This window comes from Saccostrea echinata, unplaced genomic scaffold (assembly GCF_033153115.1).
Source record: "Saccostrea echinata isolate AGI-Se365-2 ecotype Australia unplaced genomic scaffold, CSIRO_AGI_Sech_v1 ptg000064l, whole genome shotgun sequence".
NCBI classification, from domain to species: Eukaryota; Metazoa; Mollusca; class Bivalvia; order Ostreida; family Ostreidae; genus Saccostrea; species Saccostrea echinata.
Window position 1 is genome coordinate 6,406,202 of NW_026889813.1, and position 72,089 is coordinate 6,478,290.

At 33.1% G+C, this 72,089-nt stretch overlaps 2 protein-coding genes, 1 long non-coding RNA gene and 1 pseudogene across 3 annotated transcripts; 2 read left to right on the plus strand and 2 right to left on the minus strand.

Annotated features, from left to right (window-relative positions):
• The first annotated feature begins 15,406 nt into the window (after nucleotides 1–15,406).
• Nucleotides 15,407–19,735, plus strand: LOC133175946 (lectin BRA-3-like). Its single transcript, XM_061311102.1, has 5 exons — nucleotides 15,407–15,558; nucleotides 16,278–16,357; nucleotides 16,474–16,558; nucleotides 19,140–19,349; nucleotides 19,670–19,735. The coding sequence occupies exons 1-5, from the start codon at nucleotides 15,462–15,464 to the stop codon at nucleotides 19,678–19,680; spliced, it is 483 nt and encodes a 160-aa protein (XP_061167086.1). The 5' UTR covers nucleotides 15,407–15,461; the 3' UTR covers nucleotides 19,681–19,735.
• Nucleotides 19,736–28,062: 8,327 nt separating this feature from the next.
• LOC133175841 (uncharacterized) lies at nucleotides 28,063–28,864 on the minus strand. Its single transcript, XR_009719331.1, has 3 exons — nucleotides 28,809–28,864; nucleotides 28,425–28,509; nucleotides 28,063–28,343 (listed from the first exon to the last, which is right to left on the minus strand). It is a non-coding gene; the product is annotated as an uncharacterized LOC133175841 (long non-coding RNA).
• An 8,640-nt stretch (nucleotides 28,865–37,504) lies between these two features.
• LOC133175639 (uncharacterized) lies at nucleotides 37,505–40,229 on the minus strand (annotated as a pseudogene).
• A 21,556-nt stretch (nucleotides 40,230–61,785) lies between these two features.
• On the plus strand, nucleotides 61,786–66,607 carry LOC133175640 (uncharacterized). Its single transcript, XM_061310754.1, has 5 exons — nucleotides 61,786–61,804; nucleotides 63,163–63,438; nucleotides 64,371–64,766; nucleotides 64,951–65,267; nucleotides 66,590–66,607. Exons 1-5 carry the CDS (start codon nucleotides 61,786–61,788, stop codon nucleotides 66,605–66,607), a joined length of 1,026 nt encoding a protein of 341 aa, XP_061166738.1.
• The last annotated feature ends 5,482 nt before the right edge of the window (nucleotides 66,608–72,089 follow it).

A 72,089-nucleotide genomic window follows, 5' to 3' on the forward strand; every position in this document is an offset into this window, starting at 1 on the left:
ATCGGTAAACAATTATGTGTTTCCTTTAAGTCAAAATTGATTTTTTGATACATTTTTGTCATTTTGTTGATTAGTGCAAATATTGCTTTAATTAAATAATTAATGATACTTGGTGCACTTCAAGGTATTCCACATACAGTATTAATGCTATGATAGAAAGTTCAACAGTATATTTTATCAACTGGCATTTAAATTTACTCATGATGCATATCATAAGATTTTAACATATAATTTTTCTAACTGATTGTTGTTTGTAAATGCATATCATTATCTTTTCATAATGAATTATTTTATATGGTCAGACTTTATATATAATTTATAGAGATTGTTTTAAAGTACCACATTTTAATCACTTGTAATTAGCATTAAAAGTTCAGATTAAAAAAATGTATGAGATTTTTAGATGTAAAAAGATTTAATGTAAAATTTTATGTAAATATTTATTTATTTCTCACACCTTTTTTTTTTTTTTTTTTAAAAAAAAAAGACTTTATCTTCGAATCTCAGTATACACAATAGTCTGTTTTTAAATGTATAAATGTAAACAAGTACAGAAAATATAATTTCAGGAAAGTGACTTTTGCAAGGGGAGGGGGGCAGCACATCATCCTCAGAAATCCTTCTTATATAGAAATTCCTCTTATATGCAACTGCAAAGCAGCAATAGAAATTTATGATGTGCACTGTACCATATAAAGTTCAACAGCTTGTTACTGGTAAAATTTTCATGCAATATTAAAAAAAAAAAACTTCGATGAAATAATTTTTTATCCATTGATACATAAAATAAAATTTCTTTTTTTTTTCAATACCCTCTGGAAGTAAATATAAGTAATAGGTAGTTTTTGTCTTAAGATTTGAGTATTTTGTGTAAAAAAAATATGGCAAACTCATTAAAAATCCATGTAATTTTTTTCTAGCAACAAAAAAGAAAAGGTAAAAAAAATATTTTGCTTTAATATTGCCTTTAGAAAGAATTAGATTAATAAAAATTAAAAAAGAAATTGGGGGAAAAGTGCTAAAATCTGTTTTCCTCCCTTCATTAAAATTAAATAATTAGAAATCGGCAAATGTAAAAAGTTGGTATACCATGATGTACTGCAATATTTTTTTTCTGAAATACAATGTTTCATGATACATTGTGATAATTTTTCCCCTGCAATACAGTCTTAGAAATACACATTCCAACGTTCAAAAATGTCATTTCAGCTATAAAGAATTCAAAATTTTTAAATGTCTGATAGGGAAAATTATATTACTAGTGCTCACTCTTTACATTTAGGATATTTTATTAGATACTCAAGAAGCTTTGAAATTATACAGTTTTATTAAATATTTACACAAGAAATGTAAGTTAGATATGATGTTATTTTTGCATTATTTGTTTAATTGTATCTGTTTCAATAAAAAAAAGTTTAAAAAAAGATACTTAAACTCATTATTCAAGCGTAAAAGCAAATTTTTGCAAAAGCAGGGGACGATGATGATAACAATAGTAAAAAGGGGGATTTAAAGGAAAGGCGTTTTGGGTTTGAGTGGGATTAATCCGTCTTTGGACAACGGCAATGGCGGAGTCTCTGCCTCTTATCCAATCTTATTTATTAATATGAATAAAATATAAATATTGTTTAAATTGAATCAGTAATACTAGTGATATCATTGACCTGCGGTGTTCATATGAGTAAACATTTAAAGGTCAAGTTTATTATGAGTGAATTAAAAAAAAAAATGACCGTCAAATTTGAACTTTAAAAAAAAAATCAAATTACCATAAATTTTCAATTAGAACATCACATTGTATATATATTCTTAATAAGATTCCGGACGTGACAATAGAATTAACAAATGCACAAAGTTTTTTTGTTTTTTGTTTGTTTGTTTTTTTTTTAAGAATTTTTATTAGTTGTACATGTACTTCATTTGAAAAAAGAAAATATTACTACATTCTAAAAACTTTCCAAAATACAACATTATCTTTGTTTGTAAGGCTCATTATTTTAATTGTACTTTAAAGGAACTTAAACTTAATTCTGCAAGTGGTAATCCAAGTGAATTTATACCCTTAGCTCCCTTTCTAAAGAGGACATTATTCAAAATCATATGTCGGTTTTATTTATTTTTAATATTACCAACAATCAAAATGAATTTGAATTGCCATAGCTACACTGGATTCCTAAACGTCATAAAAATCCTTACAAAGATACATAGCGGGTTCCAGAAATGTTCTACTAAGCTTCTTTACTCATTACAAAAATAATAACAATTTCAGGAGTAATGTACATCAATGTAATCAAGAAGTGATGTAAATCAGATGTAGATACTTAAAAACTCCAAGGAATTTTTTAGAAAATTTGAATTCACATAATTTTACCAAAATCAACAACATCAAAACATATGACTTTTCAACGCTTTATACATCCATTCCCCACAATAAATTAAAGTCCAGGCTTTCCGACATAGACAGCTGCTTTTTCAATAAAAATGGAACTCGTAAATTTACTTAAATTGTCATTGGTCGTTTGCAAAACTATTCTGTTAAAACATTGTGATTGTACACAGAAGTACATTATTTTTCAATTTTTAAATCAAAACAATAAAAAAAAAGATTTACTGTGCACTGAAGATCTGAAAAAAAATCCTTGACCTATTTCATACTTAAATAGAATGCAGCATTAAATTGTACAGAAATATTATTCCCAGGTACTACATGTACATGTTAACAATATACATGTAATAATAGACAAAAACAGCAGTAAGTTAAAAGCAATTTATTCAAAGCATGTTTTGGCTTCATTCTTCAGTTGTTGTCAGCATTCAGTTTCTAAAAGCAAGATGGAGATACTTAATGTAATAACATAATCAGTTGTGCACACTCAAAGGAATTATTTTTTCCTAAGAATATTGCAACAGGCTTCATAACTGCTGGCTATTCCTGAAATAAGGCATGTGCACGGAGAAAGACTTGCTTTATCAGTGATATATCTAAGAAATCGAAGTTAAAGAATTCTAATACCTGATAATTCGCAAATGAAAGGCAAAGATTTGTAACAGTATTCATCATCCCATTGTCCTTGGCCTCCCCAATTAATTGCTGCACAATGTTGGATACTTTTAAAGTTATCGGGATTGCTTTTTGACCAGTTGGTGTAAATTGCTTTACCGTTGGAAAATGATCTCCAATGCCCCTCTCTTGCAATATCTGTTGCATCAATCCAAATGGAATCTAAAAAAATCTATTACATTCAAGCTGGAGTCCTCTTTAAAGAAAGAATATGACTTAAGCAATTCTTGAATTATATTGCATGGATTGACAGATATTGCATGAATTGACAAATATATGTCATATCAAAATGCTTCAAGCAGTATGAACGGAAATACAGGATTCGGTCATAATTGTTTGGAGTATTTTGAAACATAACCTCTGAAATCAGAATTTGATTATATGTTACTTAACGTCCTATTCGAGGATTTTTCACTCATATAGAGACATCACTTGCTTTAGGTGAAAAAGCCAGGCATTCCATTGTTTCAAATTTCCAAGGTTTGTCATTGCAATTGCTTAAAGCTTCGTTCATGATGCTCTATTAGATTGGTAATTCTCTAAATGGTAAAACATAAGTGAGAAATACTTCCTACCACCTTTCTTCCAAAAGTGTATGTTTTTAGTCCCCTACCGATGAAACCGAAGGGTACTAATTATAAATTAATGTTTCCTCCTCGTCTGTCTATCAGTCTTACCCTCTGTCTGTCTGTCCGTCCCACTTGGTTTTCCGCAGTATTTCTCTAACGCAGATATTGATTTTTGATATGTGAGTGTTTCTTGACGAGTAACATACCAAATTTGCATTTCGTTTCGCTTCAATGATTTTACGAAATAATGGGATTTTCAATTTTTAATGGAAATCACAGTACACTTGTAAACTAGGGGACTAGTATTGCTGTGGCAATATTTTCAGAATTCTTTTTCAAATATATCAAACATCAAAATTATCCGAAAACTTGAAAAAAAAATAACATAAACTTACTTGTCTTATAGTGAGTAGAAATCCACTTATTTTCAGTTCCGTCTCCAATTTGTACCAAGGCAGAGCCATGTTGTTTACAGAACATCTGAAAAAAAAATTATACGAGGTACAATGCATTATTTGAATAAAAAACAATACTTTCGTTCCTGTGTATTCCGAAATATTGCCTATTACAATGAAACTTAAAGTTACTTTCAGTAAATTCAATTGCTTGAAATATTGCCTAATTTGGAATGTTGTCATATCCGGCAAATGTCTATTGAACCAGGATTTTCAGAGTAGACAGGTTTTACTGCATAAATCGAAATTTAATTTCTTTTTTTTTTTAAACTTTAAGGGTTTAATGATTACCACTTTTGACCTTGAATATTAACAGAAATTAATTTTTATTCATTCTTTTATGGTAATGACATGTAAAGATTTTATCTCAGACTCGGATTGTCAAAATTATATTAATTTTGTTTTTTTCTTTCGGTTTAAGATTTGCTACAAGAACTATGAGCCATCATTTATCAACTTACTACTAAATCGTTTAAAGTCAAAAACAATATTTACGTATAAGAAAATTATCACTTAAACCATAATAACTTTGTACTTACATGGGCCTCAAACCAGTTTAGCTTCTGAGGAAAGAAAGTATAGCAGTGATTTCTGAACTTTCTCCATCCATTCTTACACGCTGTACATATACATGTACAATAACAAAGTCTTGCTCAAGTGAAAGGAAAAGTAAACAAGTTTGCAAAACTGAAGTAAACAAACACGTATTTACTTTAAAATAAAGATTGGTTGATTGATTTTATGTTGTTTTACGTCCCATTCGAGAATTTTTGCACTCGTATAAAGACGTCACCATATACCGGTGAAGGGCTTCAAATTTTGACATTTACTCGGCACTCAGGGCCATTGAGCAGTGTGGGATCTTTATCGTGCCAACATCTGCCGTGACACGGGGCCTCTGTTTTTAAGGTCTCATCCGAAGGACCCGCAACTTTCACTTCAAAGTACCGATGGCAAAGGAACAGTTGCTACCCATTTTTTATCGACTTAGTCAGTCGCAGCCGAGATTCGAACTCACGACCTCCCGATCAAGGAGCAAGCGCTCTACCGACTGAGCTACCGTGAACGGTTTAAAATAATGAAAAGAAACGCAATGACTTCAGTTTTTCATTGTCAACTTCCCCTATTTAGGTAGTAATATTCCAATATCACCTGCTGTTTATGGTGTTTATGTCTGGCAATGTTTCGGTACGCAAGAACATGTTCCAGGTACATGCAATCAGTTTATGCGGCAGGCTACTGGCAAATAAACAGATGTTACAAGGATTTCAACAATTTCGATAAAAGTAAGCATTTTGCAAATTCTAGGGTCGATATAATGACCTTTTGAATACAATCTATCGTTTTGACTAACATATTTCATACCAATTATTAGGCCATTGTTTTTACACTAATTCTTACTCCTGTTTACTCCATTTTCCTGATCAACTTAGAGGGTTCATGGCGGAACAGGATGCTTATTCCTTCTAAGCACCTGATCCTACCTTAGGTGTTCCCAGGGTTCCGTGTTTTGCCCTATTCACGATTAGTATTCATGCCTGTATTTATGAACTGATCACTATATTTTATGTTCAGCTTCATCTGTTCATTATACTTTTTTTAGGTTTGTTAAAGAGAGAATTTCTGTGTAAATCAGTGTCCATTAAAAATTAAGATAGAAAGTTCGCTGAAAACAATAAATACTAGTACCTTTGGTTCTGGGTTTATGCTTTCCCATGTTGCCTATCTCCTTTCGAATAGCTTTCAATTCTTCAAATAGATGTTCATTATATGTTACTTTTCCGACTGAATCGAAACCATTAAATGTACATCCTGTGCCTCTACATTGAGTCTCAAATACTGCAGACTTAAAAGAAATATAGATTATCAAGAAAATCATTGAAAAATAAACCGGCTTTTCATTGAAAAATAAACTGGCTTTTCATTGTTCCATAAATCATGTATCAATAACAATTACCGAACAATTGTAAAAAAAAAAAAATCCCTAAATATTTTCTTCTACTAACCATTTATAAATCATATTGATTTTTTATAAAACAAAATTTTCCATAAGACTTTTGCTGTTTGAGCTTCATTAAAAAATAAAATGAAAGTTTTTTGAAAATTACAGTATGAGAGTAAACAATATGATTTGAATATATTAATGTTAACCACCTTTGCAGTTTCATGCAGATAATTTCATCAACTAAAAAATAAACACAATAAATTAACAGGATAAATCGCATACCTTCATGAGTTTCATTCTCTTTTGCATAGAACTAAAAAGTTGCAGATGGAGATCTGATATATTTTTTGCCAAATTATTTTCCTTTCTGAAGTCACACCCAACCACAATGGTCGCCAAGTGAGAAAAGAGGACCCAACTCAAGCAAAATATAACATTGATCATTGTCTATTTTACAATGAATTAAATTCTTACACTTTGCAATATCGCTGTTCCACGTAAATACACCTATAGTTAAGTAAATATAGGTGTAATTATAATGAAATGTTGGCGTGACGTAACATGACACCGATATTATACTAATAGAATGCATTATATAGTGTACATATATCCGAATGTTCTCAAGTGTCAGGCATATCAAGTGTATGTAAAAGGAAGATCACAAAATGAATAACATGCATTTTTAGTTCAAAAAAAGCTGTGTCCCTAACAATGAAAATGAACGTGACTAAATTTGGGACAAAATATCTCTAGATCATGTTAAAAAAAAAAAACAAGAAACATGAAAAAAAATGTGCTAAAAATTGGACTAACCAGCCCACTCTGCTGGAAATGTGCACACAACTTTCAGGTAAATTATATTATTTGTGCATTAAAGAAATAAAAAAAATATACCATGTATGAGAAATAGCCTATTATTTTCCATTCTGGGATAGAGTATAATCGTAATCAATAAACGTATTCAGCTGTTATAGTAAAACTCCATCCATTTTTCTGATCACATTTACATGTAATTGAAATTGATTCTTACTCATGCACTTCAACATATTCAAGTTATTCCAATATGTACATGTAATTGAAATTGATTCTTACTCATGCACTTCAACATATTCAAGTTATTCCAATATGTACATGTAATTGAAATTAATTCTTACTCATGCACTTCAACGTATTCAAGTTATTCCAACATGTACATGTAATTGAAATTAATTCTTACTCATGCACTTCAACGTATTCAAGTTATTCCATATACAGTATAATGTTGTAATGCAAAAATTAATCAACTTGCATTTTTACCTATAATGTATGTCATTAGATTTGATAATATATTTTTTCTTGCTAATGTTTAAAAATGCATATTATTATGCTTATTGGTTTAGTCTCTATGTTCAGGCTCAATATATTCAAAAATCTCATTTTTGTGTAGTACATTCTGATCTCATATTATTTGCAGCTGAAAGTAATGATCGCTTATTATGTCTACGAAAAAATGCATTTGTCATAGAAAGTGGAAATACAGTATATTGCAATGAATTTAATTTTCTTTACACAATTTTGACTTCCATATCCAAAATATTCCCAAAGTTCCGGTAAGTATACACTGTATGTTCACATTGATTCCGAGGCAGAGTTTTTTAATTAAGAAATAAGATATCATTTTTAGAGTTTCATTTGGATATGACATGAAGTCGGTCACGTGTTCAAATTCTATAACGCCCGAAGGGCGTTTTAGTAGATTTGATCACGTACCGACTTCATGTCATATCCCAGTGAAACTCTAAAAAAATGATATTTTATTCTTTATACAGTTAAAGTATATCATTGAAGGAGTCAGCAAGATTCCAGTTCCCCAAGAGTAAGTTTATTTCCCGAAAACAAATATACCGATACAAACAAGAAATTTGAAAAAGTTAAAATCAATACTGTAACAATGTTTAATTTTAATTCAACTATCCAACTTTGAAAGATGGATAATAAAAAATCATAACAACACAACAGAATTTATAACGATCATTAAAGAAATTCCATTTTATCTTCTTTAAATAATTTAGTTCATTGTCTGAGCTACTTTGTAAAATTGAAGGTAACATTACAGTTAGCCGAGTTTACAAAGTTGCTTTGAACCATTGTTCTTATACCTCAAAATATTTCAAAATATTTCTTATAAATTGAATAGGATTTGATTTTAACTACAGCGTTTATGCTAAATAGTTTCTGTTATACATTTAAGTAAAACTTCTTTCAATCCAAGCAAACTGCCTTCAGTGAAGCTAGTTTTTTGCCAAAAGAAAACAGAACAGTTTTTGTGATTCCAAAAATGTCATTTATTAAAAATGACGATAAAAATCCACATTATAAAAAATTACTGGGAGGCCAAAAACCAATATTTCCTGTAATATACATTATAGGTAAAACAGTCCAAAATGAGTACATATTACATAATTACAACAAACATTATACACTGAAATGGCCTCCCAGAACTAGATGATAAAACAAAAGCAAAAAAGGTGGCCAAAAATTCTGCCACAGACAAGGTGAAACCTTGACATCGACAAGGTGAATATGCTAAATAGTTTCTGTTATATATTATTGTAAACTCAACTTATTGCGCCTCGTGAAATAGTTCCTCCTTGAATTTGGATGGAGTAAGTTTTTACCTCTAGCAACATAAGTAATCATCTACATGGCGTTTGTATATATTTCGAAACAAAATTTTAAGAACACAAAATTTTGAATTAACATTACTTATAATTTGAATACCATATAAAATTGACAGATTTTTGAAACATTAGGAAATATGATTTAATATAGTCCCAAATAATGTCTAAATACTGATGTTAAATCCAAAGAATGTGTAACATTTTGCGTTATTACCTTCTGTGTTAATCTCGACGCAAATTGTAATAATATCTGTTTATTACATTTTGCGTTGTTATTACATTTTGCGCTGTAACAGTGCACATATTAATGAATAAATATCATAAATACATTTGAAAGAAAAGAAGATTTTGTCCTTAAAAATTTTATCCTCGAAAAATAAATAACAAATTTGAGTATATTGTTGCTCTCCCGGACGGTTAGTCTGTCTGTCTTCCTATCTTCTTCCTCAAACTCTATTTACATGTATCGGTACATGTTAAGAGTAACCAATTTATTTTTCGGAATGTAATAGGTGGGCCCTGTAGATGTGCAGAAAGGTTTACAAAAACACACACACTAACTGGAAATTCTCGCCTACATTTCATACCTATTGAATTCAATATAAATGGCATCCTGGCCTTTAAAACTCGATTGAGTGCTTAGAATAGATCATTTTTTAATGAATAATTTGAAAACTATTTTAAAAATTATTTTATTTACGACTCTTTTCATAAGCGGGGGGGGGGGGGGGGTGAAAATTTTATCCAAAGTGTATCACAGAGTCTGAAACATCTGTTTCATATTTGGATATTTTAGTAGAAAAAGACTTTAATGGTAACCTAACAACAAAGCTTTATGATAAACGTGATATTTTCAATTTTTCAATTGTCAACTTCCCTTTCTTATGTAGCAATATACCCTTATCACCTGCATATGAGATTTTATTCTCCCAGTTGATTCGATACGCAAGAGCATGAACTACGTGTGAACAATTTCTTAAACGAGGCAAGCTATTGACAAACAAGTTAATGAAACGAGGATATCAACAGTCTCGTTTGAAATCACCATTTTGCAAGTTTTATGGTCGATACGATGACCTTTTCAGCAAATGCAACCTATCATTAAGTCAAATGCTGACTGACGTTTTTCATACTAAATGTTAGGCCATTATTTACACACTGAATTGTCTAAAGATTTTTTCCGCTTTTTCCTGATCATGACAAGGAGTACACAGCGGGTGTGACCGGTCGGCAGGGGATGCTTACTCCTACACGGCACCTGATCCCACCTCTGATGTTTTTGGAGGTCCTGTTTGCTCTGCTACCAATATGTATTGTCTAAATGGACTTTGAACTGGAATACTGATCTTTATCTCCATGTTTCATCCATTTAAATCAGGCTTTAAAACATCTCTATAGATTTCCAAAAAACGCATAGAGATAATAAATGACCCTTAAGACCTCCGTATGTTTAACTTATGTAAAATTCAGCATTTAAAAGATTGATAAAAGACCTTATTTTAAGTGTTATCTCATTTGAAATTGGTAATAAAATGAAATTTTTCTCACTTTTTAAATTTTTTTGGTATGTAAAAATCTGCCCTCCCCCTTTCCCCCGTGAAACAACAAAAGCTTTTTTACGATTTTATGAAATAACAATTCACAAAACCCATAAAAAGGAATTTTTGTTTAACGGGGGGGGGGGGGGTGTTAAATTTTTTCCGTTTTCGTTGATGTCTATAGTAAAAAAATGCTCTCTCTTTTTTTTTTTATACCAAAATTTAAGAATTATCTCTCTTTGTTTTCCCAAATAAATTATGTTTTATGAAAATTCACATAAATATCTTTATAAATATGAACAAGAGGCCCATGGGCCACATCGCTCACCTGAGTAACTTTGGCCATGCTGTTCATTACCAGACTTCCCCCCTTGTAATACCTATTGTGGCCCCGCCCTACCCCCGGGGGTCATGATTTTAACAATTTAGAATCTACACTACCCCAGGATGCTTCCACATAAGTTTCAGTTTTTCTGGTCCAGTGGTTCTTGAGAAGATTTTTAAAGATTTTTCCTATATATTTCAATGTTTCCCTATTGTGGCCCGCCCTACCCCCGGGGGTCATGATTTGAACAATTTAGAATCTACACTATCCCAGGATGCTTCCAGATAAGTTTCAGCTTTTTTGGCTCAGTGGTTCTTGAGAAGAAGATTTTTAAAGATTCTTCCTATATATTTCAATGTAAAACTTGTATTCCCTATTGTGGCCCCGCCCTATCCCCGGGGGTCATGATTTGAACAATTTAGAATCTACACTATCCCAGGATGCTTCCACATAAGCTTCAGCTTTTCTGGCTCAGTGGTTCTTGAGAAGAGCTCAGTGGTTCTTGAGAAGAAGATTTTAAAAGATTTTTCCTATATATTTCAATGTAAAAATTGGATTCCCTATTGTGGCCCCGCCCTACCCCCGGGGGTCATGATTTGAACAATTTAAAATCTACACTACCCCAGGATGCTTCCACGTAAGTTTCGGCTTTTCTGGCTAAGTGGTTCTTGAGAAGAAGATTTTTAAAGATTTTTCCTATATATTTCAATGCAAAACTTGTATTCCCTATTGTGGCCCTGCCCTACCCCCGGGGGTCCTGATTTGAACAATTTAGAATCTACACTATCCCAGAATGCTTCCACATAATTTTCAGCTTTTCTGGCTCAGTGGTTCTTGAGAAGAAGATTTTTAAAGATTTTTCCTATATATTTCAATGCAAAACTTGTATTCCCTATTGTGGCCCCGCCCTATCCCCGGGGGTCCTGATTTGAACAATTTAGAATCTACACTATCCCAGGATGCTTCCACATAAATTTCAGCTTTTCTGGCTAAGTGGTTCTTGAGAAGAAGATTTTAAAAGATTTTTCCTATATATTTCAATGTAAAACTTGGATTCCCTCTTGTGGCCCCGCCCTACCCCCGGGGGTCATGATTTGAACAATTTAGAATCTACACTACCCCAGGATGCTTCCACATAAGTTTCGGCTTTTCTGGCTCAGTGGTTCTTGAGAAGAAGATTTTTAAAGATTTTTCCTATATATTTCAATGCAAAACTTGTATTCCCTATTGTGGCCCCGCCCTATCCCCGGGGGTCATGATTTGAACAATTTAGAATCTACACTATCCCAGGATGCTTCCACATAAGTTTCAGCTTTTCTGGCTCAGTGGTTCTTGAGAAGAAGATTTTTAAAGATTTTTCCTATATATTTCAATGTAAAAATTGGATTCCCTATTGTGGCCCCGCCCTACCCCCGGGGGTCATGATTTGAACAATTTAGAATCTACACTACCCCAGGATGCTTCCACATAAGTTTCGGCTTTTCTGGCTCAGTGGTTCTTGAGAAGAAGATTTTTAAAGATTTTTCCTATATATTTCAATGCAAAACTTGTATTCCCTATTGTGGCCCTGCCCTACCCCCGGGGGTCCTGATTTGAACAATTTAGAATCTACACTATCCCAGAATGCTTCCACATAAGTTTCAGCTTTTCTGGCTCAGTGGTTCTTGAGAAGAAGATTTTTAAAGATTTTTCCTATATATTTCAATGCAAAACTTGTATTCCCTATTGTGGCCCCGCCCTATCCCCGGGGGTCATGATTTGAACAATTTAGAATTTACACTATCCCAGGATGCTTCGACATAAGTTTCAGCTTTTCTGGCTAAGTGGTTCTTGAGAAGAAGATTTTTAAAGATTTTTCCTATATATTTCAATGTAAAACTTGGATTCCCTCTTGTGGCCCCGCCCTACCCCCGGGGGTCATGATTTTTACAATTTAGAATCTACACTACCCCAGGATGCTTCCACATAAGTTTCAGTTTTTCTGGCTCTGTGGTTCTTGAGAAGAAGATTTTTAAAGATTTTTCCTATATATTTCTATGTAAAACATTGATTCCTAATTGTGGCCCCGCCCTACCCCCGGGGGTCATGATTTGAACAATTTAGAATCTACACTACCCCAGAATGCTTCCATATAAGTTTCAGCTTTACTGGCACTGTGGTTCTTGAGAAGAAGATTTTTTAATGACCCCACCCTATTTTTGTCTTCTCTTGATTATCTCCCCTTGTGAGGGGACTTGGCCCTTCATTTTAACAATTTAAATTCCCCTTCACCCAAGAATGCTTTGTACCAAGTTTGGACAAAATTGGCCCAGTGGTTCTTGAGAAGTAGTCAAAAATGTGAAAAGTTTACAGACAGACGGACAGACAGACAGACGGACAGACAGACGGACGGACGGACGACAGACAAAATGTGATCAGAAAAGCTCACTTGAGCCTTCGGCTCAGGTGAGCTAAAAACCATTCAAATTAAATATGTTAACTTTTAAAAAATTTACTTGGAGGTAGGCGGCAGAACAATATTATCGTTCGCAGTTCTTTTCACTCTGGGGGGTGAATGCCTCTTCCATTTTTTGCAGCAGCCAAATCATTTTCTTGAATATGATTGATAGGAACCTGTAGATGTACATATACAGGATTTTTATTTTCACCCTGGGGCCAATTGGGAGTTGAAAAACAAAAAACCCAGGTTTCCAGAACTCTTACATGTAACATTTATGTATTAGATAGTCATCTTGTTATTTGGAGTATGTTTGGTGATGTCCAATAGATGTGCGATAAGCATAAGGGTACGGATTCTTCACTTTCAAACCTGAAGCTAATTGGGGGCCAAAAATTCATTTTTGTTTGTAAAATTTATGTTCCCAGAATGTTTTTTAATACATTTTATGCAGTCGTAATTATATAGCTGTTTTGCTGTATATATGTAATATGGATTTGGAATTTTCATTATCATCCAGGAGGTAAATTAACGACCAAAAATATTTTTAACACAAAAACTTTCTCTCCAAATCCCCTTTTAAACAAATATTAAGTTTCAGACTGACTTATGAAATTATGGTATGAAATACATAAAAAAACCTCATGGACCACACACACAGCTTTGTATTCTATGCTCAATTTGATCATGCAAGTTTATGCATATTATGGAACAAGCAAGTCCAAGAATTGTGGTCCTCGCTTTCGGTGTCTTAGTGTTTGGAAGCAATTATCTATGGCGTATTGTATCTGTCCTGTTTCTGTGTCCTGTCTTGTCTGCCATCACACAAAAAAGATTAATTTTTGAATTGATAAAAGTTTTATTTAAACTTTTCAAAACTGCATCAAGCTTCAAGATCAAGGCCATGAAGTCCAATATTATACTACAATGCAAAAGTTCTTGTCCCAAGTAATGCACAAAAATGCCAACAAAAAATATGAAAGTCTCTATTTTGGTGCAAAATTTAAGGAACTTATGGCCAAAGTTAATTTTTTTTTTTTTTTGAAAAGTAGATCAAACATCTAAGTCAACGCCATGAAGTAAAAAATGATAGACAAAGTCCTTTCTGAAAGGTTTTATCATAGATATTGTACATGTAAAATAAAAAAAAAAAGACATATCTTCTTTCATTCAAACGTCATTACCAAGGTAAAAAAATGAAAAAGACTGAAGGTTAAGGTCATTAGGTCAAAAACCAGGGTAATTTGGAAAGATTTTGAAAGAGGCAATACACATGTCAAATATAAAGGATAATCTTCTCTCATTCATTAGTTATCAGCATGAAAATTAGGTCAAACCTAAAGGTCAAGGTCATGAAGATTAAAAATTATAATATATTTGGAAGCGTCTTGTCACAGGTAATGTACTCTTTAGTTATAAACGGTCTCTTCTTCTCTCAATCATAAGTTATCATCAATGTTAATTTTTTTTTTGAAAAATAGGTCAAACCTCAAGGTTACAGGTCGAATAATCATAGAACCTTCGGAAACGTCTTGCACCTGTCATGCACCTTTCAAATGCCTCATCTTTTTCACTCAGAAGTTATAACCAATATTTCTTTTTGAAATGTAGGTCAACATCAAGGTCAAGGTCACAGGGTAAAAAATCATGGTATGTTTGGAAAGGTCTGATCATAGTTAATGTACATGTGAAACGTGAAAGCCATAACTCTTCTCATTCCAAAGTTATTACCAAGATTAAAGCAATGTTAAAATTTTGGAAAAGTAGGTCAAACTTCAGAGCCAAGATCACATGGTCAAAAATCATAGTTACCATTTGGAAATGTTTTGTCACCGTTAATGTTCATGTGAAGAATGAAAGCTTTATCTTTTCTCATTATAAAATTTATGACAAAGGATAAGTTTTTGTGACAGACAGACAGGCGGACAGACTGACAGACGAATGAAGTTTAATATCTCCTTGCTTTCCGGAAAGCGGTGACAATAACTTTTGTTGCTTAAAACCCAGGACCAGGGAAAGTACATTTAGAAGCAAATGTGTTAATGCTTGTCTATGAAAATATATATCATATGGATATATTTCTGAAGACAGTAACAAACCTAATAGATAATATAAGATCGTCACCAAAACATTTGCAATATATGCAATATGAAAATGTAAAATTGGCCTGTTATGAATGGCTGCTGACTTCATGAAGCATGATAAATACAAGGTGCATTTTTCAACCTATAATTTACATTTCCCATTTTCTCAATTTTTGTGCGAATGCACTTTTATTTTTTTCCCATAAATAGCTATAATGTCTCTAATTAGATGGCTATAGAACCTCTTTTTCTGACCAATGAAATGCACAAAAAGCTGAGGAGATGCATGGTATACATGCCTGTGTTATAACTTGTTTGCATGTTCGCACGTTTGAGTCTATAATACAGAGACAGTGAGTGGTGTCGAGTTTGAATAAATTCAAGGTGATGAATTTCTCAATTCCTTTGGTTTTGTTGCTTTGCATTTTAGCAACTGCTGCGGAGGCCCTAGGCACTCGCTTGACGATAAGAGAGTCGTCTTCAGGTAATACTTTATTAATGTTTGGTTCCTCTCATCTTATTCTCATTATCTCACCGTGCCTACTAAGCATTACTATATGATAAACAAATTATTTATATGTGTATACTCAGAAAGGAAATAAAGGTATGGGATAAAATATGGAGATAACGAATAGTAATCAAGCTGAAACGTCCATTAAACAATACAAAGTTACAGCAGAGCAAACACGGACATCTTAGAACACCAGAGGTGGGATCAGATGTCATAGATGAGAAAGCATCCCCTGTCATGATTGGGCAAACAATTTTTTTTAGACAATTCAGTGTGTAAATAATGGCCTAACAATTTGTATGAAAAACTCATTCGGCGGAAAAATATTAAAACCTTATGCCTTTTTGAGGAAAAAATATTTAATAAGTTAACAATAAGTATAACAAAATGGTAAGTTATATATATGTACTTCGTTAAGACATCTAATTTTTAAAGCAATGTTTTGGCATAGGAATCTCTAAATACATTGCTTCTTGTATCCAGGTATGATTCTGAAGACTATGAATGATAATAAGAACTATTTTTTATTATGACATAACGCTTTATACCATGACATGGACATTAAAAAACAGTCAGATGGCAAATGCAGATGTGAAGTTTCAAAACAATTTTCACTTCATATTGTATTTTTTTTTATTCAGCTCTTAAATCAATTATATTTTTTTCATTTTGTGCATTTATGGTTTTTGTAGGCTGCAAAGCGGGGTGGAAAAAATATCAAAACCATTGTTATGCATTTTTTGACCAGAACGTCAATTGGTTTCAAGGACAGGTTTGTGTTCTACTATTGAAAAAAAGAAACTTTTGCTTAGTAATGGAAATGTATCAAAATTTGTTTCAAAGTAATAAGGTATGAGGATTTCGTATTGTTTATATTATATATTTCAGATGTATTGTAATGAACTTGGTGGAACTTTAGTGAATATCGAAAATTTTGAAGAAAACGCATGGATCGCAACACAATTTACACAAAGTAAGAAAATATAAATCTAGTTTCAACTACATGTAATGTTTTCTTTGGCTGCTCTTGGTTATACGAGGGGTTATCAAAAAGTTCGTGGACTAGCGCCATAAAATTAAAACCGCTTTAGGTATATCAATGAATTTTAATACATTAGTTAGCATCATCTTTCTATCGATAGAATAAACCATAAAATCATAAGTTTTATTTTTTAATAAATTGTTATTGTTTTTGTAAGCAATGGTATGTCCAAGCGGCGCAACCTCAAATATGACGTTTTTTTCTACCTGAGTGTAACTGAGAAAAACTCTTTTAATATGAGCATTTGTCGTCAAAAAATCCGGTTAATCCAGGCATGTGGTACAACACAATTGTTCCGTAAAATTTGCAATTTTTACCCCATTCTGTAAATTCTATGAAATTTTATCGTAAATTTATATGGAGTGTACAAACAATTAAGGGTTCAAAAATGACGTCAAAAAGGGGGAGGGGTTTCTGTTTCCAACATTCTTTAAAGTTTCGCACCTGGAAAAACTGGTATAGACCTAGGGAATGTTTAAACGGGCTACTAAAAATAAAACACATCCAGAGTACTCGTTTTAAATAGCCAAAAAGATTCAGAGAGATGAAAGATGCACAGTTAAAGTCAATTTGTAGTGAGGGTGTCAAAAATCAGTCAAGTGAGGATCTTTCCTTATGTATAGATACATTTACAATATTATATCCATTGAAAGCAGCTGTTCATGACATTGTAAAGTCACATAAACAAGACGGACTTAAGTCCTTACTTAACTCCAGGTAATCACATCAAGATAAGTGTATAAGGTAGACGAGTGGACATTGAGAAACAATGACGTTGTCAGACGTCATGAAACTAAACGGCGACAGTGCCGGGTGATCATATAATGTCTTTTTAGCTCACCTGAGCCGAAGGCTCAAGTGAGCTTTTCTGATCACATTTTGTCCGTCGTCCGTCCGTCCGTCTGTCCGTCTGTCCGTCTGTCTGTCCGTCCGTCTGTAAACTTTTCACATTTTTGACTTCTTCTCAAGAACCACTGGGCCAATTTTGACCAAACTTGGTACAAAGCATCCTTGGGTGAAGGGGAATTTAAATTGTTAAAATGAAGGGCCAAGTCCCCTCACAAGGGGAGATAATCAAGAGAAGACAAAAATAGGGTGGTTCATTAAAAAATCTTCTTCTCAAGAACCACAGGGCCAGTAAAGCTGAAACTTATATGGAAGCATCCTGGGATAGTGTAGATTCTAAATTGTTCAAATCATGACCCCCAGGGGTAGGGCGGGGCCACAATGTGGAATCAATGTTTTACATAGAAATATATAGGAAAAATCTTTAAAAATCTTCTTCTCAAGAACCACTGGGCCAGAAAAGCTGAAACTTATGTGGAAGCATCCTGGGATAGTGTAGATTCTAAATTGTAAAAATCATGACCCCCGGGGGTAGGGTGGGGCCACAATAGGGAATCCAAGTTTTACATTGAAATATATAGGAAAAATCTTTAAAAATCTTCTTCTCAAGAACCACTGGGCCAGAAAAGCTGAAACTTATGTGGACGCATCCTGGGGTAGTGTAGATTCTAAATTGTTCAAATCATGACCCCCGGGGGTAGGGCGGGGCCACAATAGGAAATCCAAGTTTTACATTGAAATATATAGGAAAAATCTTTAAAAATCTTCTTCTCAAGAACCACTGGGCCAGAAAAGCTGAAACTTATGTGGAAGCATCCTGGGGTAGTGTAGATTCTAAATTGTTCAAATCATGACCCCCGGGGGTAGGGCGGGCCACAATAGGGAATCCAAGTTTTACATTGAAATATATAGGAAAAATCTTTAAAAATCTTCTTCTCAAGAACCACTGGGCCAGAAAAGCTGAAACTTATGTGGAAGCATCCTGGGGTAGTGTAGATTCTAAATTGTTCAAATCATGACCCCCGGGGGTAGGGCGGGCCACAATAGGGAATCCAAGTTTTACATTGAAATATATAGGAAAAATCTTTAAAAATCTTCTTCTTAAGAACCACTGGACCAGAAAAGCTGAAACTTATGTGGAAGCATCCTCAAGTAGTGTACACTCTAAATTGTTCAAATCATGACCCAGGGGATAGGGCGGGGCCACAATAGGGGGAATCCCAAGTTTTACATTGAAATATATAGGAAAAATCTTTAAAAATCTTCTCAAGAACCACTGGACCAGAAAAACTGAAACTTATGTGGAAGCATCCTGGGGTAGTGTAGATTCTAAATTGTTCAAATCATGGCCCCTGGGGGGAGGGTGGGGCCACAATAGGTATTACAAGGGGGAGTCTGGTAATAAACAGCATGGCCAAGTTACTCAGGTGAGCGATGTGGCCCATGGGCCTCTTGTTTAATTTTAGAATAATTTGGCAAATTATCAACGTATCAAGTTAAAATTAAACATTTGTTGATTTATGTTTTTCATAAATTTTGTAAGCACAGACTACATAGTATTAATTTTATCGCATCAGTCCACGAATTTTTTAATAACCCCTCGTAGTAATTAAAATTTCTTCAGAAATAGATCAAATTATTATTTATTATAAAATTTGGTTGACAGACTCTATATGGATTGATGCAACAGACATTGGAAACGAGGGAGTTTGGAGATCTTTTTCCACTTGTCAACCCACGCTCAATAATTGGTCGGCAGGAAACCCTAATAACTGGCGTGGATCCCAAAACTGCGCAACAATCAACTATGGAGGTCCAGGAATGTGGGATGATGACAATTGCTTCAAAAACCGTCCATTTATTTGCGAATCATTGGGTATGAACATTTAAAGTAAAAAAATCTTTTACATAAATATTGCTTTAAGAAGTACTACTCATTCTTTCATTGTTGCTTTTCCGCATAAGTAGTGACCAACAATATACTTCGAAAAAAGGGTAAAATTAATTTTTCTGATTTGCCAAATGTATAAATCTGATTCAGTATCAAATTTTCAGTTATATTTATCAATATTTAGTATCACAATATGATAATATTTTAATAAGAAAATAAAATGTTTACTATTTATGATTAGCTTATTTAATATATTACATGTGCATCAAAATAAATAATCTATTTCTTATTTTTATGTTTTGTAGGAAATGCGTGATGACTGTGTAAGCAGAAAAGCCAGACAGTTTTTCAAATAAATCATACTGAAGAAATGCTATTTATTTGCTTGTTATTCAAAACAGTTTATCTTTAGCAGTTGAACTTATATATAAATCCGTTCGTATTGTTTTGAGAAGTTTTGAGTACGTTTCAAATATCTTGTCTACAATTCCTGAGATAGATTCATTCTTTATTATTCAGATGGTTAAAGGTGATAACAGCTTGTTTTATCCTTGAATATTAACATAGATAATCATTCTGAAAAAAAATACGAAATTAATTTAAAACCAATTATTGTTTTCATCGAACAGTTTAATAAACACCATTTCTTCCCCACTTTTGGAAATAGGTAAGAGATAGATCAATAATTATTCCAGATTTAGATTGTATGGTAATTGTAAAGGGATTTTTTCTGGTTGTTAAAACAACATCATCATTGAAGAAGCATTTTTAACTTTGAGAAGGTTCCTTTGTGCATGACCTGAAGCATATCACATAGAGATATATGCTTTGCATATCAAAATTGAAATACCATAGTTGTCCACTTTTTTCATTCAGTAAGACTTAAACATTTTTTTTTGGTTATGTTTTCTGCAGCTGAAACAAAGTGATGAATGCCCTATGTTTAAATTCTTTATACGCCACTCACATGTATGCGTAATATATGTATGAAGCATTTAACTATGGTCTATACACTTGTCAAAATTTCCTCACCTTTTTTATTTAAAAAAATTCAAAACCCTTACATCAATTTATAAGTGGCTTACAATTTACAATGCTTACCCGACAAGACAAAAAAAATTGCAATAGAATGTGTGATTACTGTACCGTGACCTTTTTGTTGAAAGCATGAAGTGCGAGTTCCATATGTTTTTCGGGTGAATTTTTAATTAATTAATTAATTAATTAATTAATTTTTTTTTTTGGGTTCTCATGTGTTGTCTACTTTTAGTTGTTTACGAAAAACAAATAAGAAATTGAGTAAAATGCGGCGCATGTCCACACAAAAATGTGCAAGAGAAGTTTACATGGTTCAAGCTGGGTGTAGTTCACTATGGCATGTCAAACGTTGCAATATTCGATCTTTTCCATTTGTATTGTATAACTTTCCATTTGTATTGTATAATTTTTATTTGTATTGTATAATTTTTCATTTGTATTGTATAATTTTTCATTTGTATTGTATAATTTTCAATTTGTATTGTATAATTTTTATTTGTATTCTATAATTTTCCATTTGGATTTTATAATTTTCCATTTGGATTGTATAATGTTTATTTGTATTCTATATTTTCCATTTGTGTTGTAAAAAAAAATCATTTGTATTGTATAATTTTTCATTTGTATTCTATATTTTCCATTTGCATTGTATAATTTCTTATTTGTATTGTATATTAATTTCTTATTTGTATGCGATAATTTTTCATTTGTATTGTATCCGAGGATTGTTTATTTATTTCGTTACGAAGGATGTCATTGGTCATAAAATTTAGTCTGTATTTATAAAGGTCTCAGGTGCCCATCACAAACTTAGTCTGGTACCCTTCCCACAATTCCGATCGCGCACTCTCTACAAACACAAACTCGGCTCCTCTATTTGCGGTGCATGCTAAGGGACGACCATTTGATTCTCGGGGGGTGTCGAATCCGATTATTCATTTTCATTCTCTCGCAGGAGAGAATATTTATTTCCAATATGACCAGAGACAAGGAGAAAAACAAAAAGAAGAAAATACGCCCAAACCCGAAAACTCAGTTTTTTGGGGGTGGGGGTAGTTACCACCACTCAAGGTCAATTTATTTATTTTCTCAGTCAGCATTCCTAAGGACAGATTATTTATTTGCCATCTACCAGCGCTCCCTTTTTAGAATCCAATGACCGTCTAACATGCACGCAAATACATATGCCGCCGAAATATGGCTGAAATATTGCCGACTCGGCGTTAAACAATAATCAATCAAGCAAGCAAGCAAATACATATGAGCCCAGTTTGCTTTGAGCATCCGGAACATCTTCAACCCGATACGGGCTGAAACTTGACCAATGAAATCCTTCGTAACGAAACAAATAAACAATCCGCGGATGCAATACAAATGAAAAATTATCGCATACAAATAAGAAATTTTACAATACAAATAAGAAATTATACAATGCAAATGGAAAATTATACAATACAAATGAAAATTATACAATACAAATAGAAAATTATGGAATACAAATAAAAATTATACAATGCAAATGGAAAATTATACAATGCAAATGCAAAAGATCGAATATTGCAACGTTTGACATGCCATAGTTCACGATAGATTTGTTTTCTTTCACTATACGTGTTTATTATGCTTACGACCTTTCAAAATACCATCCGAAAGACCAACAGAGATTACATTAATTCCTTACAATTATAAGAAGTCCTTAGATTTTGAACGAGGGGTCAGAACATTTTCATTCAGGGTAAGGGGAATGAATTTTTCGATCGTTATACAGATACTGGATTGGAAGAGTCTATAGGCCAAAACATATCCTAATTATGTACATAAAATATCTGCATTTAACTTAGCTACGTAAATTGACTTAATATTGATGCATGTTTGGTTTATGGCATGTATTTTTGAATTGCTTATCGGTAAATGGTAATTGCTTGTTGCAAATGCCAGTCTCATTTCATCTGCTTTTATTTGAAATGAGATTGATAATTTCAAATGACATGTATATGTACTACAAACAAAAAATTTAAATTACTTGACGGTATAAAGAGTGTTTACGTAACATCGTACACGACAGATAAGTACTTTTACAGCTCGTGCTGCTGAAGAATTTCAATGTTATATTGCGATAGAAATTGCTGAAGTGTGCGAATTGACTAAATGATGTTTATTTCCTGACAAGGTCATTGTATGGACCATAAAACTTGCAAAATGATGCCTTCAAATGATTTCCTTACCTAGGATGCAAAATGATGCAAATCTAGACCTATATTTGGCACCCAGGCCATTGAGCAGTGAGGGTTCTTAGGTAATATGCAAAGTTGCTTATCATTTTCTATCGACAAAAAGACAGGTCCCCTTTTTTGGAACATAAAAATTTTACTTATCGAATAAATACGTTCTTTACACAGTTTGTGTTTTATATTCATTAAGACAAACAAATTTTTGATGATAGGTGATACGTACATGTGTCTGTTTCTAATTTATATTTTATGCAGCCAACAGTTACTTGATAAAGTACAAAACGGTATCGTTTTTGTTCACTTTTCATCCGATTAGAAACTCCTTAAATCTTCTCCACTAATGTTTTGATCATTCAGACGCATGCCTTTATCAAACAAATCGAAGCGGTTTGATGATCAAGACAAATTCCATTGTTATCGGAAGAATTCATAGTCATACATGATATACAAAAAATGTCCACAAAGAACACAAGTGGTTTGAAACTTGACCGAGAACATAATTGATCTAACTCATGACAAGTAATTGTTCCCACTAATAATTAGTACATTTTGCATAAATATTTGGTCGGTCATTTTCCACACATAACTCATGAGTGTAACTTAACTTAACTTTTGATGTCTAAAGGTCAAGGGTATGTCTATACATGTATAAAGTAATAATAGTCATTTCTTAGTTATAAATACAGGACTATGAACTTAATTGTATTCAATCAAGGAGATCAATTTGCTTAATTAACGGATGTTGACAGATTCAAATCTAGGGCTATAAATGTAAAACGACCATTCACTTAAGTTTTTTTTTCGCAAAAAATGTTGGTGTTGGTACCTTGACTCAAGACTAAAATTAAGAATATAAGAATTACAGGCACGTCTAAATATAACAAAATCATGATATTTTACTTCATTGATTTCCCGGGCGACAATTGATGGCAACATCGATGGTTTCTTTTGTTATACAGTTTCAAGTTGAACACGACTCGTAAATAGGCATACGCCATTTTCGATATTACTATCTACGATATCAGCACTGGGGTGTACTCTTTGCATTCGTTACACCTGACTACTTTATTGTCACGGGTATCGGCGTGGAATGGCAACCTGTGTTCGTGCTGGTTATCTTGCATTACCTTTGTTTACATTTTATTGCAGTAACGTGAATTTGTGTTTGTTTGTATACTGCACTGACATGTGCAACTGTTGTAAGTTTTATTGGTTTCTTACTTTCCTGCATAAGAAGAAGTACTCTGTTATTTTTTGTCGCTACCGAGTGCTGTATAAGCATACATCCGTCTACACCAGTGACGATTGATTACACTGAACAGTGACTAAATGAGCGGCTTTATATAGGGGCCCTTAGATATAGCAAGAGACCAATCGAATATGGCGGACACATTCTTTTTATGAATCGTGTTCAGCTTTAATTGTTAGATGTCCATTATCGTCTATAGGCTGTTGATGCAGACTCTGTAGTGTCTTTTATATCGAGCTCACTTGTATATAACGAGTTCACTTCAATAACTGAAAATTTTATATTTGTCTCCGCTTTCAGTATAGTGCAGGGACATCAAAATATAAATCCGATTCGTCGATCTGTCCATCCCTCAATCTGTCAGTCTCTCTGTGACTAGAACTTTAATAAAATCTTGGTCATAACTTTTGAATGAAAGTAGATAGGGATTTCATAAGTCACATGTGCATTATCTGTGACAAGACCTTTGCGAATGTACTATAATTTATTACTTAAAAATTGTAATTTTTTAGCATAATTGACCGACAAGAAAAACAAGACAGTTACAATATGTAAGGGTTTATAAAAATCTATTACCCATGTGATTCCATGTCTTCTAATATTCTATGTGTTTTCGATGTGAAAAAGTTAACAATAAATACCATAGGGATATATAACTACCACAAACAACTAAGTACCACTACACATTTCTGAAAAATTAAACAGGGCTCAAAGACCCTGACAAAAAGATTCTATAACTAAATCAAGTCATTGGGTATGTATGTCTGTTTGATGTTTCATTAACAAGTGGGTTGAGAAAAAACGAGTCAAAAACAATATGAGGATGTTCAACAAATATATTAATACAGTTTCAGATGTAAAACTGAACAACAATGTTAAAGTGCGATGCAGTTCCCTGAATGAAACTTGGTGAAAGTATCGTTAGCAGGGCTCCCACTGGACCAAAATTCTCTTTCACCACTTTTGCGTGGAGCATATCACGACCTTTTTTTTAAAAAAAACTTTTTCCCATTTATATAGGCCTACTAAGTATTCATTTTTTAATATATTCCATATCATATCTACTATAATATTCTATTCTTAAACTTGTAATCATCTCAATGCTTCACTTATTTAATATCCAACCAGCATTTTTTCTGAAAGAATAACAAGTTATAGATTTTAAAATATTTTATTATGGATTTGAACAACATCATAACAGGTACTGTAGTATGCATTTATAATATCATAAACTGTCAGCACATACATAATACATATAAAGGTAAAAATAATGATTATCTCAGAGATTCCAAACAAATACAGAAAATGTTTGTTATGAAGTTTATTGGCGATTAAGGGCACGGCTGATATTGAATACAAACAACATTCACAACACAAATCACAACTGTCAAATGTGGGCTGCATACAACTAGCAAGCCCCAAAAAGTATGAACAACATATCATATCAAATAGGTGACCTTGATCCTGGGAGTGGCAAGACTCAAGGTCAAAGTTCAACAAATGCATAGGTGACCTTGATCCTGGGAAGTGCAGGACTCAAGGTCAAAGTTCCAACACATACAAGCAATATGACCTTGCCACTGAGAGGTGCAGAGGTCAAGATCAGTTTCAAATGTCATGTTTCACAAATTATATAGTAAAAGCCGCTCGCTACGCTTCTGATGTGTCAGCCATACGAGGTGTGAAGATCGTTGATGGTTTTATCCTGAAATACATAAAACAACCAGTATCAATGTTTCGACTAACAAAAATTGCATACAAGAATTAAGATTAACGGTGTGGGTGGGTTTGGGATTGAAAATAATTGTTGATTTTGAATTCAATTTGACATGAATAAATTGCACCATCCTTACTGTTGCAGTGATTGAAGAGAAAAGGGAGATTAATTTGAGTGTGCATGACTTATATATATCTGCTTTTTGTGGGTTTTTAACAATGACTTTGTTCCGGTTTTTAAAGAGAAATGAAATATGAAGATAACGAACAGTATTCAATCTAGAAAGTCCAATGAAAAGATACAAATCTGGAGCAGAGCAAACACGGACCACAAAATTAAGAGGTGGGATCAGGTGCCATGGAGGAGTGAGCATCCCCTGCCGACCGGTCACACCCACCGTGTGCTCTTTGTCATGATTAAAAAAAAACCCGGAAAATCCGTAGACAGTTTAGTGTCTAAATAATGGCCCAACAATCAGTATGAAAAACGTCAGTCACCATTTGACTCAATTATATGTTGTTTGTGCTGAAAAGATCATTGTATTGACCATAAAACTTGCGAAATAATGACTTCAAAAGAGACTTTTGATATCCCTGTTTCATCAACTTGTTTGTTAATAGCTCGCCTCGTTTTAGAAATTGTTCATACGTAGAGCATGTTCTTGGATATCGAATCAACTGAGAGACATAAACCCCATGTGCAGGTGATAAGGGTATATTACTACATACGTAAGGGAAGTTGACGATTGAAAAGTTGAAGTCATCACGTTTATCATAAAGCTTTGTTGTTACATGTACTTTACCATTAAGGTCTTTTTCTAGTAAAATATCTAAATATGAAACAGATGTATCAGACTCTGTGGTATCTTTATTTCAAGCTCACTGAGATATATCGAGTCGACACATGAATGGAAGTAAATATTGTTAATTGATAATACGTCGTCGATATATCGAAATGTCGAGCTTAAGGCCACAGCAAGTGTTTTCTTCTTCTCATGTACAAGTTTTTGAATTAATTCTGCTTCATATGAATACAAAAATAGGTCTGCTAATAACGGTACACATGGGAATTCAAACAGATTGTTGGAAGACCTGATCTCCAAAAACTACATAGATATTGTCAATCAGAAACTCAAGCATCTTTATAAGATAAACTGCAGAGTACTTGTGTGTACAATCAGAATGCTTTTTAAGAAAATACTTTTGCAAATGACCAGTGACAAGGAAAGTATATTTACGAGTTCCATTTTTATTGAAAAAGCAGCTGTCTATGATATTAAAAAGCCTGAAAAGAATGAGACTGATTTAATTTGACATACATGCAAGTGGCAGATAACAAACATATTCGATGAATATTTCTTCAGGCACACCAGTTTCTAAAGAAAATTGCATTTCCTGAAATGATATTTTTTCGTCATTGCTTAAAATAACAAGGAACTGCTAAATGAGGTAGGTATGAACAGTATTACAAAATATTTCCTTTGATAAAATAAAATCAATGTGGTTGAATTTAAGCAAGATGTGTTTGTAAAATACTGATGCTCCGTATGACACCCCAAGGCCAAAGGTTAAAGTTTTTCAAATGTAAGTCAAACTCCAAGGTCAAGAGTTAAAATATGTTGATACCCGAAGAAAGGTCTTATTACAAGGAACACACAGGTGAAATATAATAATATTAGTACCAATCAGTCAGAAAATATTGCCAAGATTAAAGTTTTTCAAAAAAGTAGTCATACTCCAAGGTCAGTGATATGAAGTTTAAAAAAATAATGGTACTAAAGGAAAGCTGCTCAAAAGGAATGTATAAGTAAAGTATGGAAGTCCTAGTAGCAACTGTTCAAAAGTTATAGGCAAGGTTAAAGTCTTTTCTTATGTTGGTCAACCTCATATGTGAACACCATGAGTTAAAACTGTTGGTACTTTAAGAAAGGTATTCTTATCATAAGGAATACACATGTGATTTATGAACGTCCTAATAGCCCAAATTCAAAGTTATGGTCAAGAATTTTTTTTTACAAAAGAAGGTCAAACTCAAATGTCACGTTTAAAAACGTTGGTATCGTAAGAAAGATCTGGACCTATGGAATATTCATGTGAAATATAAAAAGCCTTGCTCAAACAGTTAAAAAGTTATGGCCAAGGAAAAAGTAAATTTTTGTCAAAGTAGGTCAAACTCTAAGGTCAAGTTAAAGAGGTCAAATATGTTGGTACTATAAGAAAATCCTTGTCTCAAGGAATACACATGTGAAGTATGAGATTCCTAGCACCAAACATTCAAACGTGATTTGCAAGGTTAAAGTTTTTAGGGACAAACAGATTAACACACACACACAGACAGACGGACAGACATATATACCCCCGAATCTTCAATTACGGGGCATAATTATTAAATGAAGATATCCTTGTAGATCAATTTTATTTACCCAAAACTGCACTTACTGTAAGAAAATAAATAAGTGCAGGATTGAGTTCTGGACTACTTTAATAAGAAACCGACCAATCTTTACAGAAAATTCCTTCATTTACTTTCCGGATATTTCACAAATAAATGAAAACTTTTTAGAACAAGGCCAGTCATTCCATTTTCCCAAAGTTATAAAATTCGTCACTGCACAGTGCTCCAGTCTTCCGCCATTTGTCGGCTGGTCCTTTTTCCAGCTTGTAAACTTACGCTTACCCGTTGAAAAAGATCTCCAGTCCAGTCACCTTCTTTTCCTAGGTCTATTCGATCTATCCATATATTATCTGTAAATAAGAATGAGCGATGCATTAAAGTAATTTGAAAAGAATAATGTGAAATGCAGAAACGTTGTAATTAAGATATACCTGACTTATATTGAGATGAGATCCACTTATTCTCATTCTGGCCATCAATTTGCACTAAAGTATATCCATGTTGTCTACAGAACATCTGAAAAAAACATATTTTGATAATAAAAACAACACGTACAGAAAATCGTCATAATTCTATCCTTTATAATACACTTTCATACTAGTATGCTTACATTCTTGAAATCAATCCCTTACGTGTGTTTGAGCTTTTTGTTATTTTTATCAATTTAACCAATTTAAAGTTGTAAGTTTCTGAAGTTATTATGCTACTGTACAAATATTTAAAAAAAAAAAAAAAGATTATAAGGGTCCTGGACACAGTTGCATTGTTTGCAATTTTAAATGTCTATTTTTATTCAAAACATGATTTGAACTTACCTGAATATTCTAAGACTTCGTTGACAGCGACATTCTTCGTAACATCACGTCCGACATCTGAGTAAGTAAACATGACACGATCTCTGTTATTGTTAGTGTTTACGTTTTACAGGCGTGTCTAATTTGTTTAGTCTGCACACATCACTGAGAATGGAGTGACAAAACTGGTGACTTAATTTTGCTTTCTCGCATTTCTACTCTGAACTTTCTGGATTATAGTTTACATATTTTTCATTAATACAAAACAAAATTTTATGGATAAAGTTTACTTCGTGAAAGTGCAAGGATATGTGTCAATAAAACGCGTCCCGAAAATCATAGTTTAAATGATTTCCAGATAAAAATATTTTTAACACGCTTTTAATATATTTCGGTGTGAAATGCTCTAGTAACATATAAGTAATGCTATTATTTAGAAAATGTGAGCTTCAAATCTGTGTCCCACTCTCTACCATCGGCTCATACATTCACCTCTGTCGTTCGCTCTCGTATATCACAGTGATAAGCATGAGAAATAGTGCTTTGTTTTAATTCATTATAATTAAATATTTGAGCTAATGATAGTCCTTAAAGATAGATATTTACTAAATAGATATAAAACTATTAGTTTAATTTGAAATAATCCTTGAAATGTTATGTTTTTTACGTAACGTCAAAAATCTTGACGCGAGCCCATTGCAGAGGTGTCTGAGAGAGGAACGAACGACAACTATGTATTGCAGATCGTCTGTGTCTCAGTCCCTTTAAGACACCGAAGAGACATCAAATCTCTTTGGTTTTTGATTTTCAAGTTGTTATTTTTAAGTAGAGAGCAGAAAATAACGTATTTGAGGATCTGGTTTTATATTTTATGTTTACATTTGTGTATAGAATCTTTATTTTGTCTGCTGATAACTGAAGCTATTCTTCACATCTATTTATCCATTTTATGCAATCCGCAGGATATATTTTTTCTCGATCTAAGAATTTACTACGAAATATTGAACATTGAATATCGAATTTGTTGTACAAAAGAAAACAGTATAAATCATTTGTGAATAGCATTTAAAAAAAACAGTTACCCACATGGGCCTCAAACAAATTTATTCTCATTGGGAAAATTCATAACAGTGATATTTAAACTTTCTCCATCCCTTTGGACACACTGGAAAATAGAAAAAAGTCAGCTCCTGACTGTCTTTGCAGAAGATAAATTGGAAAGTGGTAGATTAATACAAAAAATCAGAAAAATATACATTTACCACCTAACGATATAATATATTGGATAATTCTTTCCACTTTGACATCGATTTGTTTATGACAGTGTGGGAACTTATGTTAGAGTCAGTTCGGAATATACATAACAAGTATTGTCAAAATAAGCGGAAAAAAATACATATCTCCAGGTTTATGCTTTGCTAAATTTACGAAGCGTGTCTTCTTTCAAATATCTTTAAATTCTTTCAGAAGTGGTCAATTATACATCTAATTTTTCCAGCGGAATCACGGTCATTAAACGTGCATCCAGTACTTCTGCACTGTGTCTCAAATACCACCGACTTAAAAGAAAAAAATAATAATTATCAAGTATCGAAGGATTGATCAGTTTTTATGGTGGCATAAACAACCTTGGTAATAAACAAGAGGACCATGTACCACAACGCGCTCACCTGAGTAACTTAAGTCCTGATCTCTTAAGAATAGTTTTCTTCTTTATGTTCCCATGAAAAATTGTGACTAGATTATTGCCCCACAATAATTTCAAGAGATTTCTGAATCCAAACACGTGGATGCTTCAATATCTATATAACTAAAATCATATTGCAGCTATGGAGAAGAAATTTGTGTTCCTGTCAACAAGTATTGTGTAAAATTTGATCCCGATTTAACCAATTTTAACCCTAGGTGTATAATTTGAAGAAGAAAAAAATGAATCAAAACAATCTGGAAATGTTTCCAATAATTATTCTATTGTGTATTTTGAGAGGATTTTGAAAATGTCCTCTTATTAAGACCCATGATAAACCTATTGTGGTCCTACTCTATTCCAAGATTTTAAAAGAAAAATATAGAATCTATATTATGTCAGGATGCTTTAAAATAAGTTGATTTTTTTCTGATTCAGTTGTTCTTGAGAAAAAGATTTAAATAGTTTGTTCTAAATATATTCCAATGCAAAAAGAAAAAAAAAGAAGCGAAAAATAAATCTTGATCCTCTATAGTGTATTCGTGGCCCCACCCTAGCCCCAGGTGCCATGATTTGAACAATTCCCTATGTTTGGAAGCTCACATATACGTTTCTTCTTTTCTCCTCCCATATTCGGATATTTTCTAATGTAAAATTTAATCCCTTATTGTGCCTCCAACCTTCCTCCATGTTCTGAACAATGTACGATCTACATCATGTTAGAAGCACTTTATTAGTTATCATGATCCCTGGTCCATTTTTGTGAAAAAATGTTTTAAAGACTTTGCCCCTTGATATTCAATGTTCAAATCTTATCCCCTAATGTGACCCCACCCTACCCCATGTAGCCTTGATCTGAACATTTAGAATTTACTATACCTAAGAAAGCTTAAGTTCACCTTCTCTGGTCCAGAGTTTCTCGAGAAGAAGATTTGTAATGACCCCACCCAATTTTTGCTTTTTCTCGATAATTTCCCCTTGAAAGGGGGTTGGCCCTTCATCTCAACAATTTAGAATCTCTTTAACTTAAGGATATTTTGTGACATCTTCTGGTTAAAATTGATCAAATGGTTTTCAAGAATGTGAAAAGTTTACAGACGGACGGACAGCAAGATAGACAACAAGACAGACAGAAGACAGTTGGACAGACGCCCGAAAACGGATGATCAGAAAAGCTTTGAGGTAACAATAAAAAATTTATTTACCTTTATGAGTTTCATTCTCTGCTGCATGGACCTAAAGAGTTGAAAATGGATATCCGATATGTTTTGTACCAAAATCTAATTATTTTCGAAATCACATTCAACCTTCTTACTGGCCGACAAAGGCACCCATATAAGGCAAACAGAAAGGGTAATCACACTAAGAATTCTGTAGTTATGTTGAAATGATAACAAAATATGCGATTGACTTGTATGCACAATATTGATTATATATATATATATATATATATATATATATATATATATATATATATATATATATATATATATATATATATATATATATATATATATATTCAAATATTATCCTAATGGTGCAATTATGACGTCTTCGCGTGATGCTGTTTATTTAAGGAATAACTGTCTTATTTTTTGGATTCATGATGTGATCAATCGAGTGGCTTGCGTGATAATTTGCATAAACGCCGAAGGAGTTTATGCATAAAATTATCACGCAAGCCAATCGATTGATCATCGTCATGAATCCAAAAAATCTGACAGTTATTCCTTATATTTACATGCTCCTGATTCTGCAAATTCCCGTGCTAATAGCCCCGCTTCTGTCTCTATTTGTCCCGCCCCGCACGTGATTTTTTTTAACCGCGCCTATCGATGAACCAGTTGATTTATGTAGAAATAAAGTATTTTTACAATTTGTAATTTTATCTCGGACAAAGACATTGGAAATGTAAATATTATGGGATCAGTCGTGCTACGATATTATTGATTTTTGAAAGGGGTGCAAATATGCACAGATTCTGAAATGTAGCACGCTGTTTACTCCTATCACACATTGCAAATCCTAGCAACATGCTGCACGCAAGCAACAAGCCTTAATCAGATTGCACGTGAGACAGTCAGTTTAAACAATCACTACATATACGTCGCGGATTCGAATACACTGATGAGACTTTGCAAACCGATGTCCCGTGTCACAGTAGTCATGTAAATGCTAGCTCGAAATAAGATCCCTCACGCTTTAAGTCCGTACGTGCTGAGTACAGGTCTAAATAAATTATCTTTCACTAGCAAATGGTGGCATATCAATATGAGTGAAACTTTTTCGAAGGGAAGGGACTTTACACAATCAAAACAAACAAAACCAAAATCTGTACACGCAAAACGGTTTGTGATAAACATGAACGAACATCCAGAGTTTGTAGAGAAATGACAAGTTGCTAATATGAGCCATAATAATTTTTTAATCTAAGCTCACTTCATAAACAGCAAAGAAAACATCAAACTATATTCATATGAAAACAAAATTTATTAAAATAAATATTTGGATATAAACCAACTTTAAACTAGTGTTAATTGTAACGGAAACTGTTTCAGATGTTCCCAAACGGTTCGCTCCCCCACTTCCTTATGGTGCCCCATTCCAAACAAGCTTAATTGTATTAGGTAATACTGTTGTATTAAAGATATATACTTTATTTTCTAAAGCATTTTATCGGAAAACTACTCCAATACAGTCGTGCGGGTATTAGCCAATCATATTAAAAAAAGTGTATTCTAAAAGTTCTTGTCCCAGGTAATGTACCTGTAAAATATGAAAGCTCTCTCTTTTCTCATTCAAACCAAGATTGAAGTTTTTTTGACAGGCTGACAGACTGACGATTGGAGTTTAATGAAAAAAAAGGTCAAACTTTAAGGTGATGACAGCAAAATTTATGCAAATTTAGGCCTTAATTTGCCACTCAGGGTCATTGAGCAGTGAGGGTTCTTATCTTGCCATTGCCTACCGTTACACGGTACCCCGCCTTTTACGGACTCATTCGATCCGAAAGACCCGTTACTTTCACTTTGCCGGGCTCTTGGTTTACGTCGACGTGTTAGGTTTGACACGGCGCTGTGAACGAGAATCGAACCCGGGCCTCCCGATCACAAACGAATAGCCTGACCAGTCTGGTAAGAATATAATAGTACTTTATAAATCACAAAAGTTGACGATAGAAAAGTTGAAGTGCTTTCTTTTGTCATACAGTTTAATTGTCAGATGCCACTTATCGTCTATTGGTGGTTAAACATCTAAATAAGAAACAGATTTTGCAGACTCTGTAGTGTCTTTTATTTCGAGCTCACTTGAATATAACGAGTTCACTTCAATAACTGAAAATTTTATATTTGTCCTCCGCTTTCGCTGAAGTGCAGGGTCATTAAAATATAAATTCGATTCGTCTGTATGTCTATCCGTCAGTCTTTCAGTCTCTCTGTCACTAGAACTTTTATAAAACTTTGGTCATAACTTTTAAATGAAAGTACATAGGGATTTCATAAGTCACATGTGCATTATCTGTGATAAGACTTTTCCGAATGTACTATAATTTATTACTGAAAATGTAACTTTTTAGCATAATTGACTGACAAGAAAACAAGACAGTTACAATATGCAAGGGTATTATAAGAATGATTCCTACCTCTACTACGCATGTGATTCTGTGTCTTCTAATATTCCATGTGTTTTTGATGTAAAAAAGTAAATAATAAATACATGTTCCATAGGGATATATAACTACCACAAACAACTTATAAGTACCTATAAACATTTTTAAGAAGCAAGGCTCTAAGACCCTGGCAAAAAATGCTAAAAACTAAAACAAGTAATTGAGTATGAATGTATGTTATTTTCTAATTCGACCAGTCTCAACCGAACATAAATTATTTATATCCTCATTCAAAATTCAAAACAAAACACCAATATTATGGGTAGCAGCTCCAAGACCTGCGCATTTCGAAATATCAATAAAAGATGTCGGAAAAAAAAAATCAGAATTAATTCAATATACATAATTAAATACCCAAAGACTTAGAGACAGAAAGTAAAGACTGCACGTTTTCTTTAACGTATCCACCTTTTGAATTTTCTGAACGCCACCTTCCATGTTTTTTGAAAAGTCTATCATTAACTCAAGCGTTAGCTGCAGCACTAGTCCCTCCAGACCTAAGGCCATGCAAACCAAATTTAGATTTCTCAATTCCAAGAGATTCAAGAGCATTCAACAACAATCCCTGCTCTAGTATAAGACAAAGGACCTGGATTTTTGAATCTAAAACTGTTATTCTTTTTACAAAATGTAATGGCTCTAAAATATAACAATCAGACTCTGAACGTATACCAGCCTTTTGTAAATACAATTTTAACATTTCAAAAGGACATGTACATTTTCCCATTTTTGAAATATTCACATGACTGCCTTGTTTATATTTATCTGTCTTACTCTTGGCAACATACAAAGTGACATTTTCATCGTGAAAAACGATATCAGAACGACTTAAGTTCACTAATTCAGAAAATCGTAAAAAGGCTGCAAAACTCAGAAGACACATGCAAGCAATTCTCACATCGGGTAAGTTGTTATTTGAAATTCCGAACCTTCTTCTGCAACATTTCCTGAAAAATTGGTTCTTTTTTTAGATACTGGTTTAGCTGTACATGTGTGGGCTCCTTCCTTAACTGAAATCACTAGTGAAGAATGGCATAGATTTTTAAAACCTGACAAATCGTGCGCCCAAGAAATGGCGTAAAACGCTTCATTAACTTTAGACATGGAATCGTGCTCCTCAAACAAATACAATGAAACATGCAAATCGAAAGCAGGAAATTGTTGAACAGGAGGACTTTGAGAACTGCACCACTTAATCCGTCGGTTAAATTCGTATTTATATTTACGTGACGTATTCTCAGATTTAGATTTTTAACAAAATAATTTCAAGTCGTCAAGATCTTCTTTTGATGCCTGGAAAGAGCGCCATCGTCCTGTTTGAAACACATCTGAAAAAATTAGAATTCGGAAAAAGAAATTATTAATAATTTTTCCATTTGTAGTTTTAAAATCAATAAAAGACCTTGTCACTCATGAGTGAGGACCATGTCTCCCAAATATTTTCTAGCCTTGTCTCTCAGTATACAACCTTATATACTAGGACCATGCTATTATGTACGTTACTGCTTTACTTTAATTCGACCACGTCTCTCAGTATACAACATACTAGGACCATGTCACTAATAACTAAATTCATTCAGTGTCACACAACCATTCATGTTCATAATCAAAATATTTAAAAATGCTGCATGTACGTATTCAATACACATTTATCATATTCTCATACATCTGACCCTGTCACTAACACAATTGAGTTAGGACCATGTCTTTCTATCTTAAAAGCATATCCTCACAGCTAGCAAAGATCCATGAAATTTCTCAGTACCGAAAATGCAACTATTTGAAGAACCCTTATGCAAAATCATTGAAGCATCTCTAAATTCAATGACCTTATTGATATAATTCTTGTATTCCAATTTCTCATCAAAAATCATTGTCCAAAATGACGCAGATGGCTATCTAGGAACAATCAATGTACTATTTGCTCTACAATATATGATATGTTTTATTGCTCTCCTGATTAAATGCACTGGCGGCACAACCCAGTTGTTATCTGAACCCCAGTCTTGAGAAAAACAGTCCACTGCCTCTATACCAGGATTCCAAAATAATGAATTAAATCTTGGTACTCTAGTATTTTTTGAAATTAGCAAATCTATCAATATTATAAGGGCCCCACATTTCATTCATAAAAAAAATCTGAAAAATTGAAAAATTCTGAAGAAAAGAACCAATGGTCATAATTAACAAGCTTACTAAAAATCAGCCTTTTCATTCAAAGATCTTGGAATCCATGTAATAAATAGAAATCTGCTTTTGTAAACATAACACAAAAATAGAAAATGACATATCTTGTAAAGCCTTTTTCGTACTACCACAATTCACGATTTTTACACAGTTTTGACTATCTGTGAGTATCTTTATTGATTTTCCACTCAACTGGTCTTTAAAACAAAACAAAGCCTCTTGATTAGCCTTAAGTTCTCTCCATGTGGAACTTTCTGCTCACTCTAATTCTGAAAAATTTGAATGAAAATATTGATCTTCATTTTCTAAAGAACAAATGGCACCCGTTGCCACTGAACTAGCATCTGAACAAACGATTGCATTCGTCTTAGAATAAGACTTTAGAACACGATTACTTAAATTATTTAAATGAGAAGACCAAAATACCAACTCTTTTAAAAATGCATGTGGACTCTCAAATTTTAAAATTCTATCCCAAGAACTTCTTGACTCTATAAGCATGTAACATTAACGAGTCATAAGCCTGCTAACATTCCCCATAACTGGACCCATGGAAATTATTTTTCCCGTAAACTGTGCTAACTGTCTTGATGTAAATTTTGGTAACTCATCAAAAAATTTTGACAAAGTGTCTAAACAGTCCCGAACCCTTCTATCTGGAATACTTAAACAATGTTCAGAAGAATTCCACACCAGACCTAACTACTCTAACTTCTGAATAGGTTTAAGACGGACTTTTCTTCATTCACTAAAAACCCAGCTTGTTTTAAAGAATCTTTAACAAAAGCGCTATGCTTACTACAAAATTCACGAGAAGACGATATTCCTATACCGTCATCCAAATACAAGACAATATTAATGCCTGATTGTCTCCAAAACTTTATCAATGGCCTAAGACATTTTGTAAAAATGTAAGGTGCTGAACTGAGGCCGAAAGGCAAAACGGTGAACACATAAAAATCCCATTTCCAGCAAAAATGACTGTTGAGCTATACAAATATCTATGTGGTGATAACCTGATTTGAGATCGAATTTAAACATGTTACAACCCCTTTCAAAGTATTAAACAGCTACTTTCCAGTCCTCAAACTTGATCTTATCTTTTCTGACAAACATATTTAAAACACTCAAATCCAATATTAACCTCTTTATACCAGAGCTATTTTCGCCACGCTCAATGGGTTTACAAGAATAGGTTTGAATGGTACTCTACGCACACAACCATATTCTAAGAGTTCTGACACAGCCCCTGAAACAAACTCTTCATGATTACATGCAGATCGGTTATTATTTAAGTACACATCTGTTGGGGCGTTGATAAATGGAATGACGTAACCACTTTCATTTGTACTGATAATAAATTCTTGAGCCTGAATACTCTTCCAGAATTCTACAGAATTTCTAAGCCTATGCTTAACATGTTTAGAATATTGTAAATTGTCTAAATTTCTTAAATAAATTTGCTGTTCTTTAAACAAATGCAGTTTTTCGCTCTTATCACTTATCTGCCAAAATTCAAAACCAGAAAATTCATACTTATCATTTACTGGAGGTGACAGAGCTTGCGCTTGATTGACTTGCGGAATTAAATAGTGGGCAGTTTTTCCTCCAATGTCCAGCTGTTTTACAGTGGAAGCAGATGTCGTATGAGGAGCGCTTTCACCTTTTCCAATAACTTCTAGAGTCTCCATACTGCCGAAAAAGCTGCTGCTGACTACCGGCGGCGACAGGAGCGTTGAAAGAAGTTCCAGCAGAACGAGTATGCTTATAGGGTTGGAACCTCCTCTTCTCCTTAATGGCCCGTAATGCCCTTTTTTTCTGCCTGTCGAAGCTTTTTATAGTCATCAGAGTCTGAGGCGACGTCGTTTGTTTCATGATAGTGTACTGTTGCCCAACCTGCAGGGGAGTTGTCGGCAATTCTAATAAGTTTGTTTCTCTTGTTGATTTTTGTAATTATATCGTCACACAACTTGTAGGAGTCTTTGCTTAAAGATTTGACTTTTTCCTGCACTTCTTCAATAGCGGAAATGATTTCTTCGTTGAACTCAAATTGAATTTTGTTCCCTGGAGATTTCAAAGAGGAGGCAATGTCTTTTTAAAGTTTCTTTTGAAGTTCAATTTCTCGCAACTCCTGTCATTCAAGAATATCGCTTTTAAAAGCACTCAGAGAAGAATCCAAATAAGTTTTAAACAAATTAAAAGTATTTGCAATGTCGCCGCCTTTAATGTCGTTGCTGGTATCCTTGCCGGTATCAAGGAGGATACTTTCGTTGTCGGACATAACTTACATGTAATAGTGACAGAAAAGCACGCAGTCTTGAGCCCGAATGGCAAATCAAAAAGAACGCTTTACCTTTATTATCATTACAAGACTTGTCACAGGTATTTCTACTTACTCAAGTAAAATAGAAAAACGTGTTTGAAAAGGAATAGTATATACGATTTCTTATTTTAGATTTTTTTCAACCTGTCATAAATATATATATTTCATTAACAAGCAGGTTGAGAAAAAAAGAGTCAAAAACAATATGAGGATGTTCGACAACGCAGCACAGTTAAGGCTGCAATAAGGAGGCGGGGCCTAATTTTTAAATACATGTTCTTCAAATTACCAGAAAATGAAATGATACGCTATTTTAAACTGTTGGATAGCTTCTAACATAGACCTAAAGCTTCAGGTCTATGCTTTAAACTACATCAATACTTATTATTGCATGTATTTTTGTCGTTGGTTAAATCCCACACAGCAATATATAAACAATTTACTGATCGCAATGCACTTGTCAATGTGACGTCATATCGTAAAATTTGACGCAGTTTGTATGCAGTATGTTGGAACTCAAAGAACCTTGTCTCAAGAAATACACCAAACATTCAAAATGGTTGCTATGGTCAATGGTTACCATGGCAACCAACATACATTTTTCATGGCCTAAAAATTGCTAAATTTTGATGAAAAATGACCATTTTTGACTAATTAAAAGTCTTTAATACAACAAGATATTTACATGACTTTATCTTTTGTCAAAATACATCATTTTTATAGTTCTTTAGATAATTTCTAGTATTTGAGTAACTTAACCTCATAGAAAAAATATCCCCCCTTTTTAAGTATGATTTTTCTAAGGAAAAATTGATTGTAGCTTTTAGGCTCTTTTGAAAAGCCTGGTACAAATTTTTGCGGACATATTGGAAAAAATAAATACATTGGTTTGAAAGTTCATATATAGTTGTAATATAAACTGAAAAGAACCACTTGGTATTCATATCTTGTTTTCATGTTACCATGGTTACAAACTAATGCTTTTTTTTAAGAATTCCAGACAAGGGCAATAGGTATCTACTATCAGTTTCCATATAAATACCTGACTATTTTAAAATGGATTAAAACCAAATTTGTACATGTTGTGCACAATAGCAAGCACAAAGAAAAAAAAATCAATTTTCATAACAAAAGGTCAAAGGTCAATATCAAAATGGCTCGATTTAGATGGAAAAGTAAGGAAACTAAGCACATTTTTTCAATGCCATAACTAATACTTGTGTTTTAAACAACATAATTATGAATAAACAAAATTACAGTTCTGGTGGACAATACATGTAACTAGCATCACATGAATGGGTAAATACGGACAGAAGGTCAAAGTTCAAGGACACAATGGTATATAAAATTTGCCTTTTTGTCCCCTGCTTTCACTTAAAGTGGGGGATATTTATTTAGGTCTGTCTGACGTCCATCCGTCTGTCAGTCTGTCTTTCTGCAACACTTTCGTTTCTGCGCGATGTCTCGTGAAGCCTTTGAGCCTTTGCAATGAAAGTTTATATAACAACTCCCTGTCGCCTAAGGAAGACCCCTATTGATTTTTGGTATTACATTCTCACCTTTTGCTTGATGCATAATGTTAAAATGCTATGAGAATGGTTTCATTTATTGAAAAAAAGTAGCCAACTCAAAATATTGAAAGCCTATACACGTACCATATTGAGTGACTTGTACGTAGAGAATTGTGCTACGTGCATGTAAAACCACTCTTTTGATGTTTTGGTAGACTAAGTCCTTGTTCTAAAATGTACATTTTTAGACCCTATTCAACACTCCGCACTTTTCCAGTGACAGTCAAAATGTGTTTTCCTGTGACTTTTTTTTCAGAGAAGTTAGCAGAAAAAGCCTAAATCCATTTTATTTTGCAATACAGTAAAAATCTATTATGTATTATTCTTAAAAACTTGAAAATTAAGAGACATTGATGATAAATATTTTAACCCAAATATGCCTGGATTTACGTAATAGATCTGCTATTTCCAAAATTTAATCAATAATAATCTGTTGTAAAAATCTGCTGGACCTGCTCGGATAATCTGATTTTGTGTTTTCTCGAATTTATGTCGGTTGCTAAGTTTCAGTTGGTTGGTAAGCTTGATAGAATCGTACACCTTTTGGTTTGTATTGTAAACATAATTTCTAAACTTGAGTCCTTGAAAATATTAAAAATAATCTGTCCCTGCCTTCTTCCTACGGTTTTCATTTTTTAAAATGAACATGATAAAGTAACCAATGACCAGGACTTACTCCATCCGTTCCAGGAAAAATGTAAAAGCACTTACAACACATAAATTGGTAAGAGTCATTTGTAAGAAAAACACGGATCCCTTGTAAAACATTAAGAAGCGTTATATATAAATATGAAAGAAAGCGGTTCATTCATAAGTGATTAACCCCAACCCGCCCCCATTCCCGAGTATAAATTTTTTGTGTTTAATTTTATGATTTTTTTTCTTTTGGTAGAAAGGGGTGGGAGTGAGGGGGGGGGGCTTGTCAGAAATTTATTTGTGTTTTCATTATTAATAAAATACAGCTACACAGATTTACTATGATCAATTTTACTGCTAAAAGGTTCAATCTACATTTTTCTTAGTCTAGAGAAATGATAAACTTAATAAAAATGATAACTTTAAATATGATTCAGACAATTTGTATTTCTATGCAACCCCCCCCCCCCCCTGCGAAAAAAAAAATGAAAGTATAATTTTAACTGGTCGAAAGGAATCGTCGAAAGGAATCAATTACAAAACAAAACATTTTCATTACTGACCTTAACAATTTTTTTTTATTCTTTTATTTTTTATTTTATTTTATTTACCTAAGTTCTGTACAAACATATAAATGTAGCTTGACTTTAATTATTTAGGTAAAATCAATAGCCTAGATCTCTCACATTATAATTCGGTTTTGATTTTTTTTTTTTCACATTTGTTTTAAAATGGCACTGACTTTCCAAGACTGTATTCATTATAATATATCACTCTGATTGAGACATTGAACCTCTTCTTACAACCAATTCAATATAATTCTGATATCTCAAGTTTATCTTTTATCCCTATTTTAAAACTCCTAAGACCTTGAGGCTTAGGCTTCAATATCATGCATGTGCACAGGGCTGATTTCCGGTACCATGTGGTCTTTTACATTTCACTACTGTTCACACATCAAAATTATTCTTTTGCATGCAGGAAATAAACAAAGAGGTTAAAATTTGTATGCACATTAACCCTTTCGACGCCAAAGCGACATAAATGTCGTTTACTGTGTCAACGCCAAACCGACAAAAATGTCGTTTTTAATAGATGTTTTACATTTTCTTTTATTAACCATATATCTTACGTGTAATTAAACACAATGATATTTATATTTTGACACAAGTATAGGTCTTTATTTTTACGTAGGTACTGGTCTAAATATGACGTCATATTTCTTACGTTGACGTTAAATAATGGCGTCAGTTTTGGAGTACGCTAGTATTGTAAATAAAGTATGGCGCACTTTCAATTAGCAATTTTATTCAGAGGGGGGGGGGGGGAGAGATACGTGTTCTTTATATTATAAGTGGTTCTTTATTTTGAATAACAACTTATAAAATGTATTGAGCCATTTTATTCCCTAGTTTATCATATTGATATACAAGATAACACAGGCTCAGGTGTAGCGTCGATTTCCAAATGATTGTTGGGGGGGGGGGGGGCAGAGATAATTGACAAGCAAAAAAAAAAAAAATCCGAATAAAAAGCAACCGTGAAAAGTTCAACCTGAAAAAGAGACCCCAACTTTGTTCGGATATTAATACTGATAACATGGGATATTTGAAGCTACTACGACAACAAATGAGGAGGGGATGGGACAAACAGCCGCTATATAAATAATTCTATACTAAATTAACACACAATTAAACGTAGGATTGGGGCACAAATTTTTTGCAAAATGAATAAATAAGTAAATAAATTTTGCTATAAAAGAATTTGAATAATGGATCTTCAGGAGCATTATACTGTGTGGATAAGAAAATAACATTTACATTGTCAGTGATTTTAATTATGCTTGAAAATATGTATGAAAAAGAAGAAACAATAGATTACGCTGTAAAGAAAGTATGCGACATCTTTTGAGAATGAATCACTGATCTAAAAGGAAAAAAAATACTTTTACACGTAACAAGTTGTTATGTTATGGGTGTCATTCAGATATTATAAAAAAAAAATGTTCAAAATCATCAACCACGTCACACCAATCGGAAGGCACAAAGTCAGTCAAGAAATCTATACATTATGGGAAAGATGAAAATTAAAGCAACAGTGATGATTTTAGCAAAAGAAAAAAAAGGGGGAAAAAAAACAGATTCGTGCAAAACTTTGATGACCGTATAATATGTAAGAAAGCCGTTTTTTTTTTTTTTTTTTTTTTTTTTTTTTTAACTGATTATTGTAATAAATTAGCCCTGCTTGGACGTCGAGTTTCAACTCTGATATCTCGACACCCCGGATATCTCGACATTTTCTGAAAGTTCCGTTGACTTATACATGACCTTTAGGAAAAAGTACACATGCACACCCTTACACACACGCCTTTCTGCTTTTAGAGAGAAAAAAAAAAACGTTTCTAATCCAATCGTGTGATAACAACCAAAAATACAACTCATGTTCTGTAATTTCAAGATTCCGAGAAAGTGATAACTATGAAAATGGCTAAGTCGCCTATGGAGAGAGTCGAGTACACCGATGGAGTTTCAAACATTAAATGGATATTGCTTAACTGCATTGCCATATACAAAAAAAATAAACGTTGTGTTGGACGTATTATTTAATTATATGTCCATTTTATTGTATCGAAATATGAAAAGCTAAGATGTCAGGTTAGATGATGTCACGGAGGAAGATAAATTCAAGTCTCGCGAGATATTCAGTTTCAATTTCAGATTTAATGCAACTGTAATTCACTTTGCTCAAAAAAACCCAGCCCCGTTTAATGTGCATAATTATATAGAAAAGAGCCAAGAGCAGTACAAGTATCTCTTTGATCATTTTTTTTTTTATTTTAGAACTTTTCGTAAATCTGAGTTGGAAACCAGACAATCGCTGTAAACATATTAGTAATTAATCTCTCGCGAGATTTTTTTAATTCCAGGAATCCATGCAGAAAGGTCAATATCGGATCAAGCGCAATGCTACAAGGAATTCCTTTTCTCATAGGATTGAAATGACGAGCTTTAATAAGCTTGAATATGACACGTGACTGACGGCTATATTTCTATGTCCAGCAGGTGAAGTTAGATCACGAAGTTCAAATCATTCCGACATCATTAAATGGCAAGATTGAAAATATGTTGCGTACGTCATTTCCATCTGTTAGAGTCAAAACATTCATTTTGATGATAGAGAATGGGTCTGAGGAAACATGGGATTGAAATTCATTTTCAATCCACCTCAGCTACTCTTGTACGCACTGTGTTTATGATAGATCCAGAAGACATATAATGTCAATTTCGGAATAGTTTGACATTTATATAAATCAGGTAGAGTTTTCTGTCCAATGTTTTTGTTTTATGATTGATTGATTATTATTGTTTAAAGCCGATAATAATCAATCAATCATTTAAAAGAAACATTGGACAGAAAACTCTGATTTAAATAAATTTCAAACTATTTCCAAATTGATTTAAGAAATAATAAAATGACGACCATTTGATTTCGAAGGGGGGGGGGGGTTAGTCCTTAAAAATAAGCAAAAAGTTTTTGAGCTTGGAAAGCCCCCTCCCCCTTTTCCCGTTTTTGCTTGTCAACTGTTTTTCTGTGAAGAAGACTGAAACAAGATAAAATCTCTTGACATCCTTGAAATAAATAAACGATGTATTCTGAAGGCATGGACATAAATAAATTTACCCCCCCCCCCCCATTATAATCAAATGGCCGCCCCAGATCAATACCAGATGAAGCAACACCTAAATCCGCATTATGACACAAAGCCTTACGACCAATATCAGAGGCCTGTTGAACAAAAATACCCAAGGCAACCCAGTGGAAATCACTATCCAAAAACCCAGCTTAGAGACTTAGTGGAACAACTTTTTTACCTCGTGTAAAGTGGAACAACATTTTTCTTACCCGTTGTAGATTACTGGCGATTTGTTTCTTTACTTGGGTTGTGACATTCCTCATTCAAGTTTAAATTTATTCTTGTCATACCTGTACATTTGATTACTCATAATCAGGTTACAAAATGTTCGCAAGATATTTTCCTTTCCTTTAAGAGAGCTGGGTGGTTGTAGCCATTTTCAGACTATATTGATCTCCTTTAGAAGAAGAGCTCCAAATAAAGATATATAAAAATGATTAATTTTTAAAACTAAAATGTATGAAATTTTTGTTTGCCAAATGATAGTTGACAGCCTAAGATATCATATCTAAAAAAAATTAAGTTATATCTGATGGTTAATTTGTTGACCCCCCAGCCTCCTTAAACATTGTAAATATCGTATCAATTTTTTTTGTGTGTGTATCACTGTCAAATATAGTACATATCTTAACTTTTTGCTGTTTTTCCACATGTTATCACTTGATATTGCATATTGGAATGTCCATGGTCTAAATGATGACAAATTAAGTGATGACTTTTTAGTAGTTTGTATAGAAAATACGACATTGTATGTTTAGCAGAAACAATGTTGAAAGACTCGTCAAGAAGTCTTCCTGGTTTTTCTCCACCTTTTGTGCTCAACTCAAAAAAGTTCAAGAAAAAAGGCAGACCTTCAGGTGGTCTACACATATACATTAAACCTACTATTTATAAAAATTTCAGAAAGTAACATCAAAGTGAAAATAGCTTATGGATTGAAACCAACTTAAAAATCTCAAATCAGAGTCAAGAAATAAAAACACACTATTTTTGCTTTTGTTATATCAAACCGTATGTAACAAAAACTAAATCAGAGGAAATTTTTGCAGCTCTAGAAAATGAAATTGCAAGATTTAGATGCAAAGGTGAAGTATTAATATGTGGAGATTTTAATGCTAGGACAGGAGGGCTTCAAGATTATATAAAACATGATACAATAACTGACACCTTTTCTGATTGTCCTTTACCTAAGAACATATATGAAAGTGGAATATCATGTAAACGTTACCAACTTGATACAAAATCAAACTTGCATGGACAATTGTTAAACCCCATATGCAAAACTTATGGATAATCCATACTTAATGGAAGATTTCTTGGAGACTCTTGTGGCTATTTTACTTTTCATAATGTTAATGGCTCTAGTACAGTTGATTATATATTGGCGTCTAGTCATTTATACCACAGAATTCAGCACTTTAATATATTGCCTCCATCAGAGCTTTCTGACCATTGCCTTATTAACACTAGAATACTGATGGATACAGACTTGTTTTGTAAAGAAAAATAGAACTTGAACACTATGAAAGGGAAATTTCTCTGGTCAAGCATCTATGAAATACAGTACATAAATTATCTTTCTGGGAAAGAAATATCAAAGGAGCTATCAATGTTTAACAAAATGCTTGATAATGCAAATAAAGAAAATACAGGAGATACAAATCAGTTAATCGACAAGATGACTATTATTATTATTACTGCAGCTAACAAAAGTGTACCTTTTAAAAACTACAAAAATAAGAAAAACCTCCAAAAGAAAAATAAACAAAAAACAAAGTGGATTAATTATGACTGTTTATTACTAAAAAAAGAAGTGCGAAATTTAGGCAAAAAAGTTTCACGATATCCTAACAACATTGAGTTGCGGCATGCTTTTTTAAATGCTAGGAAAAATTACAACAGACTGAGAAAACATCTTAAATCGAAGTATTACAATAAAATTTACTGAAGAAATAAATTCAATAACACCAAACAAAACTCAAAATTTTTGGAATAAAATCAAAGAAAATAAAGTTAAAATGACAGAAGCAGAATCCATTAACACTTCAGATTTTGTTGATCATTATAAAGGTCTGCTCAATAAAGAATATTCACCTGAAGAAAATGAAAGGTACAAATTTAAGAATTTTAATCTAGAACCCCTTCCATTAGATTATGAGTTCACCCAAGATGAAGTTAAAAAAAGTATACTGAAATTAAAAAATGGTAAAGTCCAGGTCCAGATCTGATTTTGAATGAATTTATAAAAGCAGGTAGTGATGTAGTTTTGCCTGTTCTCACAAAATTGTTCAATATTATACTTAAAAATGGGGTTATGCCCAAGGATTGGAACCTTTCACTTATTACATCACTTTACAAAAATGGTGATCCAAACGATACAAACAATTACAGAGGTCTTAGTGTTACAAGTTGTCTTGGGAAACTCTTTACTGGAATTTTACAGCAACGCTTACATTACTATCTTGAATCTAATAATCTTCTCAGTCAATATCTGTCTGGTTTTAGAAAAAAACCATAGAACTACGGACAATATCTTTGTTTTAAGAACACTTATTAGCAAATATACATTTAAAAAGAAAAAGAAACTATTTGCCTGCTTCGTAGACTTTTCCAAAGCCTTTGACACAGTTTGGAGATCTGCACTTTTATATAAAATTAATAAAAAAGGCATTGGTGGCAATTTTTTGAAACTTTTATACAATATGTAGACAAATACTTATTACTCCTGTAAAAAGGACAATCAAATGAGTGAAGAATTTTTAGCAAATAGAGGAGTGAAACAAGGTGATAACCTGAGTCCAACACTTTTCAATATTTTTATTGATGATTTGTAATATATTTCAATAATACAGCCACAGATCCAGCTTATTTAGATACATTACCTATTAACCACATGTTTTTTGCTGATGATCTTATTCTTGTATCAGAGACACCTACTGGTTTACAGAAATGTAGAGATATTTTAAGTAAATATTGTCATGAATGGAAATAATGTGTGAACATGGAAAAAAAACAAATGTTATGATTTTTTCTCAAAGTACAAATAATGAAAATGAGTATGGTTTTTACTACAATCATAGCCCTATAGAAATAACAAATCAGTATAAATATTTGGGACTTGTATTTAATTCTGATGGAAAAATGAAATTCTCTGCAGAACAGCTGTCAGAAAGAGCTAGAAAGGCCTATTATGCTATAAAAACTAATTTTCCAGCTAATATAAATTTTTCTGTTGAGACAATATTAAAACTTTATAGATCTATGATTACTCCAATTTTAACTTATGGTTCTGATATTTGGATTGCTGACTACAAATGTGATTTATTATCCTCAGATCATTTCCCATTCGAAAAAATACAACTCCAGATATTTAAAGACATTCTGGGTGTTCATAGAAAATCATCTGATATTGCTGTTCTATACGAGTTGGGAGACAGTTCCCACTATTTTATTCAGGTTATGAAAATATGTTTAAATTTTATTCAAGATTGAAAAATTTAGATTCAGAGAATGAGCATCAGAACCAATTAGTGGTGTCTGCATTTAAGGAGGATAAAACATTTGGGTCTAGAATATCTTGGCAAAGAAAACTTTTTACTCTTCAACAGAAATTGTCTTTATCCTCATTGGACATAACACATAAAATTTTAAGACATAAATTAGAGGAGCACTATAGGAACAAAATCTGTGAACAGTTAAAGAACATTTCTAAATCAGATTCTGGAAAATTAACTTTTTATAGTAATATAATAAATTTAAATGAATATAAATTACAGAACTACCTACAATTACCATTGAAGAAATCTGAAAGAACAATCCTAACAAAACTAAGAATTAGTGCTCATACACTACATTTTGAAATAGGGAGATACTCAAGGCCACCTATTCCTAGAGAAAAACGTGTATGTCATGCTTGTAAACTTTTTATTGAAAATGAAAAACATTTTATACTTTATTGTCCTAGTTATGATCAGTATAGATTACAATATTGTGATATATTTAATGTTCAATGTTACATGATGGAAAACCCTATTATTGACATTATCAACCCTCCAAGTATTAAAATTGCCAGAAGAGTATGTAACTTTCTGAAAAAATGCTTTAATATTAGAAAAGAAAAAAACTTCAACATAACTGCTATGCTTACTGGAATATTTTTATTGATTTTATGTATGTTATTGTTTATTGTATTCATGACTATATGCCAATGTATGGTGGTGTTGTCAATAAATAAATTAAAATTGATTAAGCCTTCGGGCAGCCTTAACATAACTGCGTTTATTTACCCTAAATTGCACTTGTTAAAAGAAACAAATAAGTGCACGTTGAGTTCTGAACTACTTTAATTAGAAACCGATCAATCTTTACAGAAAATTCCTTTTTATTTACTTTCCAGATAATTCACAAATAAATGAAAACTTTTTAGAACAAGGCCAGTCATTCCATTTTTCCAAAGTTTCAAAATTCGTCACTGCACAATGTTCCCGTCCTCCAGCATTTGTCGGCTGGCCCTTTTTCCAGCTTGTAAACATACGCTTACCCGTTGAAAAAGATCTCCAGTCACCTTCTTTCCCTAGGTCTGTTCGATCTATCCATATATTATCTGTGAATAAGAGTGAGCGATGCATTAAAGTAATCTGAAAAGGATAATGTGAAATGCAGTAACGTTGTAATTAAGATATACCTGACTTATATTGAGATGAGATCCACTTATTCTCATTTTGGCCATCAATTTGCACTAAAGTAGATCCATGTTGCCTACAGAACATCTGAAAAAGAATATATTCTAATACTAAAAAACACGTACAGAAAATCGTCATAATTCTATCCTTTATAATACACTTTTATACTAGTATGCTTACATTCTTGAAATCAATCCCTTACGAGTGTTTTAGCTTTTTGTTATTTTTATCAATTTAACCAATTTAAAGTTGAAAGTTTCTGAAGTTATTATGCTACTGTACAAATGTTTTTTTTATATAGTTTATAAGGGTTCTGGACACAGTTATATTGTGTACAATTTTAAATGTCTATTTTTATTCAAAGCATAACTTCAGTTTAATGATTTGAACTTACGTGAATATTCTAAGAATTCAATGATAACGACATTCTTCTTAACATCACGTCAAACACCTGTTTGTTTACAAGCTCTGTTATTGTTAGTGTTTACGTTTTACAGGCGTGTCTAATTTGTTTAGTCTGCACACATCACTGAGCATGGACTGACAATACTGGTGACTTAGTTTTGCTTTCTCGCATTTCTACTCTGAACTTTCTGGATTATAGTTTTCCTATTTTTCATTAATACACAATAAAACTTCTATTTTTCTTAAAAAATTATGGATAAAGTTTACTTTGTGAAAGTGCAAGGATATGTGTCAATAAAACGCGTCCCGAAAATCATAGTTTTAATGATTTTCAGATAAAAATATTTTCTTAACACACTTTTAATATATTTCGGTGCAAAATGCTCTAGCTACATATGAGTTATGATATTATTTAGAAAATGAGAGCTTCAAATCCGTGTCCCTATCCATTTAAGACATCGAAGCGACATCAAATCACTGTGGTTTTTGATTTTGAAGTTGTTATTTTTAAGTAGAGGGCAGAAAATAACGTATTTGAGGATCTGGTTATATATTCTATGTTTATATTTGTGTATAGAATCTTTATTTTGTCTTCTGATATTTTTCACAAAATCTATTGATCCATTTTATGCAAACCACAGGACATTTTTTTCTCGATCTAAGAATCTACTACGAAATATATAACATTGAATATTGAATTTGTAGTTAAAAAAAACCCAGTATAAATCATTTGTGAATAGCATTTAAAAAAAACACATTTACTCACATGGGCCTCAAACCAATTTAGTTTCTGTGAGAAAAATGCATAACAGTGATTTTTAAACTTTCTCCATCCCTTTGGACACACTGTAAAATAGAAATAGTAAGATTCTGACCGTTTTTGCAGAAGATTGAAAAGAGGTAGTTTGAAACAACAAATCAGAAAAAAATATCCATTTACCCTAAACCTAACGATATAATATATTTATAATTTTTGAATAATTCTTTCCACTTTGACATCTATTTGTTTATGACAGTGTGGAAACTTTTGTTAGAGTCGGTTAGGAATATAAATAACACGTTTTTTCAACATAAGCAGAAAAAAATAAATACATATAGCTCCAGGTTTATGCTTTGCTAAATGTACGAAGCCTATCTTCTTTCTAATAGGTTTAAATTCTTTCAGAAGTGGTCAATCATACATCTATTTTTTCCAGCGGAATCACGGTCATTAAACGTGCATCCTGTACTTCTGCACTTTGTCTCAAATACCACAGACTTAAAAAAAAAAATAATCATTATCAAGTATCGAACGATTGTTCAGTTTTCATTGTGGCATAAATAACCCTGGTAATAAACAAGAGGACCATATACCACAACGCTCACCTGAGTAACTTAAGTTCTGCTTTCTTAAGAAGAGTTTTCTTTTTTATGTTCCCATGAAAAGGTGTGACTAGATTATTGCCCCGCCATAATTTCAAGCGATCTTTGAATCCACACACGTGGATAATTCAACATCTATATAACTAAAATCACATTGCCGTTATGGAAAAGAAATTTGTGTTCCTGTAAACAAGCATTGTGTAAAAATTTGATTCCGATTTAAGCCTACACTTTCCCAGGGTCTATAAATTGAAAAAAAAAATGAATCAATACAAGTTGGAAATTTTTGCAATTTAAATGGTTCTGTTGTGGTTTTTGAGAGAATTTTGAAAATGTTCTTTTATCAAGTCCCATGTAAAATCTATTGTGGCCCTACTCTATCCCAAGATTAAAAAAAATAGAATCTACGTTACGTCAGGAGGCTTTAAAATAAGTTTACTCTTTTCTGACCCAGATGTTCCTGAGAGATAGATTTTAAAAGATTGTTCTAAATATATTCAAATGTGAAAAAAAACCTTATCCCCTATAGTGTATTCCTAGCCCCACTCCCCGGGTGCCATGACTTGAACAACTCACTAAGAAGCTTACATATAAGTTTTTCCTTTTCTCCTCCCATATTCGGATATTTTCTAATGTGAAATTTAATCCCTTTCTGTGTCTCCGATCTTCCTCCATGATTTGAACAATGAAGGATCTACACTATGTTTAGAAGCACTTTATTAGTTATCATGATTCCTGATCCATTTTTTTGTGAAAAAAAAACGTTTTAAAGACTTTGCCCCTTGATATTCCAATTTTCAAATGTTGCCCCAACCTACTCAATGGGACCATGATCTGAACATTTAGAATTTACCGGACATAAGAAAGCTTTCACGTAAGTTCACCTTCTTTGGTCTAGTTTCTCAAGAAGAAGATTTTTAATGACCTCACCCAATCTTGCCTTTTTCTCGATAATTTCCACTTGAAAGGGAGGTTGACCCTTCAACAATTTAGAATCCCTTTAGCTTAAGGATATTTTGTGACATATTCTGGTAAAAATTGATCCAGTGGTTTCCAAGAATGTGAAAAAATTACAGACGGATGGATTGCAAGATAGACAAGACAGACAGAAGACAGCTAGACGGACGCCCGAAAACGGATGATCAGAAAAGCTTTGAGGTTTCAGCTCTGGTGATAAAAATAATTAAAGAACACTCCCTATTGAAAAAAAATGCTTAAATGTACATGGAATGTTCTTTTTTCAAATTTTGATATCAATTTAATAAAACAATGTATTACAAATGATCTAATTTTTCCATTTATGCTGATTTAATTTACGAGAATTTTTATAAAACATCTATGGGCTTAAAATATAACTATTTTTATTACAATCAATTCCACGCAATTAATTTTATCAAATGAATAATCTTCAAAACCTAAGTAAAACACAAAGTAACAGAAAAACAACTATCTACCTTCATGAGTTTAACTCTCTGCTGCATGGACCTAAAGAGTTGAAAATGGATATCCGATATGTTTTGTACCAAAATCTGATCATTTTCAAAGTCACATTCAATCTTATTACTGGCCGACAAAGGCACCCAGATTAGGCAAACAGAAAAAGTAATCACACTGAGCATTCTGCAGCTACGCTGAAATGATAACAAAATAAGCAGTTTACTTTTACATGCACAATATCGGTATTTAAGGTTTATATATATATTCAAATATATTCATTATGGTGCAATTATGACATCTTCGCGTGACGATTCAAGATGCTGTTAATTTTGGTATTAGTAGTGCTACGATATTGATTTTTGAAATTGATGCTTATATGCACAGACTCTGAAATGAAGCATACTGTTTTTTCCCTGTCACACGCTGCATATCCCAACAACACCAGCTGCACACACGCAACAAGCCTTAATCAGACTGCACGTGAGACGATTAGTTTAAAAGAACACTACACGGTGATCACGAAACGATGCATCGCCCGCAAAGCGCAGTGGTTAGGGCGTATGCTCTAGAATCGTGGTGGAAGGAGTTGATCTTACGTCGCGAGTTCGAATAAACTGTGCGACGTGGAGACCGGTCTTTTGGATGAGACCGTATACTAGTAAATCGGGGTCCCCTGTCGCAGAAGGTACTACTTCGTAAAAAGATCCCTCACTGCTCAAAGGCCGTACGTGCAAAATAAATTAACAGCCCTTCACTAGCAAGTGGTGGCGTCTCAATATGATTGAAAAATTCTCGAGGAGACGTTAAACAATCAAAACAAACAAAACGAAAATCTGTACACACAAAACGGTTTGTGATATACATGGACGAGCTTCTAAAGTTTTTTAGAGAAATGACAAGTTGCTTATATGATGCATAATTATATAATTTTTATTTAAGCTCATTTCACAAACAGCAAAGAAAACAATAAACAATTTTATATAAAAACAAAGGTTAGTAAAATAAATATATGGTTATAAACAACTGTAAACTAGTGCTAATTGTAACGGGAACCGTTACAGATGTTCCCCAAACGGCTCTCCCCTTTTTGTGCCACATTCCCAACAAGCTTAATTAATTTAAATTAAATTAGGTAATACTTTCGTATTAAAGATCTATACTTTCTTTTCCAAAGCATTTTATCGGAAAACTACTCCGATACAATCGTACGGGTATTAGCCATTCAAATTTCAGCACATGTACTTGCACATGTTTTCTAGATTTTTCATATAAATTTTCTCATTATGTCTCGCAATTAAATATAAACCACTGTGTTATATATCAAAGAATTTCACTAAATATATATAACCATTTAGTATTAGCCAATCAGAATTCAGCACACGGCATGCATGTCTTTGCATTCAGATTTGATCGTAGAATAAGGTAATGGCACATTATTGTTATCTACATTCTAAATTTCGTCCTGTTTTGTTGAAAACTAAGATAGTTATAGCCATTTGAAGTTTGAAAACTATAAAAATCGTAGCACACGAGCATGCGCGTGTTTTCAGGTATTTCGGTGTAGATCATGATGTAGAACCTTATGATATATGCCTATCTTTTTAAATTTCAATGTATTTTGACAAAAAACGAGGAAGATATTTTGCCTCAGCCAATTAAAGCAAAGCACATGCACGTGCTCGCAAAATGACGTTCGACGAGCAAATCTTCACAACATTCCTATTAACCTAAAAAGGTTTAATTCAATTGTATGAGCAGTTTCTGGGAAAACCTGTGGACAAAAAAAAGTACCGGAGAATATTGTTTGATTGATTGTAGGTTGTTTAATGTCCCATTGAGAATTTTTCACCCATGTAGAGACTCACCGTATGCTGATGATGGGCTTCAAATTTAGACCTATACTCGGCACTCAGGGCCATTGATCAGTGAGGGTTCTTTATCGTGCCAACGCCTACCGTGACACGGGACCTCGGATTTTAAGGTCTCATCCTAAAGACCCATGACTTTCCCTTTTAGTGCCGGGTGCTTGGCGAAGGAATAGACACTAACTATGTTTAAGGCGGCGCTGAACAAGAATTGAACCCGGGATTCCCAATCAGGAAGCGAACGCCCTACCACTAGAACGGTACCGGAGAAGAAATAAAAGAAGAAGAAGAAGAAACAGAGTACACGTAAAAACAATATGTTCCTAAACTTCGTTTGGGGAACATGAAGATGAACAACCTTCAGCAAAAAGGTGTAGTTAGCCCTAATAGGATTCACACAAATTCGATTTATCCTTTGTCTTTCTTCAACATTGCTTTCTTCATATTTCAGTTCATAAGGTTCTTCGATGTACAACGCATTTAACAGCTGGAATTAGACTTTTTAGTATAAAGAAATTTGTTTCTTAAGTACAAATATCATCTGATTTTCATTTGTATTAAAAAGTCAAATGCTGTATTATTTCTCAAAATGAACCATGAGCAATTTTACAAATCTGCTTCTCAAGCCGGTGTTAAGGATAACATATGTATTTATGAATTTTAAGAATGTTCATTTTTCCTAACCAAAATATTTCAATTGTATTGACAGTAACGGATAATAAGATCCCATGCACATGATGTATGCACAGTACGGTTGCATTCAAGCTTTTAAATCGTTTGGCAGCTCACAACAAAATCGCTATATTTGCAAACATACAGTAAACTACACGAAAGAGATATTGTTCAACATTGTTACATTATTTAATTTATACTTTGTTGTCTTTTCCCCAAAAATGTCTTCCTCGGTTTTTGGTTTTCTCCAATGTGGCGACTTTGTTTTTGCCTCATCTTAGAGACCAAATTGAAAGGAAGAAGGAGAAAGATGCGATTGTCTTTGGTGAATATGAATTTCCATTTTGTCCAATGCATGCTCAGTTGGGTTTAAATCTGGCGATTTAGATGGCGAAGATAGAGCAGGATGCTGTGGCTTTGTAAGAATGCGCTTGTCAAAGGAACCGAAGGTGCCTTTGTATTGTCAGGTTTAAATACGGTTCTAGGATGCTGCAATATTGGAAAGGCAAGTGCAGGGTCGTTAGAATACCTTTTCCCGTCTTCTTTGAATATGAACCAAGACAGTCCTACTTGTATGATCCCAGCTTTTGATAGCCATTTTTACCTGTAGGATGTGGATCAGAAACCAACAAATAAAAGTGTAAAAAAAAAAAAAAAAAAGCACAAACTTTGGCATTTTGCAAAATCAGATCTTTTTGTAGAATGGATATCAAGTTAACAATAGCGCTAAAAATAATGCATTTTGCTCGAATTGATCATATCCACCTAAAAAATTGTATGACAAAACTAATTTATATTATTCAGGGTATTATTGCTATTATGCGATTCTTTATCTAAACAGTATATATTTCAGTAACCAAGTTGAAATTGATATATACTGTGCGTAGAGTATGCTAGCCATGATATTTACTATATTTTTCATTGTTATGAAATGCATTTTGTGAACGAAAGACTTTCAACAAACAATGAAATTCAGACAGAAATCAGTATAATACGTCAAGTTCAACTTCCATGTATTATTTATTATTTTTAAATATATGTGCCATGTGCAATTGTTTACAAAACAAAGAAAAAATTGGTATAAAAACTCTGCCATAAAGGATTTTTACTTATAAGGATTTTTTTTTATTATCCGATCACTCTCTTATGAATTATAGGTAAAAAAGTAATTATAATAGAATTCGGTTAAAAGTACTTCTTCGTTATAAGGAAATGGATATAAATAAATTGTTAACTATACCTAATTCAATCACCTACATATTTATTTTTCATTCTTGAGGAAATATGTTTTAGATACGACGTGTTTGTCTAAATGCATAGGTCAGTCTGATGTACCGTACATGTATACTTTTAAAAACGTGCATAAACACTTTAAAATTATAAACTTGAGAACATCTTTATAGAAAAATAAAGGGGAACTAATTCTAAGATCTTATTGGACCACTTTTAAACAAAAAAAGTGTCTGTTAAAAGTATATTTTGATAAAATATGAAGGTAAAGAACAGTAACCAAACTCAAAAGTCTACTGGGACGATACAAATTGTGAGTAGAGCAAACACGGACCCCTAAAACATCAGAAGTGGGATCAGATGCCAAAGAGGAGTAAGCATCCCCTGCCGACCAGTCACACCCGCCGTATACTCCTTGACATGATCGGGCAAACGGAAAAATCCGTAGATAATTCAGTGTAGAAGTAATAGCTAAAAAAATTGTGTGAAAAAAGTAAGTCAACATTCGACTTAACGATAGATTGTATTTGCAAACAAAATCATTGTATCCACCATAGAGTTTGCAAAATATTAACTTTAAAGGAGATTATTGATGTCCTTGTGTAATCAATTTATTTGTCATTATCCTGCCTCGTTTCAGATAATGTTCGTACGAGAACATGCTCTTGAGTATGGAATCAACTAGGGGCATAAAATCAATACGCAGATGATAAAGATATTCTTCATAAAAAAGGGGAGTTTGACGATAGAAAGTTGAAGTGATCTCGTTTATCATAAGGTGTTGTTGCTAGTTTTCCATCAATGTCTTTTTAGAGCAAATCATCCAAACATTTTTAATATAAATGACAGAAATATTAGAGAAATTTTGGCTTTTACTGCATACCTTGCTCGAAGGATATGGAAACCAAAAATAAATAAATAAATAAATAAAAATAAAATTGAGATGTGATTACAGAGAAAAGAACATCATGATTTCCAACACTACTTTTTATTTTGACTTACACTTACAAGGAAGTTCAAAGCAAATTAAATAATGAAAAAAAAAACATGGCAAATACTCCATATGTTCTTTCTTAATAAAAAAAAATGTCTATACAAAACTGTCAAGCCTAAAATCTGTAGAAAATGGAGCTAGTTTGCTCATCCAACGGTTTGTTTTTCTTGCTATGCTATGGAAATGGGTGAAACACTGACTCTGTTTCAGTGATATGCAATGCTGAAGGTCCACAAAGTGAAACAAATTAACATAAACTGAGAATTGAGTAAAGACATTAAACTTTTGATACATCGGAGATAATATCAGGCGCCTAGAGGAGTAAGCATTCCATGTGGACAGGAAACTTCTGCCGATCGCCTCTTATCTTGAGTAAGCTAATAGCTTAACCCATGGGGAAAATTGGTGTAAAAATAATTGCTTTGCGAATCTTATTTCTTGCGCGAACAAAATATCTAAATGAAATAAAGGTTAGTACTGGTACCTTTTGAATTCTACCATTTCTTTCTGATAATTGTTACTTTTGGAAAATGAGAAAATATACTCAACGTTTCTAATTAGACTATCTACTATTCAGATTTCAACCCACAGGAAGACATTGTACTTTCGATATACTGACTGTTCGAATCATTTGTCACCAGTGTAAAAAAAGTTATGGCCTGGAAATCGTGCGAGATTTATAACTTTTTCGACTTTGACGCAAAATAGTGACAGTAACTTAGATATCCGCGAGGTAATTGCGATATTTAAGTATTTATCTACTACGTATACTGGTTTCTCTGATAAATATTACAATATTTACACATATTTTTAACGTAACAATTACTGGAAATTATGTCAATTAAACCAGTTATAATGCCATTTATTTAAGGAATGAATTTAATAGCTGTCCAGGTTATACTTGTATAACCTGGGTTGGTTCAGTTTACGCTTTATAAACCGCGAAGAGGTTTATAAAAAAGCGTAAATTGTTCCAACTCAGGTAATACCAGTATAACTGGGGTAGCTTTTTAATTCATTCTTTATAATTTAATTTTCCATCATTAAGTGTAGAAAATAAGACAATTTCTCCTTCAAAATGTACATTATACATATTTAAATATAACGTCAAGCGGATTGGTACGTTTTTGACGTAAGTCATTGTGACGTAGGCAATCCAGATTATACGATATAGTCTATTTTTTCATCCAATCAAATGACGCGTTACAACCAAAATTAAGTTGTATTAAAAAAAGTTCCCTACAGACACCTTTCTTTAATTAAGAAAGACATCTTAAAGCAATCAAAGGTGGTAACCTGTACATTTTATCTGTCCCTACAGACACCTTTCTTTAATTAAGAAAGACATCTTAAAGCAATCAAAGGTGGTAACCTGTACATTTTATCTGATTTTTATCATATTTAACTACATCCAAGTGGAAATCAAGTGGAAATTAATGCAGTTTTACTACTTTGATACCATGTGGAGTGGAGACAACTAAATTCATCGTCTTACATGTAGCTTTTAATTATTTCTAGCAGCTTTGGTAAGACACGAAAAAGAAGACAGTGAGACTTTGTCAGAATGGATTAAGAGCATCAGATGGATGTGGAAATCTCGCATTATGCGATTGAGGGGCTGTATAAAAACTATTTATCCTTCTGTCTTTAATAATTCAGAAGTGGAAAAGGAATTAGACAGATTACACGATCAGTATGTACTGGTTCCAGCTGACAAAGCTGGTAACACCATAGTCTTTGTTTGTAACGCTCATTATTTGAATTGTATTTTAGAGGAACTAGAATTTAATTCTGAGGGTGGAAATCCAACTTACACCAATGGCTCTCTTTCTAAGGAGAATATTTTTCAAAATCATATGTTCGAGTTAGATTTTTAACTATTCACAACAATCAAAATGAATTTGAATTACCGTACGGAGAAGCTTCAGGAGTACTGTACAACAGTATATTCGAGAAGTGATGTAAATCAGATGTGGATACTTAAAAACTCCAAGGAACTTTTAGAAAATATGAAATCACAAAATTTTACTAAAATCAATAATATCAAAACGTACGTCTTTTCAACACTTTCTACAACCATTCCCCACGATAAATTAAAGTCCAGGCTTTTTGACATCATAGACAGTTGCTTTTTCAATAAAAATGGAACTTGTAAATATACTTACCTTGTCATTGGTCATTTGCAAAATTATTTTGTTAAAAAGCATTCTGATTGTACACACAAGTACTATGAAGTTGATATTAAAAACGTTTTAACAATTTTGAGATTTATTACTGTTCGTTATCTTCACCGTTTTTTAATTACCAGAGGATACTAAACTGACGCGTTCTAGAGTTCTCCTCTTTCAAATAAATTTAAAATATTATGGCGAGTACAAATTGACATTTCAAAAGTCGAAAACCATTGATATAGATGGTAAATGGCCAGAAGAAAAAGATATATATATATATATATATATATATATATATATATATATATATATATATATATATATATATATATATATATATATATATATATATATATATATATATATATATATATATAGATAGATAGATAGATAGATAGATAGATAGATAGATAGATAAAGACTCCAAAGTCCGATGGTCTGCGCCAAACCCCGTTGGTGTCGGTACGGACGCCAAAGTCCGCTGGTCACGCCAAAGTCCAATGGCTCGTTTCCTATGAGATGCACTGCGCTAAAGTACGATGGTTCGATACGCCACAGTTCGATGGTGCGGAGAAACAATCAACATTTATGACGTCACAATATTCCAACGTCAATCATTGACGCCGTTGTCCTGCATTCAAAAGCCATCAATTCAATATTCGTCCTCGCATACAATTTTACTGATTTTGCTTATCTATTCGACTGATTAGGGTTAGTCTCGCATTCACCTAAGATATCCAGGTTATAGTTCTTACACACTTTTCGACCGATTAGGGTAAGTGTCAAGCCTATCTGAGAGATTAGTGTTAGTCCTCGCCTATAATATTTTTTATATTCATTTAAGATCTTGCATTGGGTAGGCATCGCATATTGGCGCAGTAGTACTACAACATCACAAATGTTAATTGTTTTTCCACACCATCGGACTTTTGCGTGTCTAACCATCATGTTTGGCGCAGACCTTCGGACTTTGGCGTGACCATCGGTCCTTGGAGTCCCATCGCACTTTGGAGTCCTACATTTGATATTGATAAAAATTTTGTAGTCTATAAGCATCCTTGTTTTTATATTTACCAAATTATATTGTGTTCTGTCAAAAGCTAGAGATGTTTAAACTTGCACAAAAACTTATCTTCATATATCATTTAAAAGCTATTTAACCAAATGCAAATAACTTTCAACAGATAGGTGTTCAATTGGTTCAATGAAATATGAAAATAACGAACAGTATTTAATCTCGAAAGTCCAATGAAACGATACAAATTTGGAGAAGAGCAAACACGGACCTCAATATTTAGAGGCAGGATCAGGTGCCATGGAGGAGTGAGCATCCCCTGCCGACCGGTCAAACCCGCCGTGTGCTCCATGTCATGATCGAAAAAAGAAACCCGGAAAAATCCGTAGACAGTTCAGTGTATAAATAATGGCTTAAAAATAAGTATGAAAAACGTCAGTAAGCAGTTGACTCAATGATAGGTTGTATGCGCGGACAGGATCATTGTATCGACATAAAACTTGCAAAATGATGACTTCAAACGTGACAGCTGATATTATTGTTTCATCAATTTGTTTGTCAATAGCTTGACCTTTTAGAAATTGTTCATACGTAGAGCATGTTTTTGAGTATCGAATCAACTGAGAGACATAAACCCCCTTTGCAGGTGAAAAGGGTATATTGCTACATAAGTAAGGGAAGTTGACGATTGAAAAGTTTAAGTTATTACGTTTATCATAAAGCTTTGTTGTTAGGTTACCATTAACGTCTTTTTCTAGTAAAATATCTAAATATAGAACAGATGTGTCAGACTCTGTGGTTTCCTTTATTTCAGGCTCACTGGGATATATCGAGTCCACATGTGAATGGAAATAACTATTGTTAATTGATAATATCGTCGATATATCGAAATGTCGAGTTGACGGCCACAGCAAGTGTTTCCTTGTCGTCATGAAGTTTTTGAATAAATTCTGCTTCATGTGAATATAAAAATAAGTCTGCTAATAACGAGGTGCAATTGTTACCCATGGGAAAAAAATACATAGAAAAGATTTGTACTAATTTGATAATTAGTAACAGATTGATCAACAGATAATTTGTTTCAACCCTTGAATTGCAAAATTCTTTGGCTTTCAAATACTTTGCTACATTTTTTCCCAATGAAACTGTCGAGGCGCTCCGATTAAGTAAATTACTTGTTAAACCCCGTGTTCTTCACTGAAGATTTATTTCTTTTTTTTTGTTGCAGAAAGCGTATTTGAGAATTAAAAGAAAATGGCATGATTAAAATCTTGGCCAGTACTCAACATTTTTTCACCCGGTAACTCGAAATGAAAAGTTGGGTACATGAGGTGTATTTAAATTTAGACTATTACCTGTAATTCAGAGAAATGTTAGTTTCGCCATAGCAGAAAAACATGGACTTGCAACAACAAGGTAAGCATAGCAATAGTTAGAGATTTAAATTTATAAATCTCTAACGTAGTTCAAATTATAATTATATGTCTGTAAATATATACAATTAAATTTTAAAATCGTGAACATTGCTATTTTTTTTATTGTAGATTACACAAGTTTTGAAATACGCCCGTATAATACTTGACCCTTTAAGAAAGCTCTATACACTTTTGGACAATTATAGCATATAAAGGGTGTATATATTGAGTTTATCTTGTTCTTCTGGAAAAATCTTAAATACAGTTAAGTGATTAGAAACCAATGTTGTCTACTTACACTAAGAAAATAATGTTTTCAATTACTTTATCTTGCTCTATTATGATGCTAAATATACTTTAATCTATTTTAAATTGTGTCATTCGTTCCAGAGTTTCGTTTATTTCATATTACATGAAAGGTCAGGTCACTCTTAAAGCATAAAACAACACTGGAATTTGAACTCTTAAGTAAACACTGTGCAGACAGTTAGAGCTTCCTTAACGCTGAACATGACTCGTAAATAGGCATACGCCATTTTAATTTTCCTATCTCCGATATCAGCACCGGGGTATATCTTTCGCATTCGTTACACCTGACTGCTTTCTTGTCAGGGTTACCTGCGTGGAATGGATGACTCGTGTTCGTGCTGAATACCTTACATTACCTTTGTTTACATTTTATTGAAGATTGCGTCTATTTGTGTTTGTGTATTGCACTGACCTGTGCAAGTGTTGTAAGTTTCCTTGGTAACTTTCTTCTGCCGTGGAAGAAGCATAAAGTTAGTTTGTCACTTCCGAGTGTTTTACAATACCTATGTAGTATGCCATACGCCTTCTACAAAGGTGAAAATTGATTGCATTGAACCGTGACTGAGTGAACGGCTTATATAAGAGCTTCAGATATAATGAAAAAATAAAGAATATGGCGGACAAATTCCTTTTACGAATCGTGTTCAACTTTAAAGTTTAACATGCATATGGAATACCCGTTTACGTATTTTGCCTTTGATTACGTCTCTCGTTGTTTGATTTTTCTGCTTTAGTGTTCTTTATATTTTGAGTTAGATTTGCAGTAGATTTGCTCTCACATGTTCAGTATTTAGTACTGTTTAAACAAACTTATTAATCTTTAGCGAGTTGTTGCTATATGAATAGTTAGTCTTTAAGTTTGGTAGATAAATATCTTCCTTTTATTTTTTTTTTTATAGGATTTTAAAAACTCGGTATATTTTCATAGTGAACTTCTATTGTAGGTTTTAGCAATCATTTATTTTTCAAATATACCATTGAAAGATTGTTAAATTGTTGATTCATTTTTCTCAAAATAACATACAGTGATGATTTTTTTTTTCTTTTAAGGAAATACAGAAGCAAAAGAGACCAAATATTTTTATGACGAGTGTGTATATTTCCAATCCCCTGAACCTAGCAGTATATGTACTGGCTCTGAAATTCATCCTTCTTCCCATCCAACGGATGAAACTCTTTTGAATGCAACTGTAATTTATGTCCGGGATGATATCGATCAAGCCAAACCTGAAGAAACTTCAGCTGTTTTGTCTATAAACCAACCAAAAAGATCTCAAGGAATTCTTTTTTTTTCCAGTAATCCTGATCAAATAATGGAACAAGGAGGTTATACCAGAAACAAATATAAAAGTTCCGCTGCAAAATCCCAACCCTTGCCGATAAGACCAAGAAGAATATCATATTTCTTCTAAGTCATATCGATAAAAGATTGCAACAAATTTATCTTTTTAATCAGAATTGTAGAAATTGCAGAGAATAATATTACAAGTTTGTCTAGTATCATTTACATGTTATTTAATTTGTGTTATGGTATTCTTTCAGATGCAAGAGAGCCAATTATTAATTTGACGTTTTCCGATAAAAGTAAGAGACATACGCATGACATTATGAAAATTATAAATTGCGTTAAGAACTAAGGATTCCTTCGATTTTCTGTGAAATTTGATAATTTTAAAATGCGCTCAGAAAAGAAGAACTGAATATTAACACTGGTAGTTGGAGATAAAATATCTGTGAAAAATGGGTATTCTCCAATATATTGCCAGAGTATAGCAAAGCGTTTAAAGCAGAAGAATGTAATGGGAGAATGGGTGAAATAAATGAACAAGAACAAGGATTAGCTATACATATTATATGCCCGTATAATATCTGACACATTATCGTAAACATGAAATACCTGATTACGTACTTTGTATTTGAATACATCTCTCATTGTTTGATAGGGTTCTACATAATCTGAGTTATATTTGCAGTAAATTTACGGTTACATGTTCAGTAATTGGCACTATTTAAACAATCATTTCTATCTTTAGCGAGTTGTTGCTGTTTGAATAGTTAGTCCTTGAGTTTTGTAGATAAATCTCTCCCTTTTAATTTTTTAATAGGATTTTAAAAACTCGGTATGTTTGTTATATTTTCATAGTGAACTTCTATTTTAGGTTTTACCAATCATTTATTTTTCAAACATATCATTGAAAGATTAATAAATTGTTGATTCATCTTTCTCAAAATAACATACTGTAATTTTTTCTTTTAAGGAAATACGGAAACACAAGGGACCAAGACAAGAGAATTTTATTCCCCTGAATCTAGCACTATGTGTACTGGGTCTGAAATTCATCGTTCCTCTCATCCAGTGAATAAAACTCTTTTGAATCAAACTGTAATTTATGTTCGGGATGAAAACGATCGAGAGGAAGCTTCAGCAGATTTTTCTATCAACCAACAAACAAATTCTACTGAAATTTCTACATTTTGCAGCAATCTTAATCCAATATCGGAACGAAGGGAATGTACCAGAAACAAATATAAAAGTTATGCTGTAAAACCTCAGTCCCTACCATTTAGACAAGACTGCTTAAAGGAGGGTAGTATATCCGGAAAAGCGTCATTTTGTAATCTCTATAGCAACGGCAGAGGTTCCACTGCAGTCAGTAAGTTACTACAGGTTTTTCATATGTTTTGTCGGCAAAGCAAATAAACTTTAAAAATACCATATTTCTAAAATTTTATATCAATAAAATATCACAAAATTTCTTTATAGAATTGCAGAAAATAGTATAACAAGCTTCTTATTCAATATTCATGTTATTTATTATGTTTTATTTTATTGTTCAGATACAGGAAAGCCAATTATTTATTTGACATTTTCTGATAAAAGTAAGAGACACACACGTGAAATTATGAAATTGTGTGAGGAATTGGGGGATTCTCTTGATTTTTCTGTGAAATGTGATAGTTTTTATGCGCTCCGAAAAACAGGAGAACTGAATCTTCATGGTTGGAGAGACATAAACTACGAAAAAGCTAAATGGATACTCTTCTGTATTTCGCCAGATTACAGGAATGCGTTAAAAGCAGGAGAGTGCAGCAGTACAGTGACTAAAATAAACGAACGAGAGCAAGGCATCATCAATGTTCATAATATTGCTAGGGTAAAGTTTCAGCAAAATGGCACCAAAAACTATCGAATGATACCGTTGCTTTTTACAAAAACTCGGGCTTCTGTTTGCGATATTCCTAATCTTTGCGATTTTTCTGGTTTCCAGAACAGAAAGAAAATTTATTTCACTTCTTAAGAACCTAATGTAGCAATGATGGTAAAGAAATGCACTTTACATCCTGCACTGATTCGTGAACAAGTGCATACTTTACGTTCGCAAAAGAGTTTGTAAAAATGTAGAATGATATCAGATCTCATTGCGAGCAACGAGTTGGTCTTTCGTCCAATTTTTTTTTTAAATAAAATGTTTTTGTTTGTTTGTTTTTTAACGTCCCTCTCGAGAATTTTTCACTCATATGGAGACGCCACCACTTGCCGGTGGAAGGCTACAAATTTTGACATTTGACATACTTGGCACTCGGGGCCATTGAGCAGTGAGGGATCTTTTTCGTGCCAGTATACCTACTGGGACACGGGACCTCGGTTTATATGGTCTCATCAGAAGGTCTCCACGTCCCGCAATGGGATTCGAACCCGCAACGTAAGGATCAACTCCTTACTCCGCGACTCTAGAGCAGACGCTCTAACCACTGCACTACGAGGGCGACTTTTATAAAATGAGAAATGATTTGGACTCAGGTCTTTGTTTATTAATATTGATTTTAAAAATGTTACCTTTGATTTCAATTTAGTGTCTTAAGAACATTTTTAAACTTCTTTCCATCATGATTATTGATGCATTTCAAAATGTATCAAAGAGGAAGCATTCTGTCAATAGCAATAGTCAAAAGATGAAGCATTCTGGTCCTTATGGCTCCCAATTACGTAAAATAAAATGATCAAAATATTAAAATATTTATTTGCAGTTCTTTAAGATAGGTCCCTAAACAAGTGATATCATAAATAGTGGTACTTTAATGAAAATACATAATTATTCATGAAAGAATTATTGTATATCTTTTTCAATGATATTTTAATTGCATTAGTAGATCTTTTTAAATTATATTTTAATTGTATTAGTAGCAGTGCAGTGTGAATTCCACATAATTCCACATATAAAAAGGTTTTGATCTTCAACTTTACAAAATGTTGTAAATGACGTACATATATATGCACATTGTACAGCTTATATCTACTGTTCATACAGTATTTTCAGTAAAAACTTATTTCATAAAAATAGCAGTGTAGTTTTTTTCCCCTTAAAATAGAGACTCTTATTGTGCATTAAAACAAAGAACGTCATTTGGCTATTTTCTAAAGAAAAAAAGTTTCACTGATAGTTTTCTTTTCAAGTTCATGTTGATTGTTTTATAGGTTGTAAACATGTTCTAGAAATTGTAGAAGGAAAAAAAACCCTGTGAAGTGCAACAATGTATTTTTAGATCATTAAACGAAATAGATGTATATCTAATATTTTAAAGAGAAGAGAACATTAAACCATGAAATTTTGAATACATGTAAATAGATGTCAAATGTTGTGATAATTTTAAATTTTCCATTTGGTATACTTTCTAATTAAATTTTTGTTAATGTATTAATGAAGGGGCACTAATTAAGAAGTTTTAACATGATAGCAAATAAATTGATAGATTTTGAGAGTAATACTACTTCAATTTTGTGTCTAGATTATAGCCAAATGTTTTTAGCTCTACTGATCAGAGACCAGAAGAGCTTATGCGATAATGAGGTGTCCGTCTGTCTAGCTGTCTGTTTGTCCGTCTGTCTATCTGTAAACAATGCCGAATAATACTTCTTTCAATTCATATTCCGTAATTTCTACCTGATCAATACATAAGGCTAATGGCGAGTGTGTCCGGTCAGTAGAGGATGCTTACTCCTAGGAATCCGATCTCACCTATTTTATAGAGATTTATTACTATTCGTTATCTTCACCGTTTTTAGCTCACCTGAGCCGAAGGCTCAAGTGAGCTTTTCTGATCACTTTTTGTCCGTCGTCCGTCTGTCCGTCTGTAAACTTTTCCCATTTTCGACTTCTTCTCAAGAACCACTGGGCCAAATTCAACCAAACTTGCCACAAATTATCCTTGGGTAAAGGGGATTCAAGTTTGTTCAAATGAAGGGCCACGCTCTCTTTCAAGGGGAGATAATTAGGAATTAGTGAAAAAATAATGGCATCATTTAAAAATCTTCTTTTCAAGAACCACTGGGCCAGGAAAGATGAAACTTATGTGGAAACATCCTCAGGTAGTGTAAATATAAGTTTGTTCAAATCATGACCCCCGGGGGTAGGGTAGGGCCAAAATGGGGGATCAAAGTTTTACATAGAAATATATAGGAAAATATCTTTAAAAATCTTCTTCTTAAGAACAGCAAAGCCATGATTGGTCATAATTATATGGAAGCATCCTCAGGTAGTGTATATTCAAGTTTGTTCAAATCATGACCTCCGGGGGTAGGGTGGGGCCACAATGGGGGATCAAAGTTTTACATAGAAATATATAGGAAAATATCTTTAAAAATCTTCTTCTTAAGAACAGCAAAGCCATGATTGGTCATATTTATATGGCAGCATCCTCAGGTAGTGCAGATTCAAGTTTGTTCAAATCATGACCCCCCGGGGGTAGGGTGGGGCCACAATGGGGGATCAAATTTTTACATAGAAATATATAGGAAAATATTTTTAAAAATCTTCTTCTTACGAACAGAAAAGCCATGATTGGTCATATTTATATGGAAGCATCCTCAGGTAGTGCAGATTAAAATTTGTTCAAATCATGACCCCCGGGGGTAGGGTGGGGCCACAATGGGGGATCAAAGTTTTACATAGAAATATATAGGAAAATATTTTAAAAAATCTTCTTCTTAAGAACAGCAAAGCCATGATTGGTCATATTTATATGGAAGCATCCTCAGGTAGTGCAGATTCAAGTTTGTTCAAATCATGACCCCCGGGGGTAGGGTGGGGCCACAATGGGGGATCAAAGTTTTACATAGAAATATATAGGAAAATATTTTAAAAAATCTTCTTAAGAACAGAAAAGCCATGATTGGTCATAATTATATGGAAGCATCCTCAGGTAGTGCAGATTCAAGTTTGTTTAAATCATGACCCCCGGGGGTAGGGTGGGGCCACAATTGGGGATCAAAGTTTTACATAGAAATATATAGGAAAATTTTTTTTTCTCAAGAACAGAAAAGCCATGATTAGTAAAATTGATATGGAGGCATCCTTGGGTAGTGTAGAATGAAATTTGTTCAAATGAGAGACCCCGGGGGTAGGGTGGGGCCACAATGGGGGATCAAATTTTTACAAATGAATATATGGGAAAAAATCTTCTGCTCAGGAACAGCAATGCCATTTGTTACATTGATATGAAAGCATCATCAGGTAGTTTAAAATTCAACCCCCCCCCCCGTTAACTTTTCAATTCTAAACTGATTTTTGCTTTTTTTCCCCTAGCCAATGTGCTCAGGTGAGCGATGTGGCCCATGGGCCTCTTGTTTTTAATTACAAGAGGATACTTAACTGACCCATTCTAGAGTTCTCTTCTTTAAAAAAATGTTAAAATATTATGACAAGTACAATTTGACATTCAGAAGTCGTAAACCATGACACAGATGGTAAATGGCTACAGGAAAATCTCTTCAGAGGTTTTACAAAATTATTCTGTAAAGCCTCTGAAGATAAAATGAAAGGCCTTAAGCTTTACTGAGGTTTTTCGTGTTTTTCTTATTGATGTCATGATCGAAAAAAAAACCCCGGAAAAATCCGTAGACAGTTCATTGTATAGATAATGGCCTAACAATAAGTATGAAAAACGTCCGTAAACATTTGACTTAATGATAGGTTGTATGTGCTGACAAGGTCATTGTATCGACATAAAACGTGCGAAATGATGACTTCAAGCATGACTGTTGATATCATTGTTTCATCATCTTGTTTTTCAATAACTTGCCTCGTTTTTGAAATTGTTCATACTTAGAGTTTGTTCTTGCGTATCGAATCAACTGAGAGACATAAACCCCATATGCAGGTGAAAAAGGTATATTGCTACGTAAGTAAGGGAGGTTGACGATTGAAAAGTTGAAGTCATCACGTTTATCATAAAGCTTTGTTGTAAAGTTACAATTAACGTCTTTTCCCAGTAAAATATCTAAATATAAAACAGATGTGTCAGATTCTGTGGTTTCCTTTATTTCAGGCTCACTGGGATATATCGAGTCCACATATAAATGGAAGTAACTATTGTTAATTGATAATACGTCATCGATATGTCGAAATGTCGAGTTGAAGGCCACAGCAAGTGTTTTCTTCTTCTCATGAAGAAGTTTTTATTTTAATAATTTCTGCTTCATATGAATACAAAAATAAGTCTCCTAATAACGAGGCGCAATTGGTACCCATGGAAATTCCAACAGATTGTTGGAAGACCTGATCTCCAAAAATGCAGAGATATTGTCAATCAGAAATTCAAGCATCTTTTTAATATCAACTTTAGAGTTCCTGTTTGTACAATCAGAATGTTTTTTTTAATAATTTTGCAAATGACCAATGACAAGGTAAGTATATTTACGAGTTCATTTTTATTGACAAAGCAGTTGTTTATGATGTCAAAAAGCCTGGACTTCAATTTATCGTTGGGAATGGTTGTATAAGGTGTTGAAAAGTCGTACGTTTTGATGTTTTTGATTTAAGTAAAATTTTGTGATTTCATATTTTCTAAAAGTTCCTTGGAGTTTTTAAGTATCCACATCTGATTTACACCACTCCTCGAATATACTGTTGTACAGTACTCCTGAAGTTTCTCTTTCATTACAGTAAATATTTTAGTGAGGAGTAAAGGAAGAGGCTTGGAAGAACATTTACTAGAAAACGATATGTATCTTTGTTTGTAAGGATTTTTATGAAGTTTAGGAATCCAGTAAAGTTATGGTAATTTAAATTTATTTTGATTGTTGGGAATATTAAAAATATCCAAAACAGACATATGATTTTGAAGAATTTCCTCCTTAGAAAGGGAGCTATGGGTGTCTGTTGGATTTCCACCTGCAGAGTTAAATCCTAGTTCCTCTAAAAACAATTCAAAAAATGAGCCTTACAAACAAAGACTATGTTGTTATCAGCTTTGTCAGATGGGACCAGTACATACTGATTATGTAATGTAACTCCCTTTTCACTTCTGAATTATTAAGGACAGAGGGATAAATAGTTTTCATACAGCCCCTCTATCGCTTAATGCGAGATTTCCACTTCCATCTGATGCTCTTAATCCATTCTGACAAAGTCTCACGGTCTTCTTTTTCGTGTCTTACCAAGTCTTACCAAAGCTGCTAGAAATAATTAAGAGCTACATGTAAGACGATGAATTTAAGTTGTCTCCACTCCACATGGTATCAAAGTTGTAAAGCTGCATTAATTTCCACTTGATTTCCACTTGGATGTAGTTAAATATGATAAAAATTAGATAAAATGTACAGATGACCACCCTTGATTGCATGATGATGTCTTATTTAATTAAAGAGAGGTGTCTGTCAAAGTAGGGAACTTTTTTTTATATAATTTAATTTTCGTTTTAACGCGTCATTTGATTGGGTAAAACAAAATTAGACTATATCTTCAAAAATGTAACACATGAGGACTAGCTCCTCTTAAGTTTTATTAGCGTGATTCGGCATATGGTCAGCTAAATATTTCACCTGAATTTCTTTCTTGGTCTCTTTTTGTATTCAACAGCACATTGTCTCCAGACACGTTTCCTACATCCACCGCGAAAGTGTTCCACACGAAAGAACCACGTAAGTAAGAGTTATTGGTCTTTCAACTATCTTTTAAAGAAGACATTTGATCGATTATCCATATCTTTTTTTTTAAATTCTCCTCCTAAACTGTTTTATTACACTTACTGAAATCAAAAACTTCATAGCTAAATTATTGCGAAGAGGAATCTTTGCTAATCATAGTCATGCACTTCGTTTGTCTGCTAAACATTAAGAACACAAAAGAAGATTAATTTTTCAAAGAATGCATTTCAGTATATGATCAATAGAGCCCCGCCCTAACACCAGAACCCTTGACCCACGGGCCATAATTTTTACAATTTTGGAAGAAGCACCTTTCCTCATAAAAACATGGCATCAGCTTGTCTGCTAAATACCTAGGAGCACGGAAAATCTTCAAAGAATTAATGTATTTTCACCATATGACTTATACAGCCCCGCTCTAACACCAAAACCCCCGGACCCTTCACAATTTGGCTTATTATAATAATGCCAGCTTGACTGCTTGATGTCCAGAAGTAAAGAAAATTTTTGAATGTTGCATTAATTTTGATGGTGTTTGCCCTACCCCTAAGGCCCTCAAGACGAGGAGGAGGGGGGGGGGGGGGGCAGAGAGACTATCGAATTTTCGTTTTCCTTTTCACATAAATGCTATATGCCAACATTGGTTCAACCGTTCCAGAAAATAAGTTGAAATGTTGAAATACATGAAAAACAGATAGCAATAAGTCACCTGAGTGATTCAAATTAGGAAAATTTAACGTAAGACATCAAATATCGTCTACATTTGAGAACAAAAATTGCCATATGTAGCTTGTTTATGTCGACATGTGCCATTTAACTCATATAACTTTAAAACTTTGTTACGTGCCTTCTGACAGCATCCTAGAAAGCATTTTTTCTTTTGTAACAGTTTCTTTCATAAACTTCTACATGAATTTTGGGGATTTGTCTTGGTAAAACAGCTTTACAATTCAGCAATTTGTTGATAACTTATATCCATTTCGAAAAAATATTCAAATTATGACATCGGCGTTTATATCACAATTAAACATTATAATACCATGATTTCCGT

Excerpts from the sequence above, each read along its gene's own strand:
- LOC133175946 (XM_061311102.1), top strand. The coding sequence starts at position 15,462 with ATGAATTTCTCAATTCCTTTGGTTTTGTTGCTTTGCATTTTAGCAACT. Across the intron at positions 16,358-16,473 it reads TCAATTGGTTTCAAGGACAG|ATGTATTGTAATGAACTTGG; the intron begins GTTTGTGTTCTA and ends TATATATTTCAG. Across the intron at positions 16,559-19,139 it reads CGCAACACAATTTACACAAA|ACTCTATATGGATTGATGCA; the intron begins GTAAGAAAATAT and ends TTTGGTTGACAG.
- LOC133175640 (XM_061310754.1), top strand. Across the intron at positions 63,439-64,370 it reads TCAAATAATGGAACAAGGAG|GAAATACGGAAACACAAGGG; the intron begins GTTATACCAGAA and ends TTTTCTTTTAAG. Across the intron at positions 64,767-64,950 it reads CAGAGGTTCCACTGCAGTCA|ATACAGGAAAGCCAATTATT; the intron begins GTAAGTTACTAC and ends TTTATTGTTCAG.